Source organism: Thalassophryne amazonica, chromosome 5 (assembly GCF_902500255.1).
Source record: "Thalassophryne amazonica chromosome 5, fThaAma1.1, whole genome shotgun sequence".
In the NCBI taxonomy this organism is placed as follows: Eukaryota; Metazoa; Chordata; class Actinopteri; order Batrachoidiformes; family Batrachoididae; genus Thalassophryne; species Thalassophryne amazonica.
Window position 1 is genome coordinate 15678142 of NC_047107.1, and position 72089 is coordinate 15750230.

Genomic DNA, 72089 nt, shown 5'->3' on the forward strand with positions numbered 1-72089 from the left:
AGCGTGTTAACACTCAACCGGACATGAAAAGGCATGAACATACATGAAGCACAAGTTCTGTCGACAAACATTTTGGATATGTTGCAGGCAGAAATCACATCTGACTTTGTGCTTGGTGACTGAAAGGTTTTTATGGTGAATTTGTATGGCAAAGATTAAGCTTGGCCTCTACAGGGTACAGGTGGGTTTGAATGCATGATAAAAGCAGACCAGAATAAGAGGCAAGACTTAACTCGGACATTCCAGCTTTAGTGGCTTAAAATAATGTGAAGCATGAAACTTCTTTTTTTTAATGCAAGTCTCCAGACTGCTTTTAATGTTTTGTGATTACAGGTCCCAGGAAGAGGAAGCCATACGGTACATCCAGAAAGTATTCATAGCACTTCACAGTTTTCACATTTGTTGTTACAGCCTTACTCCAAAATGGAGTAAATTTTTTTTTTAACCCTCGGAATTCTACTCAACACCCCATAATAATGAGAAAAGTTTGTTTTTTAATTTTTTTGCAAATTAATAAATCACATGTACATAGTAAGTATTCTCACCCTTTGCTCAGTACTTTGTTGATGCACGTTTGGCAGCAATTACAACCTCAAGTCTTCTTGAATATGATGGCACATGGTTGACGCACAGATTTGGGCAGTTTTGCACATTCCTCTTTGCAGCACCTTTAAAACTCCATCAGGTTGGAAGGGGAGCGTCGGTGCACAGCCATTTTCAGATCTCTCTGTTAAGTTGGATTCAGGTCTGGGCTCTGGCTGGGCCACTCAACATTCACAGAGTTGTCCTGAAGCCAATCCTTTGATATCTTGTTTGTGTGCTTGGGGTCATTGTCCTGCTGAAAGATGAACCGTCACCCCAGTCTGAGGTCAAGAGCACTCTGGAGCAGGTTTTCATCCAGGATGTCTCTGTACATTGCTGCATTCATCTTTCCCTCAATCCTGACTAGTCTCCCAGTTCCTCCCACTGAAAATCATCCCCACAGCATGATGCTGCCACCACCATGCTTCACTGTAGGGATGGTGCCTGGTTTCCTCCAAACATGACACCTGGCATTCACACCAGAGTTAAATCTTTGTCTCATCAGACCAGAGAATTTTGTTTCTCATGGTCTGAGAGTCCTTCAGGTGCCTTTTGGCAAACTCCACGCAGGCTGCCATGTGCCTTTTACTAAGGAGTGGCTTCTGTCTGGCCACTCTACCATACAGGCTCAACTGGTGGATTGCTGCAGAGATGGTTTTCCTGCAGGAAGGTTCTCCTTTTTCCACAGAATGCTGGAGGTCTGATAGAGTGACCATAGGGTTCTCATTTCCCTGACCAAGGCCCCTTTCCCACGATCGCACAGTTTAGACGGGCAGGAAGCTCTAGGAAGTCTTGGTGGATCTGAACTTCCACCAGAATCTGAACTTCTTCCAATGATGACGAGGCAGCTGTGCTCATTGCGATCTTCAAAGCAGCAGAAATGTTTCTGTACCCTTCCCCATTTGTGCCTCGAGACAATCCTGTCTTGGAGGTCTACAGACAATTCCTTTGATTTGATGCTTGGTTTGTCCTCTGACATACACTGTCAACTGTGGGACCTTATGTGTAGACAGCTGTGTGTCTTTCCAAATCATGTCCAATCTACTGAATTTACCTCAGGTGGACTCAAATTAAGGTGTAGAAACATCTCACGGATGACGTAAACAGGATGTACCTGAGCTCAGGTTTGAGCTTCATGGCAAAGTGGTCTCTGAACTAGACTAAAAAGCTTATACTATTTATTATTAATCTGTTGCACTCCACGTAATATGTAACAATGCATGCCTTATAACACCATTTCTCCTTAATTAACGCACACTTTTTGTGGTACCTGGCTGTTATAACTGAAATTTCCCTTTGCGGATTAATAAAGTTCTGTTTTTCTATTATGTACATGTGATTTCTTAGTTTTATTACTTTTAAGAAATTTGCAGAAATGTAAAAAGAAAAACTTTTTCATATTGTCATTGTGGGGTATTGTGCATAGAATTGTGAGGAAAAAATGAATTTCATCCATTTTGGAATGAAGCTATAATATCAAAAAATGTGGAAAAAGTGCAGCGCTGTGAGTATTTTCTGGATGTACTGTACGTGTTGTTCTTTCAGCTGCTCCCCTTTTTGTTTGGGGTCATCACAGTGGATACAGCTAGATACATCCACATTGGTATTTGGCACCTGCTGGATGCTCTAACTGACGCAACTGCAGTTTTACCTGGAGAAATACCAACCCAGTCTCACGGCAAGCGTGATTCAGCAGCACAAAATATACATTAATCTATTGGTTTGTGATATTGCGACGAACAGCGCCTTACTTTCGTCACGGCAGCACAAATTCATTCTAATTCATTCCGTGATGGCTGCACAAAAGTGAAGCGGGGGGTCAGGGTGGGGGGAAGGAGTAGGATTAGGTTATGGTTAAAGGTTAGGGTTGGGGGTAGGAGTAGGGTTTAGGGAGTTTTAAAAAAAACCCCCGTCACAAAACTTTGACTTATTTCATGACGGGAGGACGAAAATAAAAACAAAAAAACACGAGACTGGGCAGGAAATAGACACAGCTCCGGGTGTTCCAAAGAGCTCTGTTATCCAAGTGCTAACCAGGCTCCACAAGCGTCTGCGATCTGATGGGATCAGTCTCACACAGATGGGACAGTTATCTGATTAAATGTTGGAACAACAGTACACCCGAACATTGTCATTATGATTAGGGCCATAAGTAGAAGAAGAATAGTTACTTATTTAACGTGGGTAACCACGAAAGTCTACGACAACGAAAGGCCCACGGCATGTGTCACTCCTCCCCACCAGCACTGATGTTAAGAGTGCCAGTCGGGAGCGTGGTTGCAATCGGGAAGCGAACCCGAGTCGCTGGCATCCCAGTCCAACGTGCAAGCTGTTATGCCACCACCTCCCTAAGTAATGGAACAATTACTTTTGTTTTTTACCTATCTGCATACCATCAACATCTATATTATAATAGCCAAGTGGCCTCATCACAGACAAACCGGGAAGAGATGACATTTGCTTTTTGGCATGCCTATGTGTAGCCGAGTGGGGATTAAAATATGATCTGAAACTAAAATTATAATAAAAATGTTGCCGACAACGCCACCTAGCGAGGGGCTAGGACCCAATTTAAAACACAGGTTCCATAAAACGGGTGAGCAGTGAATTAAAACCAAGAGAATAAAAAGTTTAGATATTTAATTACAGTGGATAAATAAAATACAAGAGTCGGTGTCTGCAGTCCATCAATTTGAATACTTTTAAAGCGGAGGTTAGGGTTAAAACTAAATAAATATCTAAAAATACACCAGCGCGAAATCCCGCGTCCATCTGGCTCCGTGGGCAGCATGGCTCCGTAACTTCCTTGTGCTGCACCTCTACCACTTGCGTGGGCCTGTCAAGGAAATAGAGCTGCCAGTGTACGCCCGGAGGTCCCCTCTGCTTGCTCTCCTCCCTTGCTTCTTGCTCTGCTCATTGTCTTTTACACTCTTGCCACTAATTTCCTAATTAGCAACGGGTGTACTCAGTTGTTCCTCAGCAGTCTGTGGGAAAAGTGGGCGTGGCCTAAACACAACTCAAACATTCCCAGAACACAGCAAAAATAAAATACACAGAAAAGCACAGCAAACTAAACAAACCATAAACATGCAATATTAATGATAAATTAATAACAGGCCATACTCCCACATATGTATTTTGGGTCAAGGATGAATGCTGCAAAAACAAAGCAGATAGGATAAATACTTTTGGAGAAATTCATTTTAGCTAACAATGGGTATTGTGCTGCAATGCACCATGGGAGTTCGGGGTTTTAAATGTTATTGTGGTTCATGTTTGTTTGTGTTATTGTGTTTTTTGTAGTTCAGTTGGTTTCGTCAGTTTAGTCAAGTGTCATGTTGCCACTACCATGAGTGAGAAGGACAGTGGGTTTGATGTCTTCTGCCACCGTCTGTTTGTGCACGTCTACACATAGAAGCACCTACTTTATATACACTCAACAAAAATATAAACGCAACACTTTTGGTTTTGCTCCCATTTTGTATGAGATGAACTCAAAGATCTAAAACTTTTTCCACATACACAATATCACCATTTCCCTCAAATATTGTTCACAAACCAGTCTAAATCTGTGATAGTGAGCACTTCTCCTTTGCTGAGATAATCCATCCCACCTCACAGGTGTGCCATATCAAGATGCTGATTAGACACCATGATTAGTGCACAGGTGTGCCTTAGACTGCCCACAATAAAAAGCCACTCTGAAAGGTGCAGTTTTGTTTTATTGGGGGGGGGATACCAGTCAGTATCTGGTGTGACCACCATTTGCCTCATGCAGTGCAACACATCTCCTTCGCATAGAGTTGATCAGGTTGTCAATTGTGGCCTGTGGAATGTTGGTCCACTCCTCTTCAATGGCTGTGCGAAGTTGCTGGATATTGGCAGGAACTGGTACACACTGTCGTATACGCCGGTCCAGAGCATCCCAAACATGCTCAATGGGTGACATGTCCGGTGAGTATGCCGGCCATGCAAGAACTGGAACATTTTCAGCTTCCAAGAATTGTGTACAGATCCTTGCAACACGGGGCCGTGCATTATCCTGCTGCAACATGAGGTGATGTTCTTGGATGTATGGCACAACAATGGGCCTCAGGATCTCGTCACGGTATCTCTGTGCATTCAAAATGCCATCAATAAAATGCACCTGTGTTCTTAGTCCATAACAGGCGCCTGCCCATACCATAACCCCACCGCCACCATGGGCCACTCGATCCACAACATTGACATCAGAAAACCGCTCACCCACACGATGCCACACACGCTGTCTGCCATCTGCCCTGAACAGTGTGAACTGGGATTCATCCGTGAAGAGAACACCTCTCCAACGTGCCAAACGCCAGCGAATGTGAGCATTTGCCCACTCAAGTCGGTTACAACGACGAACTGGAGTCAGGTCGAGACCCCGATGAGGACGAGCATGCAGATGAGCTTCCCTGAGACGGTTTCTGACAGTTTGTGCAGAAATTCTTTGGTTATGCAAACCAATTGTTTCAGCAGCTGTCCGAGTGGCTGGTCTCAGACGATCTTGGAGGTGAACATGCTGGATGTGGAGGACCTGGGCTGGTGTGGTTACACATGGTCTGTGGTTGTATGTACTGCCAAATTCTTTGAAACGCCTTTGGAGACGGCTTATGGTAGAGAAATGAACATTCAATACACGAGCAACAGCTCTGGTTGACATTCCTGCTGTCAGCATGCCAATTGCACGCTCCTTCAAATCTTGCGACATCTGTGGCATTGTGCTGTGTGATAAAACTGCACCTTTCAGAGTGGCCTTTTATTGTGGGCAGTCTAAGGCACACCTGTGCACTAATCATGGTGTCTAATCAGCATCTTGATATGGCACATCTGTGAGGTGGGATGGATTATCTCAGCAAAGGAGAAGTGCTCACTATCACAGATTTAAACTGGTTTGTGAACAATATTTGAGGGAAATGGTGATATTGTGTATGTGGAAAAAGTTTTAGATCTTTGAGTTCATCTCATACAAAATGGGAGCAAAACCAAAAGTGTTGCGTTTATATTTTTGTTGTGTGTGTGTATATATATTTATATATATATATACACACACACACAGTGACGAAAATAAGTATTTGAACACCCTGCGATTTTGCAAGTTCCCCCCCTGGCTGTGTGTTTGGGGTCATTGTCATGCTGGAAGACCCAGCCATGACCCATCTTCAATGCTCTTACTGAGGGAAGGAGGTTGTTTGCCAAAATCTCGCAATACATGACCCTTCAATATGGTGCAGTCGTCCTGTCCTCTTTGCAGAAGAGTACCCCCAGAGTATGATGTTTCCACTCCCATGCTTCACAGTTGGGACATGGTAAGCGAAGGTGATTCCAAAAAGCTCTATTCTTGTCTCATCTGATGACATGACCTTCTCCCATGCCTCTTCTGGATCATCCAGATGGTCACTGATGAACTTCAAACGGGCCTGGACATGTGCTGGCTTGAGCAGGGGGACCTTGCTGCCCTGCAGGATTTTAAATCATGACAGCATCATGTGTTACTAATGTAATCTTTGTGACTGTGGTCCCAGCTCTCTTCAGGTCATACCAGGTCCTCCTGCATAGTTCTGAGCTTTCTCAGAATCATCCTTACCCCACAAAGTGAGATCTTGCATGGGAGAACTTACAAAATCGCAGGGTGTTCAAATACTTATTTTCCTCACTGTAGGTTGAAGAGGATTTGCAAATCATTGTATTGTTTTTATTTACATTTTACACAACGTCCCAGCTTCAATGGAATTGGGGTTGTACATACAGCTGTGTTCAAAAAAAGTGAGTAAAGCTCAAAATCCTTATATACTAGCTTTTATTGCCATACACATAAATGAACTGCGATCCACATACTATTCAAAATCAAAGCATGAAGAAAAAATGTAATCACTTTCTGTAAAGTAACAAAAAATGTTAATTTTTTTCTTAAGATCCTTTCTATATAAAGGATCTGGTCACGGGTGAAACTGAATCACAGACCTTCCTACTGTGAGGCAAGAGTGCTAATTACTGATAGTAGTTAGCAGTAGTCTGACGTACACAAGATCACACACAAAATAAAGACAAAGGGACTGTGCCTATGCTGTCCTCTGCCTACCCTGCTTATAGGTAAAATAGGTGCAGAATACCATAATTGTAAAATAAATGTCAACAGTGCAACAGAATTAGTATGTCATGAAAAGGGTAGCTTGCTTCTACCGTAAAGAATATTCCAGTGCCAGTCATGAAGATGATCAAAACCTCTACTTGCCACCTACTGTCATAAACAAAAAGGTAACACAAACATACAATAAGCATTCTGCAGCTGTCTCATTACAGTTGGACATCGTGCACGAAACAACTGGGGAAGGTGCAGCTTTACTGGAGGCTGAAGGAGAGCTGGATATGTGGTGTCTGTCTTTGAACTGTTCAGCTCGCCCTACAGAGGTTGATCCTGGGCAGGAGTCCAGTCCACCACAGGGTTAAACCATCACATCTTCTGCTGGAGGAAAGGACCAGATGAAAACCCAGTTCTGGTTCAACGCCACAACGTTCTCGGTGTTGGAAGGTGATGCTCTGAACTGAGGTGATTAATACATCAGACAAATCGTGCCATTTAAAAGGTTCCCCCCAATTTTTTTTTTTTTAAACAAGATCTTAATCCCAATAAAATTCTGAACATAAAAACTTAAAAAAAAATGTGAAACAATTTGTTTCAAGCCACATCCATCCTGCTTTGTAATGAACGTGAAAGAATTAAAGCCATCCACAAGTACAGTAAGTCTCATCGAAAGAAGCAGTTATCATATATGTGGTGGACACCAATCAAAAGAAACCATTTACCAAACAAGCTCAAAGATTGGTTCAATGACAAAAATATTATTAAGAAGTGTTAACAAGGACAAAGAGCTGATTAATAACATCAATGCAGCTTTTAAAACATGACGATGCGGCATTACATCTTAGTGTTCCTCTGTACAATACTAACATGTGACTTTTTAAAAGTACAAAAATCTGCATACTAGGTGTTGTATCTGCAAACAGACTTATTCAATTCCTTTGACTTTTAACTCATCTCGAACACGGCTCAGATAATCAGGATCAGGGTATCCAAACCTACAAAAAATAAAAACAAGAATACAAGAAGAAACAAGAATGATTCATAATGTCATTTTTTCACATCCATGTTGGAAATTCATAAAATGACAGGAGTGAAATGAGCCACATAATGTGCTCAGATCAGGATGTCTGTATTCATGGTTACATTCACAGTGCAAGAAGTCTCACCTTCCACAAAAGAAACAAAGAACTAACTCAAAGAATGGATGTACTCAATGTACACTGAAGAAAAAAGTTTTTAGCCAGAATAGCGAAATTACAGCGTTTCCAAATATGACTACAGGGTTTCACCCTCCTGTTATTAACATTTTGGGTTTTTCATCTAATATTGCCCTGAGATATCTTGCCTGAACAGATCCTTGCCATTTGATTGGTGGTTTGTATGTCACATGACATGGATTAGCCATACCATTTGCCATTGTGTTCCATTTACCATGCAATTTTTGTACTATACGATTTGTGGTATTGCATGCCGTGACCACCAGAGGCTCTCACAGTAGCGGTAACGGTGCTTAGCTGAAAAACAAACTATCACTGCATGTCTCCACATCACTTCCAACCAAGGGCGTAGGTTTGGTCTCAGCTTTGGTAGGGACAATACCACCCCCACCCCCCCCGGCCCCCCTGCCCACCACCACCCCCTAACCCACTCATACCATTAGACGCACAAGTACAGCATAATACATAACATATGACGACATAATGCTGAATAATTTAACACTTTATTTACAATATTAAGTGTGTAGGCAAACAAATAGCTTAAATAACAAAATTGCACCCAAAATCACGAATCTATTCTATAGGCCTACACCTGAGAGAACAAGACAACAAAAAATATACTTGTGGAGCTAAAAAAAAAAAAAGTTTTTGCAACCAAGATGTATAATCTATTCTCTTCATCAATAATGCAGTTGTAGGTATCTGGCAACCTAATTTGCCAAAAAAAAAAAAAAAAAAAAAAGGGATTTCCAATAACATATATGGTGTATTACGGTAAACGTAAGCCTGTGATGTCATAACGCAGAGGAAAAACACGGAAGTTTCACACTAGTGCGCCGCTGATTCTCATTACCGTAAGTTCTCATGTAAGCCCTCACTCTGAAAAATTTCAACACTGACAGCAAGCCAAGAACCTGTGCTTTCCAACAGTATGCTATGCTATATGTTGCATATATTATGGTAAAGTGCGTTCGGTGACTTTTGAAACGAGGGAAAAGTATGAAAAAGAGCGCAAAACTGACAGAAAAGTACAGAGACAGACAGCAAACATAAATGTAGTAATTTTTGAGGAAAAGGCAGGGTGTTAGTGTCATTTGTGAAGATGTGTTTGTGTGGGTGTGCAGTTTATTTTAAGTGTGGCGCACAGCATTGTTCACAAGCCCCGCCCTTCTTGTTTTTCTGCACCGGAGCGGTGTTGCCAGATATGAAATATGAAACTATCGTACCAAAACCTCAAAATTATCGTATTTTGGGAGAAATTATCGTACACAAACAAACGCATACAACGTAGCTATTTTTGCATTTTGTTTTTTTTAAATTTACAAAGAATTTTGTCACATTTTTAAACAGTAATTATAGTAATGGGGAAACTATGGCACAGAAAGAACACAAATGCACAAGCAAATGCACTACCAGACTAGAAAGATTTTTTTTTTCTGTGAAGGGACACAAACGTGTCAATTACCAGACTAGAAAGAGTCAAATTCAACCTTGAGGTCGCTGTCGTCATCCGATGCCATGGCCACTTGTGCAGATTTTGTTGAACACAGAAAAAATGTTGACACCTCCATAAGGAACTTGAACCTTTTTTTTTTATTTTTCTTGTATATCTCTTCGCTCTTGTGTTTTGTTCGTTTGTTATTGCATTTGTTGAAATAAAGTTTCGAAAAAAAAAAAAAGATGTTGGCTGGGGAATCTTCCTGTCACGGCAGAGATAGGATGGGAACTTGTATAGAGAGGGGGCGGGCTTTCAAATGACTTTGTCCCGGTCGCCCAAAGCCAGCATCAGCCCTGTGTGTGGTGTGTCTTTGATGCCGCCTGAGTGCAACGCCTGCAAAATGATTCTTGGGTGTCAGAGAGAGATGCGTGTTTGGGCAACCAACTGAAATTATCGTACATATTGGATTTTTTCCCTTTATTGATCGTACAGAGGGCAAAACTATCGTACAAATACGATAATTATCGTACATCTGGCAACACTGCACCGGAGCCACCCATCCTCTGTGCTCCGGGACCTCCCACTTTACAAATGAAGCACTGCCTGCCAAGAGATGCGCTTTGTTTACATCCATGTGAGAAGAACGTGAGCCAATGAAATTGCAACATGGTAACCCTGTCACTCGAAAACACAAAACGTGACGACTAAAATTATAGTATCGAGTTCGCAAAAAATAGTGAATGATTTTGATATATAAAAAAAAATGCTAAATATTGGTAGGGACTATTTTGCCATCCCAAAATATTGGTTGTGACTTGTCCCTATGGTCCATATGCAAACCTACGCCCCTGCTTCCAACCATCTGTGACTCACACTCGGTATAATTTCGTTGGTGAATCCCAGCTCCAAGGTCTATTTACATGGATTTGCATATTTCAATAGGGGCGTGGAAAGGAGGAGTTTGGTGCATGTGCGCTCAATTCCATGTTGATCAGGATGTACAAAATTTTAAAATTTTTGTGCTTGTGCCAGTTTCCAGGTTTTGAGGTACAACATGTTTTAGTAGGAAATCCATGCAAGTCTTTGTACATGAGGCCCCAGGTCTCTCATGTTAGCCGCCAGATGTGTATGTGCTGACATACAATGCCGGTAATTTGACTCCTGAGGGAGCGACGCCTTCTCGTAGTGATGTTCGAAAAAGGAAGTACAATTCCTACACCGTTGAGAGAAAGCTGCATGCTATTGCGTTTGCTGAAAAAACGAAAAAAAAAAAAATAGCAAGGTAGGTACAGTTTAAAGTTAATCATTTTCTTTAAATGAAACAAAGGAAGCACAAAGTTGTCTATTTCTTCAGCTTTGAAAAAATTTGCTATAAAACATTCCTCATTAGGCCTTTTTTTATCATGTTGTGGCAACTTTTAGTACCATAATTTCATTGTATCCTACAACCCTATTTCAAAATGAGCAAATATTTGCACAAAAACAAAGTTTATCAGTTTGAACAATAAATATCTTGTCTTTGTGGTGTATTCAATTGAAGATAGGTTGAAGAGGATTTGCAAATCATGGTATTCTGTTTGTATTTACATTTTACACAACGTCCCAACTTCATTGGAATTGGGGTTGTACACTAATTTAATCGATGATACATGGTTCATAACATAACATTTTTTTTTTCATTGTACAAAACAGGATGTTTCGTTCATGTCTGGATATTATCTGTAGCGTATACACTATAACCACATACAGTAGTGTTCAGAATAATAGTAGTGCTATGTGACTAAAAAGATTAATCCAGGTTTTGAGTATATTTCTTATTGTTACATGGGAAACAAGGTACCAGTAGATTCAGTAGATTCTCACAAATCCAACAAGACCAAGCATTCATGATATGCACACTCTTAAGAGTATGAAATTGGGCTATTAGTAAAAAAAGTAGAAAAGGGGGTGTTCACAATAATAGCAGTGTGGCATTCAGTCAGTGAGTTTGTCAATTTTGTGGAACAAACAGGTGTGAATCAGGTGTCCCCTATTTAAGGATGAAGCCAGCGCACCTGTTGAACGTGCTTTTCTCTTTGAAAGCCTGAGGAAAATGGGACGTTCAAGACACTGTTCAGAAGAACAGCGTAGTTTGAATAAAAAGTTGATTGGAGAGGGGAAAACTTATACGCAGGTGCAAAAAATTATAGGCTGTTCATCTACAATGATCTCCAATGCTTTAAAATGGACAAAAAAAAAACAGACGCGTGGAAGAAAACAGAAAACAACCATCAAAATGGATAGAAAAAATAACCAGAATGGCAAAGGCTCACCCATTGATCAGCTCCAGGATGATCAAAGACAGTCTGGAGTTACCTGTAAGTGCTGTGACAGTTAGAAGACGCCTGTGTGAAGCTAATTTATTTGCAAGAATCCCCCGCAAAGTCCCTCTGTTAAATAAAAGACAGGTGCAGAAGAGGGTACAATTTGCCAAAGAACACATCAACTGGCCTAAAGAGAAATGGAGGAATTTTTGTGGACTGATGAGAGTAAAACTGTTCTTTTTGGGTCCAAGGGCCGCAGACAGTTTGTGAGACGACCCCCAAACTCTGAATTCAAGCCACAGTTCACAGTGAAGACAGTGGAGCATGGTGGTGCAAGCATCATGATATGGGCATGTTTCTCCTACTATGGTGTTGGGCCTATATATCGCATACCAGGTATCATGGATCAGTTTGGATATGTCAAAATCCTTGAAGAGGTCATGTTGCCTTATGCTGAAGAGGACATGCCCTTGAAATGAGTGTTTCAACAAGACAATGACCCCAAGCACACAACAGGCAAAATCTTGGTTCCAAACCAACAAAATTAATGCCTCGCAGATGTGAAGAAATCATGAAAATCTGTGGTTATACAACTAAATACTAGTTTAGTGATTAAAAAAAAATTAAAAAAGCAGTTTGAACATAATAGTTTTGAGTTTGTAGCGTCAACAGCAGATGCTACTATTATTGTGAACACCCCCTTTTCTACTTATTTTTTTTTTTACTAATAGCCCAATTTCATAACCTTAAGAGTGTGCATATCATGAATGCTTGGTGTTGTTGCATTTGTGAGAATGTACTGAATCTATTGGTGCCTTGTTTCCCATGTAACAATAAAAAATATACTCAAAACCTGGATCAATCTTTTTAGTCACATAGCACTACTATTATTCTGAACACTACTGTACGTAAAATGGGTTCCCCTCTCAAAATGAAATGGCCTGATATAAAACTTAAAAGTACAGGTATCTGTTATATTATTATGATGCATTTTGACAGGAAGCAGCAGCACTTCACTTCAAGGTGGACCCCAAAAGCATTCAGGAGTGGTGTAAGCAAAAGAACCATTTACAGGCTACAAAAGATGGTAACTGTCTCAAGCATCAGCGTCTGTACGGGCCGGTCACAAGCCACTCAGTGAGGACCTAAAGGAACTGCTAGTCCAGTGGTTGGAGGATGAGAGTCATATATCACGCAATATGCTCGAGGACAAAGCTCTTACACTTTGTACAACTTTGGAAACTTCTGTGAAGTCTCATTTGTAGCCAGCCTCTACTGGCTACAGAACTTCCTGGCGTGTAATGATATTTCCCTTCTCAAGAAAAAAAAAAAAAGAACCAGGCCCAGAAACCCCCTCACATGGTGGTTGACATGCTTGAGAAATTCATTCATTATGTGCATCACCTTCACATCCGTCACCAATACCAGGACAGTTCCACCATTGCAATGGATGAGATGACTGTCTGGTTGGCCATGGTGCCTGGCATGACCTTGGACAATACTGGTGCAACTTCCATGGCCATTTGAACAGCTGGGCATGACAAGACCAGGCTTACCCTCATGCTTTCTGCCAAAGCCAACAGCACCAAGTTGCCCCCATTCCTGGTTTAAGGGCAAGTGTTGTGACAAAGAAGTAGACGCCATGTCTGGTGTTGTGGCAGCCTCCTCCCACATGTATGATTACATTTAGTTGAGTCACTCTGTTTTCTAAATCCACTGCAGAGTGGCACCTTAAAATCCTAAAATGGATGGGCACGCTAGGGTGTCAGTTGCAGAGGAATGACGGCAGCTGTCGCATTGGTAGGGTTTTGATTTAGCACCACATTGATTTCTTACCAACCCCTTATAAGAATTTGAGAATATCCAGCTAGATGCTACATGACAGATCTAAAGTGGTCGTCTTTGGTTCGCCACACTCAGGGATATGTGTGAAACTTACAGTGGAGGCAGCAAGCAGCATTTTGTTAATAATTGTCAGCCTTGAATAAAGAACTACCTTGTTTAGGTGCCGGTCTGTGCACAGTTTGAAAAAAATAAACACCGAGCTTTTAATCAAGGCAATATAGTATCTGGATATTGGGCGAATGCAACTTTTTCCCTTAGATGACATTAGCAGCCATTTTACAAAATGGCCATCTGCGATCACTCATATTGCATCTGCCCTATATAAAATACAGTTGTCATGAGTCCTTGAAGTGAGGTATTTAGCTGTGAATACTGTAGGTATATGCAAATTGGGGGTGCCAGAAAAAATTGATCCAAAATGTCCAAGAATCAATTTTTAAAAAGCAATTTTTTAAACATTTTCTTGCTTACTCGCTGTGTGTACTGTTTGCAAGAAGGGTCCGGCGTGCTTCAAACATTTGTGAGCTGCAGCTTAGCATGGCGGAAGAAGAGCTAATTCAGCCATCACCATCTTTGCTGAAGGCAAATGTTTGGGCGCATTTTGGATTTTATTCTTTGCTGTGTAAGAAGGAGCTTGACATGACTTATGCAGTGTGCAAAATCTGCAAAATGAAAGTTAAGTACTTCAGAAACAGTTCAAATCCGCAAGCCCACATGCGACGCCATCACCCAGAGCTAAAAGAAGCGGAGCAGCGGTCTCTGCCAACTACTAACCAGCGCACACTCCATCACTTCACTAAACTGCCAGCCAACTCTGAACGAGCAAAGCAGATAAGCAAATTTACATCTTTAGAATCAATTGATTAACCCTGTAAAGCTGCATTTTCTTAAACATAAACATTTTTTAAGTAAGACAACTATTTCTCAGAGCTCTTTCAATCGAAAATCAATTCTGAATCGAATCGTCACCCCAAGAATCGGAATTGAATTGAATCGTGAGTTGTTGTAAGATTCACATCCCTAATGCAAATATTCTACAAAAGGTTCATCTCCAATTCCATGACTACAGCACTGCTCATGAAGATGAAATCATCTCTTCATAAGCACTTCAAGGCAGAGCCAAGCTTCAGATGACCCAGCCAGGATGTGAGCTCTCCTGTATGCTGTGTATCCACTGGTCCACTTGCATGCTGGATTTTGTATCATCAGTTATCCAGCTTCACAATGAAGTGTTACACTAGTGCCAGTATACAGACAGGGAGTGAAAGTCACCAAACCAGTTCAAAAGCAGGTGACAGTGTGGCCAGAAGAAGCTGCCTCTGCTCTTCAAGACTGCTTTGATGCAAGAGACTGGGAAATGTTTAAGCAGGCAGCCACTTCCAACAACCAGACAGACATAGAGGAATACACAGACACTGTGACCTCTTATATCACCAAGGGCATTGATGATGTGACCCACACAAGAAACATCATCACTCGGGCTAACTGAAAGCCATGGCTGACAAGTGACGTCCTCAGGCTGCTGAGGGCCAGAGACAAAGCCTTCAGAGCCGGGGATGAGTCTGGCAAGAAAGCAAAACAGGACTACACTCACAAGATAACCGCCCACTTCAAAGACAGCAAGGACGCACAGAGCCTATAGCAGGACATTCAGGCCATCACGGACTACAAGCCCATGCCACAGAGCTGCAAGAGCAACATCCTTCTGCTCAACAACTTAATCACTTCTTTGCACGCTTTGAAGCACAAAACAACACACGCCCACAGAAAACCCCTCCCCACGACCAGACCCTGTGCCTCTCTGCCACCAACGTGAAGAGGACACTCGCTGCTATCAAAACCTGCAAGGCAACAGGTCCAGACACTCTTTAACACCTCCCTGAAGCAAGCCGTTGTTCCATCATGTTTCAAAGCTGCCGCCATCATACCTGTGTCTAAACCAAACTGTCTAAACCAAATTGTGAAATGGTCAAGCAAGCTGATTGGAGAGTCTCAGCTTCAGCCAGAATCCCTGTATATCAAACAGGTACAGAGGATAGCTGGTTCCATTTTGAGAGACAACTCCCACCCTCTTCATAGTGAGTTTCAGCTGCTCCCCTCAGGTCGGAGGTTCAGGGTACCAGCTTGTAAAACTAAACGCTACAAAAACAGTTTTGTACCAGCAGCCATCAGTGCTGTAAACAAGTAACAGAAACTTTATATAACTTTTGTATTTATTTTTTGTATAGTCTTTTTACCTTGTTTTTATGAACAGCACATTTTTATTTTTATTTATTTATTTAGTTTTATCCTTTTGGCTCAGTATGATACGTTTTTAGACTTTTTATCTACTGATGTTTTAACTCATCTTGCTTTTATTCTACTTTGGGGCCGTCCTTGTGTTTTTTTTTTTTAGCTTTTTAGCACTGTTGTTGCTTTGTCTTGTTCTGTGTTTACCAAACGAGATGACTCACTCACTGTAAACTAATTTTACCCAAGGGTATAATAATAAATTTAATCTGAATCTGTCCCGAAGAAATCCATCCTGTTTCAGTGACTTCTGCCCTGTGGCACTGACACCCATCAACATTCCAGTTTGCATACCGAGCCAAACGATCTACAGAGGACGTAATTTGCTCTGCCCTCACCCAGCCCTCACCCACCTGGACAAAAAAAAAAAAAAAAACTCATGTGAGAATGCTGTTCATAGATTTCAGTTCTGCATTCAACACTGTAATGCCGCAAAAACTCATCTGCAAACTCAACACACTAGGACTCAGCACCTCCATTTGCATCTGGCTTCTGGACTTCCTTAGTCAGAGGCCTCAAGTAGTACGTGTTGGCAACAACATCTCAAGCAGCATCACACTGAGCACAGGGGCCCCCCAAGGCTGCGTGCTCAGCCCCCTGCTGACACACGACTGCACGACAACCTACAGCAACAATCACACTGTGAAGTTTGCTGATGACACAACCTTGGTGGGTCTCATCACCAAGGGTGTCGAGACTCAATATACGAAGGAGGTCAACCTTCTGACCACGTGGTGCACAAACAACCTCCTGCTGAACGTCAGCAAGACTAAGGAGATTGTTGTTGACTTTCGGAGAGGTCACACCCAACACCTGCCACTGACCATCGATGGGGCTGCGGTCCAAATTACAGGTGGGGTGCACACAAGTGAAGACCTGTCCTGGACCACCAACACTGCATCACTGGAGAAGAAAGCCCAGCGGTGCCTCTACTTCCTACGAGAACTCAAGCAAGCAAGTGCTCCACCACCCATCATGAGCACATTCTACCGCGGCACCATTGAGAGCATCCTCACCAGCTGTGTCACTGTGTGGGGCGGGAGCTGCACTGACTACAACACAAAAGCCCTGCAGCGCATAGTGAAAACAGCTGGAAGGATCATTGGTGCCCCTCCCCCTCCCTGAAAGACATATACACCACCTGCCTCACCCGCAGGGCAACCACAATTGTCAGTGATGCAAGCCACCCCGCTCACAATTTGTTCAACCTCCTGCCCTCTGGGAAGAGGCACTGTACCCTGCACTCCCACACCACCAGACTCACCAACAGCTTTATCCAGCAGGCTGTTAGGATGCTAAACTCACTCCCCTCTACCCCCAGCTACATAACATCCTGGACGTTTAAACCCTCTGACCCACACAATGACTGTCTTGCACTATTATGCCACTTTGATAAAAAACAGGAAACACTTCTGCTGCTATTACCTGGCACTACTATGCCACTTGCACAGTGAGATCAAACAGAAATACCTCAGCTGTCACTATTTGCCTCAACTGTCTCTGCACCATTTTAATTTCCCCTGCCACGTATCACAGTGAACAGTGTGCTTTTAGTTTTTCATTGCAAAAAAAAAAACAAAAAAACACAATTTTTGTGTCTTCATCACCTCTTATTTATTGTTTCACCTCTTATTTATTGTTTACCTGAATGCTAGTTATGTCTGTCTTACTGACTACCTTACTGTCAGGAACATTTCACCGTTGGATGGTGGGAAACATAATTTCGATTGCTTTGTATATCTGGTACATGTGAAGAATTGACAGTAAAGCTGACTTTGAAGTGGAGCACTGATTATCACCTCGTTTCTCCTTAAACCTGCACTTCAGTCATCATCTATCTCAGTGGCAAATATCTGAAGCTTTTACACAACAGTCATTTCCAAATAAATGAATTAAAATTCACAGCAGTTACACTGAAAAACTAACAGAAGTATTAAACAGGTAAAAAAGCAGCAGCTATAAAATACACTAAACAGTTAATTAACTAACAGGAGTGTAAGAAAATTAAATGAAAAAATGACGGGGGTCCGAAATAGCTAACGCAAGCTAACTGCTAGCAAAAATGCTAGCCGCTCCTAAAATTTTACACAGGAGTAAAATAATTACTTAAAATTCACAGCAGTTCGACTGAAAAACAAACAGAAGTATTAAACGGGTAAAAAAGAAACAGCTATAAAAAGTAACGACGCAGAGGGGAGGAGTCGACCTAGCTAGCGAAGCTAACCGCTAGCGAATACTAACCACTAGCAATTCACAGTAGGACTGTTGAATAACGTTCAGAGTAGATACAATTAATAACCAGACGAGTGCTAAACAGAAATAAAAGAAGCATATACAACCGTGTGAAGTTCAGAGTGGCGTCACAGCAACAAACAATCCATCAGAAGCAAGTTGCATATTGCCGGGCAACTAGAAAATCAGTTGCTTCTGTGTTTGAAGGGGTCGTGGACATTAGCTTTGAACACGTTAAAACTGTGGTACATGAGGAATTGGAAAAGAGAAAACCAACTAGAAAGTCAACATCTGTGAGCAAGGAAATATGAGAAAACATTGTGGGTGCTTGAAAAATTTTGAAGGATGAAATTTTGTCACTAACTTTAGACAAATTGGATCCATTGCAGTTTACCCATCAAGCAGGTGAGGATGTGGAGGATGCTGAGCTCTTCATTCTAGATAGAGTGCATAAGCATCTCAAACAGCCCAAATCCCTTTCAAGACTTATTTGCTGATTTTTAGCTCTGCTTTCAATAAGATGCAGCTCCATATTTGAATTGATAGGCTAGTTTGCTATTCTATGATATCTGATCAGATTTTGTTTTTTAATAAACACACTGCAGTAGGTTCAAATATAGGTTGTACTCAGGGCTGTGTCCTTCCTCCCTGCTTTTTATCCTTTATACAGACAGCTGTAGATCTTGTTCTCAGATGACACAATCTTACTGACTCTCCTTCAGGGCCACCAATCCAATCACGCCTGTTTCCTCCCTGAATTTGTCAGATGTGCAATGATAGCTTCCTCAAATGAAATGTGTTAAGAACTAAGGAAATTATGATAGATTTCAGAAAATCCATTGTTGGCCCAAAATTCAGCAAACACTAAATTGTTGATTTTTTAAAAAAAATTTCCTTACCTCTTTTATCATATTTATTCTGTAATTACGGACAGGCTGATTGTATAAATGTATTGCCCTTCTGGGACAAATAAAGTAATCTAAATATAAAGCTGTCTCCTCTTTAGAACTTACAGTGAGGAAAATAAGTATTTGAACACCCTGCGATTTTGCAAGTTCTCCCACTTAGAAATCATGGAGGGGTCTAAAATTTTCATCTTAGGTGCATGTCCACTGTGAGAGACATAATGTACAAAAAAAAAAAAAATCCAGAAATCACAATGTATGATTTTTAAATAATGTATTTGTATGTTACTGCTGCAAATAAGTATTTGATCACCTACCAACCAGCAAGAATTCTGGCTCTCACAGACCTGTTAATTTTTCTTTAAGAAGCCCTCTTGTTCTGCACTCTTTACCTGTATTAACTGCACCTGTTTGAACTTGTTACTTGTATAAAAGACACCTGTTCACACACTCAATCAATCACACTCCAACCTGTCCACCCTAGCCAAGACCAAAGAGCTGTCTAAGGACACCAGGGACAAAACTGTAGACCTGCACAAGGCTGGGATGGACTACAGGACAGGTGCTGCTGTGGTCCAAAATGACGCATGTGCAGATGCAAAAGGCGGACCAGTTTTTTTCTAGGGACGGACCGTTCGGTCTGCGACACCGGTAACCACAGCAGTAAACAACTCAACCAGTAGGTGGAGCCACTGCTAATGTTCTTGCAGCAAGTCACTTTTAGGAGGAAAAAAAACATTTTGTTGTTGTTTTACTGCAGGTAATTGCATTACACATGCAAGAAGTCATTACGATCAAATGTCAGGAAAAAGAGAGAAAATAAAGTTTGCAACCAGTGAATTAAATGTATTTTTATTCTAAATAAAAGTTGTAAAAGTACTTGAATGGTGAGAAAATATAGACTATTTGCTTTCCTTTGTCAATATGACACAAAAAGTACTATAATGGCAATATTTGTTTTAAAATGCAGGACAGTTCTCTCCCTTTATAAACAGCTTTTGAAATTAAAATTATTTTGTAATGTTTGAATTTTTTCACAAACACAAATGGCCTTCTATGTCCAAATATTTGAAAAGAGGACCACTGAGACTAGAAACTCATCTTGAATTGTTTATTAAGAACTCCCACAATATAAAGCTAAATAATATATATATATATAATATCAATTTAATTGTTATACAGTAATCTGGGTGAACTATTTCTACCCATCCCAAAAAAAGTCTTAAAAGTTCTTAAATACATACAGTGAGGAAAATAAGCATTTGAACACCCTGCAATTTTGCAAGTTCTCCCACTTAGAAATCATGGAGGGGTCTGAAATTTTCATCTTAGGTGCACGCCCACTGTGAGAGACATAATCTAAAAAAAAAAAAAAAAAAAAAATCCGGAAATCACAATGTATGATTTTTTTAATAATTTATTTGTATGTTACTGCTGCAAATAAGTATATGAACACCTGTGAAAAATCAATGTTAATATTTGGTACAGTAGCCTTTGTTTGCAATTACAGAGGTCAAACGTTTCCTGTAGTTTTTCACCAGGTTTGCACACACTGCAGCAGGGATTTTGGTCCACTCCTCCATACAGATCTTCTCCAAATCTTTCAGGTTTGGAGTTTCAGCTCCCTCCAAAGATTTTCTATTGAGTTCAAGTCTGGAGACTGGCCAGGCCACTCCAGGACCTTGAAATGCTTCTTACGGAGCCCCTCCTTAGTTGCCCTGGCTGTGTGTTTGGGGTCATTGTCATGCTGGAAGACCCAGCCATGACCCATCTTCAATGCTCTTACTGAGGGAAGGAGGTTGTTTGCCAAAATCTCGCAATACACGACCCCATCCGTCCTCCCTTCAATATGGTGCAGTCGTCCTGTCCCCTTTGCAGAAGAGCAGCCCCAGAGTATGATGTTTCCATCCCCATGCTTCACGGTTGGGATGGTTTTCTTGGGCTTGTTCTCATCCTCTAAACATGGTAAGTGGAGTTGATTCCAAAAAGCTCTATTCTGGTCGTATCTGACCACATGACCTTCTCCCATGCCTCTTCTGGATCATCCAGATGGTCACTAGTGAACTTCAAACGGGCCTGGACATATGCTGGCTTGAGCAGGGGGACCTTGCTGCCCTGCAGGATTTTAAACCATGACAGCATCATGTGTTACTAATGTAATCTTTGTGACTGTGTTCCCAGCTCTCTTCAGGTCACTGACCAGGTCCTCCTGTGTAGTTGTGAGCTTTCTCAGAATCATCCTCACCGCACAAAGTGAGATCTTGCACGGAAATCCAGACCGAGGGAGATTGACAGTCATCTTGTTTCTTCCACTTTATAATAAATAATCATAACAGTTGTTGTCTCCTACCAAGCTGCTAGCCTGTTGTCCTGTAGTCCATCCCAGCCTTGTGCAAGTCTAAAGTTTTGTCCCTGGTGTCCTTAGACAGCTCTATGGTCTTGGCTATGGTGGACAGGTTGGAGTGTGATTGATTGAGTGTGTGAACAGGTGCAATTAATACAGGTAAAGAGTGCAGAATAAGAGGGCTTCTTAAAGAAAAATTAACAAGTCTGTGTGAGCCCGAATTCTTGCTGGTTGGTAGGGGATCAAATACTTATTTGCAGCAGTAACATACAAATAAATTATATATAAAAAAAAATATCATACATTGTGATTTCCAGAGTTTTTTTTTTAGAGTATGTCTCTCACAGTGGACGTGCACCTAAGATGAAAATTTCAGATCCCTCCCATGATTTCTAAGTGGGAGAACTTGCAAAATCGCAGGGTGTTCAAATACTTATTTTTCTCACTGTATGTCACGTGACACAGATTATTAGTCCCATTTGTGTTGCGTTGCATTTGGAGTGCAATTTGGTTCCATACATTAAGCTAAACATGCGGAGTTTGTTTTGCTGACGGACGATTTGAAGGAGCTAACTGACGGTACTGTAATTCTTTGAACACACACACACACACACACACACACACACACTGCGCTGTAAGCCATCTGGAAGCATAAAGAGCCGTTACGAGGAAGCAAGAATGAAAAGCAGTGACGCACCAAAATGTTTCTGTTGTTTGTAAATTAATATAATATTAAATGACAAGGATCTATTTTCGCCGTTATATAAAACAAGTAATTAATATTTTTACATGCTTTCAATGGAACAAACATTTAATTCGGTGAAATATTTGTACCATTGAACTCATAAACAGTCATTATTTGTATAATACACACACACACACACACACACACACACACACACACACACACACACACACACACACACACACACACACACACACACACACACACACACCTGTTAGGCTTTTCAAGAGAGGTTGACCATTTAAATAAGCTATTTCATCACAAATGATTTACTACTACTGATAAAGAGTTGTATGCAAAGGTTTGGGCACTCCTGACAATTTTCATGATTTTCCTTTATAAATCATTGGTTGTCTGGATCAGAAACGTCTGTTAAATAATACAATAATAGTGAAATAATTCTTTAAACAAAATTAGGCAGGTACATAAATTTGGGCACCCCAACAGGAAAAAATACATCAATAAATGTTAACAATAAAATTTATCAGATTGAACATTAAATAGCTTGTCTTTGTGGTGTATTCAATTGAATATAGGTTGAAGAGGTTTTGCAAGTCATTGTATTCTGTTTTTATTTACATTTTACACAACATTCCAACTTCATTAGAACTGGAGTTGTATCTATCATCTATCATCTATCTAAAATCTATCAATCAATCTAAACAGTTCCTATAGCTTCCATTGAGAGACTGGATTCTGGTTGAAGGTATTTTGGACCCTTCTTCTTCACAAAATATCTCCAGTTCAGTCAGGTTTGTTGGTTTCTGAGCATGGATAGCCCGCTAAAAAACACACCAGATTTTCAATAATATTCAGGTCTGAGGACTGAGATGGCTGTTCAGAATGTTGTACTTGTTCCTCTGCATGAATGCCTTAGTAGATTTTGAGCAGTGTTTAGGGTCGTTGTTGAAAGATCCAGCCCCGGCACAACTTCAACTTTGTCACTGATTGATGAACATTGTTCTCAAGAATCTACTGATACTGTCTGGAATCCATGTGACCCTCAACTTTAACAAGATTCCCAGTACCTGCACTGGCCACACAGCATGATGGAACCACCTCCAAATTTTACTGTAGGTAGCAAGTGTTTTTCTTGGAATGCTGTGCTCTTTTTCTGTCATGCATACCGCCCCTTGTTATGTCCAAATTACTAATTTAGTTTCATCAGTCCATCAAGCGACTGTTTGTGGCGTGTACGCAGAAAAGGTTTCCTCTGCATTACAGCATCATACAGCCATCTCTTTGTGCAAAGTGCGCTGTATAGTTGAACGATGCACAGAGACGCTATCTGCAGCTAGATCATGTTGTAGGTCTTTGGAGCAGGTCTGTGGGTTGACTATGACTGTTCTCACCATCCTTCACTTCAGCTTATCTGAGATTTTTCTTGGCCTGCCACTTCGGGCCTTAACTAGTACTGTAGTACTGTAACTAGTACCATTTCCTCACTATGTTCCTCACAGTGGAACCTGACAACTGAAATCTCTGAGATAGCTTTTTGCGTCCTTCCCCTAAACGATGATGTTGAACAATCTTTGTTTTCAGGTCATTTGAGAGTTGTTTAGAGGCTCCCATATTGCCACTCATTAGAAGAGATGCAAAGAGGGGAAACATTTGCAAATGGCCACCTTACATACCCTTTCTCATGATTGGATTCACCAGTGTAAGGAGGTCAAGGGTCAATGAGCTTACCAAACCAATTTTGTGTTCCAATAATTAGTGCTAAATGCATTCAAATCAATAAAATTACAAGGGTGCCCAAATGTATGCACCTACCTGATTTTGTTTAAATAATTATTGCACACTTTCTGTAAATACTAGAAAATTCATTTCACTTCTTAAATATCAGTGTGTTTGTCTGCTATATGATATATTTAACTTAAATTTCTGATCCAGGCAATCAATGATTTATAAAGGAAAATCATGAAAATTATCAGGGGTGCCAAAACTTTTGCATACAACTGTATATAAATACAGTCCAGTTACAGTATGACATCATCATTGATGCTGAAAAACTTGTCCATGCCTTTGTCTCCTCCAGGCTTGACTACTGTAACTCCCTGCTCTGTGGGATCTAAAAAAACAAACAAAAAAAAAAAAAACCCTTCAAAATCTCCAATACATTCAAAACAGTGCAGCTAGAATTCTGATGAGACTACGTAAACATTAACACATTACACTTATTGTCCATAACCTTAACTGGCTCCCCATCACCTACAGAATCCATTTTAATATTGCTCTCATCACCCACCAATGCATCCATGGCAATGCCCCCACATACCTCAAAGACCTCCTCACTCTACACACATCCTCCCATTCCCTCTATTCATACAACATTAATCTTCTCCGTCCCCCTCACACCAAACTTCACACCATGGGAGACAGGGCCTTCTGTTCAGCTGCACCTCATATTTGGAACTCCCTCCCTGATCATTTGAGGGCTCCACAAACTGTCGATGCTTTTATAAAAAGCCTCAAGACATACCCATTTAGACAGGCTTATCACAGGTCTCAATATTTTGAATCTGTTGCATCTTAGTCTTTTTATTCTATTTTATTTTAGTTTTATTCTATTTTGCTGATTGATTATCTTAAGATTTTGTTTTTATTCTCTTGTTTATCCTTGGTTTTATTTTATTTTTTTCTGTAGCACTTTGACATTTTTATTAATGAAAGGTGTATTATAAATTAAATTTATTATTATTATCATGACATTGTATAACGTGATGTCATTGAACATCATGAATTTGTCCTGCCTCTGTAACATGTTGTTAATACTGAAATTTTACAGTGTAATTTAGCTTTTTTTTTTTCTTGGTGGTGGTGGTGGGACAAAGCAGTCTGAGAAATTCACCCAGAGCAGACAGACACTGAGGGACTTCTTAAAAACCCCTTAAGTAAGTTCCATCATAAGGAATTAACACCAGACATCATCATCTTCCAAAACAAGGGTGTCATGTTTTCATCTGTGATGATGAATCCAGGCAACAGGTCAGATTAAAAGACTTTATTTAATCCGTGAGCCGGCTTCTAAAGTTTTAGCTTTCGTTGTTAGCTCCACATCTTCTTCATTTTTTGTAGAAGCGTTACAGCGCTACATACAGGCCTGGCATATGTACTAAAACATTTTCACGCAGTTTCGCTGGATCTGTGAGAACGGCGACATTTCTTGAATTGAACACTTTCTGAAAATGACAAAGAAAAAAATTGTATAGGAGAAGTTCAGTTTCAGTGTGGACAAGGCCTTAAAAACATGGGATGAAATTAAATTAATATAATAAGAGGAATTATTTTCTTAGGGGTGCTATGACAAATCCAGGGGAAGCTCTAGCACCCCCTATCGCCCCCCTGGAACCACTGATGACAATCTCATTGAACTGCTTGGCCACCACCCCTATGTATAATATTCACTATCACTGATATATGATACATTATGCAAGCGACTAGTACAGCAGAGTGAGGCATGTCATTTGTAAGCTTGAGCACAGAGCTCTACTCTGTACCGACTTAGTTAATTCAACTGTTTCACCATCACCTGAATCTAATGACTCAAAACATACCTGTCAGAAAAGGACATATTGTTTGCCTAAATGGTATTCCTTAGCTTCGTCTTTCCATGTGTTGTAACTGGATGGACTATACAGACGCGGTACTAAGAGCTTTTCTTTTGCATTCTCCCTGTGAGGAATGTAATCATTCATGCAAAAGTCTTAAATTTAGAAATTAATTCATGTGGCACAAACCGATCTGATCTAGTATATCTCAGTTATTTCATGAGTAAAGGTGATTTAACAAAAAAACAAAGAAAAAAAATGTTGCTTACTGAGTTGGTCCTCCATGCATTGAGGTTTTATGGTGGATGTCGTTCCATGTGACCAAGTTCTTTCGGCCAGATGTGGAGGATTGGCCAACAGTGAAGATGAGTCGCTGGTTGAAGGCTCGGGTAAGTAGATTCAGAACCCTTCTGCCTTCACGGCAGTCTGGAAGGTAGGCGGTACGTGATGTACCTTCGTACGGCTGACCTGGGTTTGGATGCTCATCCTTCACAAGAGACAATGAACAGGGTTCTCATTATGTATGTAAAATCAACAGCTGGTATGGTTGATCTTGAATGGACAAAATTGGTTCATCGTCATTGCCATCAATCACCAATCTCTGCTCCACTCAAACCTCCCAGACCTGAGTTAGTTCTCTGGCAGTTTTTCAGATGAGATCAAAAGTTACATCTCAACACCAAATCTGACATATTAGACTCCAAGAGTTGTGTTTTGGGGGAAGATATATTCTCATACAAAAGAGGAATTTCATCAGATCCTTGGAAAGAAATATGACCTTGACACTGGGTACCATGGATTAACTTGTCCAAATTCTTCAAAGAAAGACTCCACACAAATGAAGCAATCATCAAAGATGAGTAGAGGACAGAGAAGTGTGGCTGCTAATGTTTTAAGATGACTAGAGTCATAAAAAACCCAGAATATATCTTGTAATAGAGATGTAACTTTGTGAAGATGCTAGTTTGAGAAGCTAACCTGGAAAGTGTGATTCCCGCTGTCCCTGTGGTGATGAGATTTATACGCAAAATAATTTCCGACAGGCACAGCATCAAAACAATGAAGTTATAAAATATTATCTGAAGACTAGAGCCCACATAACACATTTACAATAGAATACTAAAATCTAAACTGGATGTTCGTCAAAGTGCATCTGATCAAAATAAACCATGATCAGGCCATTGCATATGAGGGTAATTGTAATTTCAGCAGATACAGTTGATTACTGGTACTCAATAATGACCACTACTCAAGTACACATATTCAGAATCAGCATCTGTCCGTACAAAAACATTGTATTTATACAAGTGCATGTCAAAACATTACAATATCATGAAGAAGTTCAATGTTTTCAGTTATTTCAAAAAGTGAAGACTTTAGGGCCCTGTCCCACTGGCGTTTAGGACGATTTGCGCATGAAATGAGACAAAAGCTGAGCGTCCGCAACAAAGGTGGGCGGAAATGACAAATGTCACGGGGTGGATCAGCGAATACATGAGGAAGAAAAGCGGATATAACAGGGAACAGAAGCGAAGGCGACCGCGGAGGCACCCCCATGAGGGACACAGCGGCCGTAATGCACTCGCTCCATCCGTGCCCACTCTGTCTGCATGCGCAACATACCATTTGTGACCGTGATGTGGCCGTGCTGGGCACGCGTCATATCTGTTTTGCACTCTGTCCCGGTCCGCCGCCAAGCCGCGCCAACCCGTCGGTTGCGGATATCAGCAGATGACAGGGGATATGCAGCGCGTTGGTTGTGTATGTCCTGCATATGTCTTCAGTATGTGTTCAGGCAGTGATGCGGATCTCATCCGCAGCAGGATTTTTGAGCCCAAACAAACCAAAGCACAGTGTTCACTGTGGGTCTATGTGTGGCACTGCGCTGCAGATCTGGACAGGCTGTTATATCCATAATAGTCCTTATAGTACAGATAATATTCCTCCCCAGGGGCGACATAATAATGTGAAATATTGTGCCCATCAGATCTATGACACCAAGGAGGCTGGCAGGCAGCTGCGCACGCTGTCACACCTCACGTCAGAGGCTCAGCGCTGAACGGATCTCACCGCTGTAATAAACAAATTATTTCTTGATCCCATTTAATTCTGTCAGACATATGACGTGGAACTGTGTCGCCATGACAACATGAAACGTGAATCTCACCTCCAGGAGCAGTTAGCGGCGCAGTGCGCCAGGAGCCAGGACCAAACAGCCTGTGGTGGAATGCTGAAACAACAATGCCAAACATAAATCCCATGGGATAATCCAACCACAAATCACCATGAAGAGTTGCAGTGGGGGGGAGTTTGCGGCACACCCAGCGAAGTTTAGCTGGCAGTAAAACTGTCCACACATGCATCACGTGCACGTAGCGGCTTATTACGAAAACACACAAACACAATGAATGGTCATTTCCTCGTGACAGCACTTTTACGTGCACACACGACCGCACACACGAGCGAAGGAGTGATTGAATGGGAGTGGGTGACCGCACCGATGGACACACATGACCTGACTCCAGTCCACATGTTGGTTGTTCTTTGATGTCCAGCCCAGGTCCTGTGCAAAGGGAGGAACACAGCGTTTCATTCTGTTTGCCATCCAGAAATCTGGGCAGTCTGCAGCACCTTTTATGGCCATCTGACAGCAATCTGTGTCATCTACATATGTTTTGGATGCGATCTGACAAGTGTAGACGAGGCAGCCTGTCTGCCTTCTGACACGGCTGACCACACCCCTTTTTCTCCCGACTGTGCCAGGTTATGGCACTATATGCCGTGTCGGGCATGGCTCCGTCAAACTCTTTCTATGTGTGATGGGGGCTTAAGTTAATGGAATCTAATACAGCAGATTTGGTGATAAAAATGTTGTGGGAAACTATTGCATGGTGGGTATGTTGGAGTGCAAAAGTTCTGTATGTGCAGTAGTTGCAGTTTTACCTTTTGGATGCCACTTGGAATGTAGTAGTCAATGATTATCGTTTCGTATTTCTCATATCCAGGCAAAGAACTCTTAACCTTAGTGACGTTCATTCTCCCACCTTCAGGTTGTGTCCCGATCAACGTCCCGTACAACTCTCCGCATGTAGGGCAAACAGGTTTGTAGCCAAAAGCTTCTTTCAGACAGTCTCTGCAAAATGAGTGCTTGCATCGCAAAGTCTCTTTTTTGTTCAGGACAATGACATCCATACAGATTGGACAGGTTTCAACTTTGGAGTTTTTGCTCCTTGAAGATGAAGCTCTTGAGGCTTTGTTCCTTGACACGTCTTTGTGATTTAGGGTGGTGCTCTCGGCTTTCAGGAACTCTTCCAATGTAGCAATTTGCAGAAAATGTCCGATCACTGTTACTTCATTATTGTGTTTTGACTGAAAAAAGAGATGTGGGAATCGTTCCTGTAAAACTTTCTCGTCATGTTGTCTAACAGAGAATGAAGTAACCTGCAGATCTGAGACTGTTCTCTGGTAAAATGTGATGAAGCGCTTTCGGATAAGGGCAGCATGAACTGGGCTTATTGCACTATGTTTTGGTTTGATGGTCACATTTACGCTGCCATTGCTGTGCTGTGTTTCCAGACTAAAACTCTTCCCTAAAATTTGTTGAAGCTCATCTTTATGGTACTGCTGTATGTACTTCATATGATCAACAGGTACAACCACTGGTTTGGCTGGAACAGAAGAGGCTTCTTGCTGGTGATTCACCTTCAGAGACAATTTGTAAATTTCTTCAAAGGAACCCTTTATGTGGTAAGCGGAGTCAGGTTTGGTCCAACGGTAACCATTCAGAATTGCCTTCAATCTTTTAGTGTCTTTATACTTCGTTTCATCAAGACGAACAGTGAGATCAGTCAGAATCTGCAATAAGAAAGGAGCATTTCATTTAAGTTATTAGTAAATATAATTCATGTATGCTAAAGACTTAATTTTACATATATCTTGGCTTAAATGGTCAAATAAATTTTTGCTGACTGCACATGTTCCATTTTTATCAAACAATGTGTGTTGGTAGTCCAATTAGATTGTTGACTTTATTTCAACATACAGTAAAAAATAAAATAAAATAAAATAATAATATATATATATATATATATATATATATATATATATATATAAATTGAAAGAAAAAAAAAAAAACAGGAGCAATCATAGATTTCTGACACCTGCCAATCCGGCTCACCTCCAAAATTCAGTGGAGTCTTCCATGCCCTAATATCTATGTGTGGTGAAAATTTGGTGAGAATCTGTGAAGTAGTTTTGATGTAATCCTGTTAAGAGTAATCCTTCAAAACCTATATAAAGTGAAACTTGATCCAGCATCCGGATCACCTCCAAAATTCAGTGGAGTCTTCCATGCCCTAATATCTATCTGTGGTGCAAATTTGGTGAGAATCCGTGAAGTAGTTTTGACGTAATCCTTCAAAGCCGTAAAGTGAAACTTGATCCAGAAACTGTATCCAGATCTGGTGTCGCAGACCGAACAGTCCGCCCCTAAAAATTATTCCACCCTGCCTCCACTGCGCATGCATCAATTCAATTCACCCAAAGTGAAGATCAACTGGAGGATCCTCGGTTCAAATCCCAGCCTGACCCTCACTAAGGGCCCTTGGGCAAGGTCCTTAATCCCCTAGTTGCTCCCGGTGTGTAGTGAGCACCTTGTACGGCAGCATCCTAATATTGGGGTGAATGTGAGGCATTAGTTTGTAAAGCGCTTTCAGCGTCTGATGATGTAGATGGAAAAACGCTATATAAATACAGTCTATTTACCATTAACCATCAGATGACAAAGTAAAACTTCTTAAATCATTCTAAAGTCAGTTTTAAGTAGAACCTAGGCTGTTTTAAGCAGAAATGAGGTGAAACTCTGTGACACTTTGAAATGACCAATGCGCAGTGAAATCATCAGCTAGCAGTTCGTGTCACTGTGGCGCTCTGATCGCTTCCTCCATCTTTTCTGATGAAAAAATGCTGAATTTATCTGAAAATGATTGTTGTACAAAAGCTTCAGATATCTTTCGCTGAGACAGATGATGACTGGAGTGCAGTTTTAAGCAGAAACAAGGTGATAATCCGTGAACCGGGGACACCGGGAACACGTGCGCAGTGAAGGCAGGGCTGAACGATTTTTAGGAGGGACCGCTTGGTCGGTGACACTGGATCTGGATCACCTCCAAAATTTAATGGAGTCTTCCTTGGTCTAATCTAACTGGTCTAATATCTAACTGTTGTAAATCCGTGCAGTAGTTTTGACGCAGGCACACAGACAAATAAATAAATAAATGCCAATGATTTTATTACGTCCTTGGCGGATGTAAAAATTGTTACAAGAGAGATTTAAATTTCAGTTTTCACTATATCAGTGGGTAAACAGTTTACACACACCAAGACGAAGACCTCTTCAAACAGCATTGAAAACTGACTAATAAGGCAGCAGGGATGCTTAGTGGTTAGTACTGTTGCCTCACAGCGAGAAGGTCATGGGACTGCTTTCCACCTGGTCCTTTCTGTGTGGCGTATGTATGCAGTGGGTAAAATAAATATTTAACACATCACCATTTTTCTCAGTAAACATATTTTTAAAAGGTGATATTGACATGAAAATTTTACCAGATGTCAGTCACATTCCAGGTAATCCACACATATAAAGAAATCAAACCATAGATGCCCATAAATTAAGTTATGTGTAATAATGTGAAATGACAGGAAAAACATATTGAACACATGAAGAAAGGCATGGAAAGCCAAGACAATAGCTGAAATCTATCAGAAATTAGAAAGCAATCCTGCCCCTTGTCAGTGCAAATTAATATCAGCTGGTTCAGTCCCAACTGAAAGGCACCTCATTACCAAGGTGTCACACAAGAAATATCTCATGATGTGTAAAAGCAAAGAGCTCTTTCAAGATTTTCGCAACCTTATTGTTGCAAAACATTCTGACTGTACTAGTTACAGAAGGACTTCAAAAGTTTTGAATGTTCCAGTGAGCACTGTTGGGGCCATAATTCAGAAGTAGAAAGAACACTATTTCACTATAAACCAGCCACCACCAGGTGCTCCTCACAAGAGAAGAGTGAAACGAATGATCAGAAAAGCTGTCTAAGAGCCATGCACCACTTGTGGAGAGCGTCTGAACAATTGTTTCAAAGAAAAAATAAGTAATGCACTCCACCACCATGGTCTGTATGCACGTTCACCACACAAGACTCTAATGCTGAAGAAAAAGTGTGTTGAACACTGCATTTTGAGAGGCACTTTGTGTTGCTAACGGGGACGTTAAATAAGGTGCGACATGTCCCTTAACCCTCTGGGGTCGACGCCGTCGTATACGACAGCCAAGACCAAGCTTTACTAAATTATAAATAACTTTTTAATGATATGAGATAGAAACTTACTTTTTTTTGCTGAAAAGTCAACTCCGCGGACTTTCGAGCCAGCCATCGGCCATCTTTGTACTCCTCGTAGAAGCTGTGTGATGATGTGCGCAATCTGAGTGTCCAATCGGAATTGGTTCACTGTCACATGGTTTTCCAAAATCCAATCGTAGGGCAGATTTACCTCACGTGAAAACCCAAAGATCGTTTTCAGGAGTGAAGTGTTACTAGTTGGCCCGTTTGAACAGCCCCCTGGGTGCTCCAATGAGTACATACTATTAGTACATACTCAGTGTGCCCTGCGCCATTACGCACAGCAATCAATCAAAGCAGGAGCAGACGGAGAGCCTCTGATGACAATCTCACATGCTCAAACAAAGAGTGTGTAAGTATCAGGATTGCTCCACTAGTTTGCATGTGAATGTTACTGGATAACTCTGTTGCTTTCTCTGCATAAAGCACTGTTAACCACATCAATGGACAACAAAACGCATAGACCACTTTGTATATATTGTTCAAAATGTGCATTTGTGTTTATTGTTTGAACCTTTTTGTTGTGCAGTCTTTCACACAAGACCTCAAATTCACTTTATAAAATCTCAAAACAGTTGTTTATTATAGTTTGCTGTGTGTTTTGAATAAATGTGTGTGGAAAATGTGTGCAGAAAAGCAGAAAATTTGACTTAACTTTTATTTTGGAAATAAAATTACATATACTCACATAAAATCTATCATTGAGGATAAACATAGTAAAGCAGCAGCATGATGAGGAGAATCTCACAACCCAGGGACAATTTTATGGAAGGAAGCTGGCAACCCAAGAAGTGCACTATGAGAAGAAGCTAACTGCCCAGCAACAGCAACATGAAGCAAAACTGGCAGACCAGCTAATCTGGTTTGAAATGAAAGCAAAAGAGGAGGGCCTTTAGTGAGAATGAGACAAATAGAAGAAGAAGCACAGCCATCATAGTCTGATCATTGGATATCGCCTTTTTACTGGACTGATGGCAGCTGCCAATTTTTTTAAGCAGTAACTGAATAACTGACCTGCAGAAAACTGGTGTCGCCGACCGAACGGTCCCCCCTAAAAATCGGTTCACTGCGCATGCGTCATTAGGTGCGGTTCACAGATTAACACGTCATTTCTGCTTCAAACTGCACTCCTGTCTTCATCTATCTCAGCGACAGATATCTGAAGCTTTTGTACAACAATCATTTACACATAAATTCAGCATTATTTCATCATAAAAGATGGATGAAGCGATCAGAGCACTGCGGCTACAGGAACTGCTAGCTGATGCATTCACTGCACATCTGTAATTTCAAAGCGTCTCTGAGTTTCGCCAAGTTTCTGCTTAAAACTGACTTTAGAATTATTTAAGAGGTTTTACCTTGTCATCTGATGGTTAACAATCCCATTAATCCATTTGATCACTTTGGATGAAGAGAGTCTGTCTCAGACGAGCTGCTGAGGTCTGAAATGATGCATGCGCAGTGAAGGCAGGCGGACCAATTTTGGGGGGTACCATTCGGTCTGCGACACCGGCATATCCTGGAGAGAGGCTAAAACCATCACCAAGGATAAGAAATGGAAGGCAACTGTGGTGTGAGATGCAGTGGTGTAAGGCAAGATAATTACATAGTGCATTAGATTAAATTTTGTTTTTTTATTCATGAATGGAATTGTTTTCAGTGTGTCGAACAAAGTTGCCTCAAGGCGCTTCACACAAGTATAAGGTCTAATCTTACCAACCCCGAGTTTAACAATTGTAAGGAAAAACTCCCTCTGATGAAGAAACCTCAAGCAGACCAGACTCAAAGGGGTGACCCTTTGCTTGGGCCATGCTACAGACACAAATTACAGAACAATTCACAAAATGAACATACAGGAAATGTTGTCGGTGCACAGCACAGTTTCTGGAACAGATACCACATCCATCTCTGGATGGGGCCGCACCTCAAACAGAAAAAAAAGAAAAAAAAAAAGGCAGAATCAAGCATCAGAAAAGCATAAATACAGTGTAATTTTTCAGCATTAAGCAACAAGAAAAACAGAAGAAATAATAAGGTAAAAGTCAAACAATTTCGACGTCCATTGGATTCTATGACATGTGAGATATGTTAGCAAGGTGGCTTAGTGGTTAGCACTGTTGCCTCATAGCAAGATGGTCATGGGTTTGATTCCCACCTGTGGCTTTTCTGTGTGGAGTTTGCATGTTCTCCCTGTGTTTGTGAGGGTTTCCTCCCACATTTAAAAACATGCAGGTTAGGTGAATTGGAAACTTTATAATTGTCCAGGTGTCCCTTTGCAATTGACCTTTCTCACCTTTCTTGCTGTTTCCCCCATAACTCCATAACATTTAGTCACAGATAGTCCAAACTATACATTTTTGGAATCTTTGTGATCAGACAAATAATGAGGTATAGCTTTCAATATGATTGGAGCATTTTTATTTTTTGACCCCTGTGTATTTCTCTAATTGACTCCTACCTGGCCACCTATTAAAATATCAAGTCACCAATCAGTTTTTTTTTTCAAAAGAGTAACACCTGAAGAGTATGTGTGCCAATATTGGTTCTTGTTTCCACAAATGAATGATTGTTACAGTTATTTGCTTCACTATAAGGTTTTCCAACCAGGTATTTTTATAGGAACAATACTTGTGTATTTTTCTGTGAAAACTAGTGTAGCTTTTTAAAGCACCAGTCACCAAACTAGTATTATGAAGAGAACGTTACTTTGTGTAAAGTTTGTTCACTGTAATGTGAAAAACAAATATGTACTTACGTCCTTTACGTCCATGTTGTTGTCCGAAGCGTTTGAAGCGCTCAGTGACTGTATCGAAGCTCTGTGAGTCTTGGTTTCATTTTCAGCTGGTGATGCCTTCAATGTCATTACGGAAAATACACCACTATCGTCAGGTTCCTCACAAAATGATCATTTCGCGTGGTCAGGCTGAACCTGGTTTCCTGTTCATATTTTCAGTCCTTTTTAATCTGTTCTTTCGAAAATGAGGGTTGCTGGCAATTTTGTTAACCTGAAAGAATTTTTTAAACATTCTGTTCATTGAATTTTATCATGAAGGGTGGGAAGCGATGCCACGGCCTTCTTGCTGTGAGACAGCAGTGCTAACCAATAAGTCAGCTCCCAATCAGCACTATCGTTTAAAAAATTCTATACCAGATTATGAATCTTTACTTCCAACTCTTTAACTGTGCGACTCCTGATTTAGGTGATCAAAAATAAAATTTGCCATACAGCGTATGAAAAATGCACAGATTCAGAGGTATTTTTAGCCATAAAAGTGACGTAACCTCAGGTGCTGACTATTAGCTGCCTGACGGTCAGTCCACCTGTGTCCACTTCATGACTTACACCAGTACACACAATCAATCTGGGTTGTTTTTTGTGTCCAAATGTAATATGGCTTTAATTTGCTTTTGAAATCAAATACTTGTATTTCGCAATCAACATAAATCTGTCTCACCTCTTTGTAACACGCAGTGCATTCAGAAAAAATAAACAACATCACATACGTGTCAATAAGACTGTATAATTATAAATATGTATGTGAAAGTGGTGTCTCTGATTTCACTCCTGTTGTGCCTTGTAGAATTACTGTTGCGCTGTGTGGCACTGTCTAGAGGTGGGCGATACCGGGAATTTTGGTATTGATCCGATACCAAGTAAATACAGGCCCAGTATCACCGATATCGATACGATACTTTTTCATATTTAAGCTTCATAGATCCAAATGATCCAAAAAACCCAGGATAGAATTTCGCCAAACATTGTACGTCACAACAAAATACTTTATTATCACAATCAACATTTTTGTTTAAAAATATCACTCAACACAAAACAAATCTCCTGATGTAGAGGGCTGACTCAAGGAGAGCGTTGAGTGGGCGGACCAGGCTGAGCCTACCTGCATGGCTGTTGGCTGGCACCGCTGAGCCACGTGACGGCACAACAACAAAAGACCAGAGGGGGGAGGGTGCGCTGCTCCGTGTTGTGTGACACAGCGCAGCACTGCTCTTTGATGAATCTGCATTAAGTCAGTGCGTGCAGTAGAGAAAAAAAAGCTTGAGTATCGATCTTTTTACATAAGGATTGTTCAATATCAATACCAGCGTTGGTATCAATAATATTGATATTAGGATCTAGCCGCCCACCTCTAGCGCTGTCTTTTGCCCACAGAAAAAGCAGTGTTGCTCCATCAGAAGCCAGCTGCCTGTAGCTTAGCTTAGCTATCAGTTTAGCTTGCTTGGCCAAAAACACAACCCCTGAAGCTGGTCCACATCCCAGCTGTCCTGTTAACAGCAGTCACTCGTCATCACGTTCTGTCTGACTCTGTGATCACAGGAGCAGCTTCCTCAGTGAGACCAGCCACTGTCCTGCATGTAGCAGCTTAGCTTAGCATGGTACGATGCGATGCAGTAGCGCAAACCACAAACACAGCCGGTTCCACGCTTTCTGGAGAGGAACACTTTGTTAAGAATTTTCTCCTGGTCACATGAAAGGAAAGGATAAAATCTGTGGTTAGATACATGTGTTGAAGACCATTCTCACGCTGTGCTGGGCTTCACTTGAGCTGTTTGTACGAGATGTAAACAAAATAACCCCTCTCACTTGCCTCCTCAAAATAGTGTCTTTGGAAAATTTGTCCACCTAGTGAGCATTTTTACATTGAAAAGATGTTTGAAAAATGATTTTCACTGTCTATTTGTAGATGTTTAATCAACATTCGAGTTGAGACAGTTTTTAACCGTGATTTTGATAGTGGTATTTTTCAACCTGTACAATGAATAAATTATAGCAAATCATCATTTTGAAGCCTAGCTAACAAGGCACATACATATTTATAATTGAAAAGCTGGCAATGAAAACCACATTGAAAACTGTGGTGAAAGTTTATTCAAAGTCTATTGATAGACATTGAATAAATGCTCACTTTTAAACCAGATTTCAATATATTTTCACAATAACCATTTTTAAAATGGTATTCAATGTTAAAATCATCCCTTTTTGAAATCTTAATCAATGACATTTGTTAAAGCTAGTAACATACAAATTACACTTTGAAACACCGTTCTAGCTGTTGAGAGAATCACGCCATCAAATATTGCATATATAATCATAATAGTTTACAAAATGACCAAAAAAAAAAAAAAAAAAACATACAGGATATAATCAATTTATTTACACAACAGTTTATATACAACATGAATAATGTCTTTGAATTTCCCCAATTGGGGAGAGTTTTCTTGAATCTTAAAATCTTTTCATACAATTACCAAGAAATAAAATCAACAAAGGTTACAATGCATAAAACAAAAGCAGTGTTACTTATTCTTGGCAAAGCCACACTGAAGACAGTTTTCCTCAAAACCTCTAATTAATTGACATCAATGCAACATGTCCACATACATTTGAATTTCATTCCACACACAGTTGAATTTCAAATGTATGTAGACACATACACAAATTGTGACAATGTAATTTGTAAATAAAGGTTTCCTTGATTATACCACGATCAGTGTAATTTACAGTGCATCCCAAAAATTTCAAAGCACTTCACTTTTTCCACTTTTTATGTTACAGTCTTATTACAAAATGGAGTGAATTCTTTTCCCCCTTAGATTTGTACGCACAACACCCCATACTGACAACATGAATTCTTTTTACAAAATTTTGTAAATTTATTAAAAATAAAAAAACTAAGAAATGTACGCATGTATTTACACCCTTTGCTCAATACTTTGTTGTTATTCCTTTTGCAGCTATTACAGACTGAAGTCTTCTTGAATATCATGCCAGAAGCTTGGCGCACCTATCTTTGGGCAGGATTGCTCATTTCTCTTTGCAGCACCACTCAAGCTCCATCAGGTTGGATGGGGAGCATCGATGCACAACCATTTTCAGATCTCTCCACAGATGTTCAGTCGAATTCAGGTCTGGGCTGTGGCTGGGCCACTCAAGTAGTGACGTGCAGTCAGGGGAAGAAGGGGAGGCTGTGCCTCACCTGTCATCATGGAAAGAAAAATGTAAAATGATCATAAAAAGGCTGCAAAAAGGCACTAGGTGAGGCATACAGTTCTCTTGCCTCATGTTAGGGGTGCTAGTGATCCCAGGGATTCTTCTTGCAGGAACTCCTCAGCTGCAGAATAAGTGATAGCAAGCTACAAATTACAGTTCGCAAGTCAAGAGCCATGGTCTATTTATTTTATTTTCAGAATGGAAGACAACATATCCAAACTAAAACAATTTTCTAAAATGGACTTTCAATCGAAGCAGGAGGTAATAAATAAAGAACGACCAATGCTGGTGTTGCAGACTGAACAGTTCCCCTAATAATCGGTCCCCCTGATGAGGCGGTTCACGGATTAACACCTCGTTTCTGCTTCAAATTGCACTCCAGTCATCATTATCACAGCGACAGATATCTGAAGCTTTTGTACAACAAACATTTCCATATAAATTCAGCATTATTTCATCATAAAAGATGGCGGAAGCGATTAGAGAGCCGCAGCTAAACGAGCTGTCAGCTGATACGTTTACTGTGCGTCGGTCATTTCAAAGCATCATGGAGTTTCGTCGAGTTTCTGCTTAAAACTGACTTTAGAATGATTTAAGAGGTTTTACCTTGTCATCTGATCGTTAACAATCCCATTAATCCATTTGATTGCTTTGGGTAAAGAGACTCCATCTCAGACGTGCTGCTGTGGTCCAAAATGATGCATGTGTAGATGCAAAAGGCGGACCGATTTTTAGGGATGGACCATTCAGTCTGCAGCACCAGAGCTGAAAGGTTTGCTTCACACTACGTGACAGAAGACCCACTCTTTTCAAACAGAGTGGGACACACATAAAGTCTAGCTGTGTGGATGTCCAGCAAGAAACCTTTTCCTGCCTTCTTTTCTCAACTTGTGACAATGTTTAGACTCAGATGGGATATTGTGACCTGAAGAATTTTCTCATCAAACACGAGCGGTCGACCACTCATATTCAAAGCCAGAAAAGGCTCCAAACATACAGTCGGAATAGGACTGATGAAGGACGACTTTCTTCCCTGGCAGATCTCCACTGAGACAGAGAGACTTTTAAAACTGAAGGAAAATCAGGAACACTTCTAGAAACAAGTCATCGATGTTTTTGTTCAGAAGGAGCGGCACATGGACTTCATTTATAAGTAAAGGTAAGACCATAATACACTCAACAAAAATATAAATGCAACACTTTTGGTTTTGCTCCCATTTTGTATGAGATGAACGCAAAGATATAAAACTTTTTCCACATACACAATATCACCATTTCCCTCAAATATTGTTCACAAACCAGTCTAAATCTGTGATAGTGAGCACTTCTCCTTTGCTGAGATAATCCATCCCACCTCACAGGTCTGCCATATCAAGATGCTGATTAGACACCATGATTAGTGCACAGGTGTGCCTTAGACTGCCCACAATAAAAGGCCATTCTGAAAGGTGCAGTTTTATCACACAGCACAATGCCACAGATGTCGCAAGATTTGAGGGAACGTGCAATTGGCATGCTGACAACAGGAATGTCAACCAGAGCTGTTGCTCGTGTATTGAATGTTCATTGCGCTACCATAAGCCGTCTCCAAAGGCGTTTCAGAGAATTTGGCAGTACATCCAACCAGCCTCACAACCGCAGACCACGTGTAACCACACCAGCCCAGGACCTCCACATCCAGCAAGTTCACCTCCATGATTGTCTGAGACCAGCCACTCGGACAGCTGCTGAAACAATCGGTTTGCATAACCAAAGAATTTCTGCACAAACTGTCAGAAACCATCTCAGTGAAGCTCATCTACATGCTCTTCGTCCTCATCGGGGTCTCGACCTGACTCCAGTTCGTCGTCGTAACCGACTTGAGTGGGCAAATGCTCACATTCGCTGGTGTTTGGCACGTTGGAGAGGTGTTCTCTTCACGGATGAATCCCGGTTCACACTGTTCAGGGAAGATGGCAGACAGCGTGTGTGGCGGCGTGTGGGTGAGCGGTTTTCTGATGTCAATGTTGTGGATCGAGTGGCCCATGGTGGCGGTGGGGTTATGGTATGGGCAGGCGTCTGTTATGGACGAAGAACACAGGTGCATTTTATTGATGGCATTTTGAATGCACAGAGATACCGTGACAAGATCCTGAGGCCCATTGTTGTGCCAATCCAAGAACATCACCTCATGTTGCAGCAGGATAATGCACGGCCCCATGTTGCAAGGATCTGTACACAATTCTTGGAAGCTGAAAATGTCTCAGTTCTTGCATGGCCGGCATACTCACCGGACCTGTCACCCATTGAGCATGTTTGGGATGCTCTGGACCGGCGTATACGACACCGTGTACCAGTTCCTGCCAATATCCAGCAACTTCGCACAGCCATTGAAGAGGAGTGGACCAACATTCCACAGGCCACAATTGACAACCTGATCAATTCTATGCGAAGGAGATGTGTTGCACTGCATGAGGCAAATGGTGGTCACATCACATACTGACTGGTATCCCCCCCCCAATAAAACAAAACTGCACCTTTCAGAGTGGCCTTTTATTGTGGACAGTCTTAGGCACACCTGTGCACTAATCATGGTGTCTAATCAGCATCTTGATATGGCACAACTGTGAGGTGGGATGGATTATCTCAGCAAAGGAGAAGTGCTCACTATCACAGATTTAGACTGGTTTGTGAACAATATTTAAGGGAAATGGTGATATTGTGTATGTGGAAAAAGTTTTAGATCTTTGAGTTCATCTCATACAAAATGGGAGCAAAACCAAAAGTGTTGCGTTTATATTTTTGTTGAGTGTAACTTCCATCCATCCATCCATTTTCTTCTGCTTTATCCGGAGTCGGGTCGCGGGGGCAGCAGCTCAAGCAAAGCCGCCCAGACCTCCCGATCCACACACACCTCCCCCAGCTCCTCCGGGGGAACCCCAAGGTGTTCCCAAGCCAGCCGAGAGATGTAGTCCCTCCAGCGTGTCCTGGGTCTTCCCCGGGGCCTCCTCCCAGTGGGATGTTCCTGGAACACCTCTCCAGCGAGGCGTCCAGGGGCATCTGGAAAAGATGCCCGAGCCACCTCAACTGACTCCTTTAGACGTGGAGGAGCAGTAGCTCGACTCCGAGCTCCTCCCGAGTGACCGAGCTCCTCACCCTATCTCTAAGGGAGCGCCCAGCCACCCTGCGGAGGAAACTCATCTCGGCCGCTTGTACTCGCAACCTCCTTCTTTCGGTCATGAGCCGAATCTCATAACCATAGGTGAGGATCGGAACGTAGATTGATTGGTAAATCGAGAGCTTTGCCCCCCTACTCAACTCTCTCTTCACCACGACGGTCCGATACAGCGACCGCATCACTGCAGATGCTGCCCCGATCCGTCTATCGATCTCACGCTCCATCCGTCCCTCACTTGTGAACAAGACCCCGAGATACTTAAACTCCTCCACTTGAGGCAAGGACACTCCACGGACCTGAAGAGGGCAAAGCACCTTTTTCCGGTCGAGAACCATGGCCTCGGATTTGGAGGTGCTGATTTTCATCCCAGACGCTTAACACTCAGCTGCAAACCGCCCCAGTGCACGCTGAAGGTCCTGATTTGACGAAGCCAACAGAACCACATCGTCTGCAAACAGCAGAGACGAGATTCTGTGGTTCCCAAACCAGACCCCCTCTACACCCTGGCTGCGCCTAGAAATTCTGTCCATAAAAATAATGAACAGAACCGGTGACAAAGGGCAGCCCTGGCAGAGGCCAACGTGCACTGGAAACAGGTTTGACTTACTACCGGCAATGCAAACCAAGCTCCTGCTGCGGTCGTACAGGGACCGGATAGGCCTTAGCAAAGGACCCTGTACTCCCAGAGCACTCCCCACAGGGTGCCCCGAGGGACACGGTCGAACGCCTTCTCCAGATCCACAAAACACATGTGGACTGGTTGGGCGAACTCCCATGAACCCTTGAGCACCCAATAGAGCGTGTAGAGCTGGTCCAGCGTGCCGCGACCAGGACGAAAACCACACTGTTCCTCCTGAATCCGAGGTTCGACCATCGGTCGAATTCTCCTCTCCAGTACTCTGGAATAGACCTTACCGGGGAGGCTGAGGAGTGTGATCCCCCTATAGTTGGAACACACCCTCCGGTCCCCCTTCTTAAACAGAGGGACTACCACCCCGGTCTGCCAATCCAGAGGCACTGTCCCCAATCGCCATGCAATGCTGCAGAGGCGTGTCAGCCAAGACAGCCCCACAACATCCAGAGACATAAGGTACTCAGGACGGATTTCATCCACCCCAGGAGCCTTGCCACCGAGGAGCTTTCTAACCACCTCGGTGACTTCGGCCTGGGTAATGGATGAGTCTGCCTCTGAGTCCCCAGTCTCTGCTTCCTCTTCAGAAGACGTGACGACGGGATTGAGGAGATCCTCGAAGTACTCCTGCCACCGCCCAACAACATCCCCAGTCAGGGTCAACAGCTCCCCATCCGCACCGTAAACAGTGCTGGTGGAGAGCTGCTTCCACCTCCTGAGGCATCGGATGGTTTGCCAGAATTTCTTCGAGGCCGACCGATAGTCCTCCTCCATAGCCTCCCCGCACTCCTCCCAGACCCGAGTTTTTGCATCTGCGACCGCACAGGCTGCGGCACGCTTGGTCTGCCGGTACCTGTCAGCTGCCTCTGGGGTCCCACCTACCAACAAAGATAAGTAGGACTCCTTCTTCAGCTTGACGGCATCCCTTACTTCCGGTGTCCACCACCAGGTTCGGGGATTGCCGCTGCGACAGGCACCAGAGACCTTGCGACCACAGCTACGAGCAGCCGCATCGACAGTGGAGGTGGAGAACATGGTCCACTCGGACTCCATGTCTCCAACCTCCCCCGGGATCTGGGAGAAGCTCTCCTGGAGGTGGGAGTTGAAGACCTCACTGACAGAGGGTTCCGCCAGTCATTCCCAGCAGACCCTCACGATACGTTTGGGCCTGCCAGGTCTGACCGGCTTCCTACCCTCCCAGCGTATCCCACTCACCTCCAGGTAGTGATCAGTCAACAGCTCTGCCCCTCTCTTCACTCGAGTGTCCGAGACACGTGGCCGAAGGTCAGATGATACGACTACAAAGTCGATCATCGACCTCCGGCTCAGGGTGTCCTGGTGCCACGTGCACTTATGGACACCCTTGTGCTCGAACATGGTGTTCGTGATGGACAAACTGTGACTGGCACAGAAGTCCAACAACTGAACACCACTCGAGTTCAGATCGGGGAGGCCGTGCTTCCCAATCACCCCCCTCCAGTTCTCACTGTTGCCGCCCACGTGGGTGTTGAAATCCCCCAGGAGAACAATGGAGTCCCCAGTCGGAGCGCTATCTAGTACCCCTCCCAGGGACTCCAGGAAGGTCAGGTACTCTGCAGTGCTGCTCGGCCCGTAGGCCGAGACAACGGTGAGAGACCTGTCCCCGACCCGAAGGCATAGGGACGCGACCCTCTCGTTCACCGGAGTGAACTCCAACACTTGGCGACTGAGCTGGGGAGCAATAAGCAATGCGACCCCAGCTCTCCGCCTCTCCCCGTGGGCGACGCCAGAAAAATGAAGCATTCAGCCCCTCTCCAGGAGTTGGGTACCAGAGCCCAAGCTGTGCGTGGAGGTGAGCCCGACTATCTCTAGTCGGTATCTCTCAACCTCCCGCACAAGCTCAGGCTCCTTCCCCCCTAGCAAGGTGACATTCCACGTCCCAACAGCCAGGGGCTGTGATCATGGACCGGGCCGCCGGGCCGCCTGCCCTCGACCGCCACCCAATCCTCTCTCCACCTGACCCCCATGGCCCCCTCTGCAGGTAGTGAACCCACAGGAGGGCGGGCCCACGTCACTCTTTCGGGCTGAGCCCGGCCAGGCCCCATGGGCTAAGGCCCGACCACCAGGCGCTCGCGCGCGAGCCCCAACCCCAGGTCTGGCTCCAGGGTGGGTCCCCGGCTCCGCCATAACGGGCGACATCTCGGTCCTTGATCTTTTACTGGTTATGGAGGTTCTGAACTGCCCTTAGTCTGACCTGTCACCTAGGACCTGTTTGCCTTGGGAGACCCTACAGGGAACACAAAGCGCCTGACAACATAGCTCCTAGGATCATCCGGGTACGCAAACTCCCCCACCACGATAAGGTGGCAGCTAGAGGGGAAGACCATAATAACTTTTTTTTATTAAATGTGCTTTTTTGTGTGCTACAGTTTGTATGTGCAAAGAATGCTGATATGAGATTTTAATCATAACCCTTGAACTGCTGCCAATCAAACAGTGAATAAGCTACTCTGTGGGGTTTATATGTTTATCAGCGTGATTGTGATGAAGTCAATGCCTCACAAGCCATCAACCTCAACGCACGTCACTACACTCAAGGACATTCACAGAGTTGTCCCGAAGCCACTCCTTTGATATCTTGACTGTGTGCTTTGGGTCATTGTCCTGCTGAAAGATGACTAGTGAAAAGTGTTGCCCCAGTCTGAGGTCAAGAGTGCTCTGGAGCAGGTTTTCATCCAGGATGTCTCTGTACATTGCTGCATTCATCTTTCATCAATTCTGACTAGTCTCCCCATTCCTGCTGCTGAAAAACATCCCCACAGCATGATACTGCCACCGCCATGCTTCACTGTAAGGATGGTGCCTGGTTTCCTCCACATGAGGCCTGGCATTCACACCAAAGAGTTCAATCTTTGTCTCATTAGACCAGAGAATTTTGTTTCTCATGGTGTGAGAGTCCTTCAGGTGCGTTTTGGCAAACTCCAGGTGGGCTGCCATGTGCCTTTTACTAAGGAGTGGCTTCTGTCTGGCCACTCTACCATACAGGCCTGACTGGTGGATTGCTGCAGAGATGGTTGTACATCTGCAAGGTTCTCCTCACTCCACAGAAGAATGCTGGAGCTCTGACAGTGACCATCGAGTTTGTGGTTACCTCCCTGACTAAGGCCCTTCTCCCCCGACTGCTTAGTTTAGACGGGTGGCCAGGTCTAGGAAGAGTCCTGGTGGATCCAAACTTCTTCCATTTAGTGATGATGGAGGCCACTGTGCTCACTGGGCCCTTCAATGCAGCAGAAATGTTTCTGTACCCTTCTCCAGATTTGTGCCTCAAGACAACTTGTCTCTGAGTTCTACAGACAATTCCTTTGACTTCATGCTTGGTTTGTGCTCTGACATGCTCTGTCAACTGTAGGACCTTATATGTAGACAGGTGTATGTTTTTCCAAATCATGTCCAATCAGCTGAGCAAAATCTTTCAAAACTTTGGAGAGGTTGCCAATCTGTGAGATGTCACTAACATTGAGAATTGAATCAAGTCGATCTGATCAGGCTGCACTCTTGAGTCACTCTTTGAATATTGTGCCTAAAACTCTCGTGAATATATTCTCTGGGTTTTTAGACATTGTTATTGTGTTTGTTTTATGTAAAGAAGCTCAGGTTATTTCTCCGTTATTTTCAGTGGGAATTGCTTCCTGTTCATGTCATTCTGGGGGAAAGTGAAGTTTGCTCCCTTTTTTTGTGAAGTTTGCTCCTCTTTTTATTGTTTTTTACAGCACTGTTTGTCCTGTTTGTTCTAGAGTAATATATATATATATATATATATATATATATATATATATATATATATATATACTCAACAACACTTTTGGTTTTGCTCCCATTTTGTATGAGATGAACTCAAAGATCTAAAACTTTTTCCACATATACAATATCACCATTTCTCTCAAATACTGTGCACAAACCAGTCTAAATCTGTGATAGTGAGCACTTCTCCTTTGCTGAGATAATCCATCCCACCTCACAGGTGTGCCATATCAAGATGCTGATTAGACACCATGATTAGTGCACAGGTGTGCCTTAGACTGCCCACAATAAAAGGCCACTCTGAAAGGTGCAGTTTTATCACACAGCACAATGCCACAGATGTCGCAAGATTTGAGGGAGCGTGCAATTGGCATGCTGACAGCAGGAATGTCAACCAGAACTGTTGCTCGTGTATTGAATGTTCATTTCTCTACCATAAGCCGTCTCCAAAGGCGTTTCAGAGAATTTGGCAGTACATCCAACCAGCCTCACAACCACAGACCACGTGTAACCACACCAGCCCAGGACCTCCACATCCAGCATGTTCACCTCCAAGATCGTCTGAGACCAGCCACTCGGACAGCTGCTGGAACAATCGGTTTGCATAACCAAAGACTTTCTGCACAAACTGTCAGAAACTGTCTCAGGGAAGCTCATCTGCATGCTCGTCGTCCTCATCGGGGTCTCGACCTGACTCCAGTTCGTCGTCGTAACCGATTTGAGTGGGCAAATGCTCACATTCGCTGCTGTTTGGCACTTTGGAGAGGTGTTCTCTTCACGGATGATGCGAAGGAGATGTGTTGCACTGCATGAGGCAAATGGTGGTCACACCAGATACTGACTGGTATCCCCCCCCAATAAAACAAAACTGCACCTTTCAGAGTGGCCTTTTATTGTGGGCAGTCTAAGGCACACCTGTGCACTAATCCTGGTGTCTAATCAGCATCTTGATATGGCACACCTGTGAGGTGGGATGGATTATCTCAGCAAAGGAGAAGTGCTCACTATCACAGATTTAGACTGGTTTGTGCACAGTATTTGAGGGAAATGGTGATATTGTGTATGTGGAAAAAGTTTTAGATCGTTGAGTTAATCTCATACAAAATGGGAGCAAAACCAAAAGTGTTGCGTTTATATTTTTGTTGAGTATATATATATATATATATATATATAAGATGTCTGAAATATGTTTTGCGTTTATGAAGTTCCATGCAGGTTAAACCTAGCAGACACAGATTATTTGGAATATTTGTTTTAGCAAGTTTTCAGGGTCTCATGCATGCGGTCTCTTATTAACGGGATGAAAAGCATAAAAAAATACATTTTAGTTGTATAATGTTCATTTGCAATTGTTGTCATGTGGATTCTCCATGTTGTTTAGACTACCAACAACTCTCTGGCGCACAAGGGATTATGGGATATCTCAATAGGACAAATAGGGCGAATGACACAAAAAATGACACTTATGTACATTTTGCAAATAATCTGAGCTCAAGATAAATATGTGGTAGCAACAAATATGTAGTCGGACTTTTACTCACTGTAAACGGGATTAACCACCTCCTGTTTGGTTGGATTATTTGCACGGAAATGTGGACAGAAATTAATCTAACTTGAAGTCATATATGACCTACAATCATGGCATCCTCAGTGAAACAATAATATTACAAATGACATTTTGTTTTAACACAGTGTCTACTTTTGTCTGTAAATGCTTTCATTCTTTATATATTAGTGATGTTGCCAGCATTGTAGTTTTTGCAAAGACGTCTGTAACGATTAATGCTGTCACTGAGTCACACTCAGAGACTCATCTCATGTTTTCCATTTTGTTCATTCACAGCGAGCAGTCGTAATAAATTGTTCATGTGTTCCCTGAAAAGACTCCAACAAAGGTCGAACATGTTACTGCTTGTATCCATCCTGCTTTGCAAGATATCAAATGAACACACACTTTATGGAACTCACAAGTTTCAAAATTAGATTGTCCGAGTTTACAGACACCTTGAACACAGCATTACAGCAGGACGTCATGGCTCCTCCCACATCTGCAAGTGTCACAGCGATCGACCAATCACGATCTCAAACACTCCTTTGAATTTGCTTGATTTAAGTGTGTAGTTTGGTCGGAATAACATCATATTCCTCTTTGCCAGTTTGGATAGAGAGCAAAATTGTGTCAGTTGGATGCGTTCTGATCATGTGAATACAAATAACTTTTTTCAGTGTACTGGGTCAGAAAACAAGTTAAAACTGTTGTGAAAGTGTAGGAACACGGACCCACAACAGGGGGCGCAATGAACGGACAATGGAGAAGGTAAATAACAAGATTTACTTCTGTGAAACAAGCACAATTAATATAACAAACACAATTTGGGGTCGAATCCGCTGGTGTCGTGTGGGCAGGCTCGAAGGTAGGAGACGTCCGTCTCAGTCGAACCGGAACCACCCAGATCTCCTCTGCCACCGAACCCTGGAAATACCGGAACCGCCAAGTCCCGAATTCCCAGGTGGCCACTGCCTCCGCTCGTCGGATCCGGTACTGCTGGCAGGAGAGAGCAACAACACACAGGCGTGGATGACCGCACACAGTAACGGAGAGGGGAGAAGCCGCCTCCACCTCTTGTCAAAAAACAGCAGGAAGGTGAGTACTTATCCAAACAATGAAGCTATCTGTAGTCACCAGTCCTGAAAAGGTTTAACGGGTTTAGCTGGTTATGCGATATATAAATGCAGAGAATACTACCTTAGTCTTAGGCGATATCTCGGCACTGAGGTGGAGACGCCGTCCTCCTGATATACCTCTGTGCTGAGTGGAACAGCTGTGTCTGGTGATGGGTGACAGCTGTCACCCAGGCTACTCCCATGATGCGGCAGCGCCCTCTGGTGCCTGGAGCCCGCACTCCAGGCAGGGCGCCCTCTGGTGGTGGTGGGCCAGCAGTACCTCCTCTTCAGCGGCCCACACAACAAAAACTGTATGTTAAGAGAAAATGAACTGACAATACAAAAAAAAAATTATCGTTCATCTAGGAATATTCATACATGACAATCCTAAATGTAAGCTTTTTGTGGACTATTTACTTGCAATGTTAGGAATAAAAAAAAAAAAAATAAATTTACAAGGAGTACCTGAAGGCAGCGTGCTTCTTCGACAGCCGTGTTTAGACAGCAGGGGGCAGTAACGTTCCACAAGATACTTTCTCTGGCTGCTGCTTTTGGACAACACGTGACTCTGATAACTGGCCATCATCAGTCGGTAAACATCTGTTGACATTTGTTTTGTCAGATTTTCTGATGAACTGTTTATTTTTGTTTGTTTGTACATGATGTGTTGAAAGACTGAGACGTCCCTCTGAAATCTATCTATCTATCTATCTATCTATCTATCTATCTATCTATCTATCTATCTATCTATCTATCTATCTATCTATCTATCTATCTATCTATCTATCTATCTATCTATCTATCTATCTGTCTGTCTGTCTGTCTGTCTGTCTGTCTGTCTGTCTGTCTGTCTGTCTGTCTGTCTGTCTGTATTTATCTGCTCATTATTTTTTCACTTCACATGTGCCAATTAGTTCTCAATAACTATTTCAAAAAGTGTTTACAAAGTATAATTTTAACCCCCCCCCCCAAAAGAAATTAAACTTTTATTTGTGCTGTCAAAATTGCATTTTAAATATTAAAGTGTTTAGAGTGATTATTCATTCATAACAATTCATATTTCTTCATATATCATTACAGTTTTTCTCAGTTGCTTTGGTGCATTTCTCACCACACAATTTTACATTTGCACCACTGCTAAGGCGTTTCTCAAAACAATTAGTGCAAGCTGCACAACATAGTAGATAACCTACAAAAGTGAGTCGCTTGTTCAAAATAGTTTGTCCACACCACAAAAGTAAGTCACTTGATCAAAATGGGCAGTTCATTCTTCAAAAGTAAGTATTTATTTCAATGAATGGGTCAATGACATCAAAATGTCAAGTCCCGACACAATCATCTTTGAACAATCAAGTCAAACGGCTTGAACATGTTTTCATTTTGACAGTTTACTCTGAAAGTGTTTCCTAATGCAAAATAAAAAAGTCACATTTTGGTGTTATTACTTGAAAATGCTCAAGGCTGCATTATATACCATTTATGGCATTTTTAAAACTAAAGTAAAATTATACAAGACACTGAATATGCATTTTTCACATTTTTACTTTACAGTATATGCCCTTTGCAATTCTACTGTAATGTGTTCACAGCATTGTGCAAAAGAAAAAAAAACAAACAACAAAAAAAACATTTACAACAAACATGAATGCGTTTCCTTCCACGCCTTCTGCCTTTAGCCAGATGGAATCCTGCCTCATCAAGATATATGAATGTGTGGAGGGGTTCCCTGGCCTCCAACTCCAGGACACGCTTTATCACAGAAAAGAGAGGGAGGGAAAAAACACATTCAGTATAACAGTGAATTTTGGACAAAATATTGTACAGTATACACTGTAACAATAGTAAACATGCCATGCGAGTGCAGTGCATGGCAATATGTAAAGTATGTAAAAGATTTTCAGCACTGAACATAGAGTAAAGAACACATATGTGTTTTACTGTACCTGTACATACTGGTGATGGAGCTCCTTCACTCTGTCACTGTTCCGTTCAAATGGCACATTGTACAGTTGTTTCATGTATGTTTAATTCCTTCTGAGGACTCAGTCTATGGTTGCAATTGATATGGATTGAAATGTATTGTAATTTTCTACCACAGCACTTTGTTTTCTCTCGGTCTTATGGCATTGTTTACAACCACCATTGCACAAATGCCTTCTTCTTGCTGCAGAGTCAAAAGGGGACCTCTTCTACCTCTATGAGGTTGTCTTGTAGTCCTATGTGGTGCAGAATAAAAGTATAGTAAATATGCCAAATCTTTACAGTACTATAGTACAACAATACTATTCTGTACTATGACACTACTACACACTATACCACACCAAAGCTATGCTACAATAAAGTTGTAAGTCTACATGTAAAATGTTACATGGTTATGTCCCAATGCAAGCCTCATGTATGAAATTGGTTAGTGCTGAATTACTCTCAATTACAATTTTCTCACCTGTTTTCCCGACAAAATGCTTGACTGAATTGACAGTGGTTCTCTCAACATATGCCTGCACCCTTCGACCAGCCTCAGCCATTGTGAGGCCGTGATTGACAAAATGATTCACAAGTGCTGCCCTGATTTCATCAGGAATCTGCCTGTGGTTGACCTCTTCTTCCTCGGTTCTGTCCCCTTCCTCCAGGCATCCTCACCCCTCTTCCACGAGGCTGACCTTCCATGTGTTGCCATATTATAGATAGAGTATGCACCTTGTGCCTATCATGCCTCTTGGTTTATACATGCTTGTAAAGTGGGGGTTCATGGGATTCAACTGGGAGTGAATAATTAGTAAAAGCTAAGGTTCACCTGAGAGAAGTTAATCAATTGAGACATTTTCAGAACAAAATAAAAAGATTATATATATATATATATATATATATATATATATACAGTAGTGTTCAGAATAATAGTAGTGCTATGTGACTAAAAAGATTAATCCAGGTTTTGAGTATATTTCTTATTGTTACATGGAAAACAAGGTACCAGTAGATTCAGTAGATTCTCACAAATCCAACAAGATCAAGCATTCATGATATGCACACTCTTAAGGCTATGAAATTGGGCTATTAGTAAAAAAAAGTAGAAAAGGGGGTGTTCACAATAATAGTAGCATCTGCTGTTGACGCTACAAACTCAAAACTATTATGTTCAAACTGCTTTTTTAGCAATCCTGTGAATCACTAAACTAGTATTTAGTTGTATAACCACAGTTTTTCATGATTTCTTCACATCTGCGAGGCATTAATTTTGTTGGTTTGGAACCAAGATTTTGCTGGCTTACTAGTGTTCTTGGGGTCATTGTCTTGTTGAAACACCCATTTCAAGGGCATGTCCTCTTCAGCATAAGGCAACATGACCTCTTCAAGTATTTTGACATATCCAAACTAATCCATGATACCTGGTATGCGATATACGAGGTTTATTAGAAAACTAACCGGCAGTTTTATAAAAAAAAAAAAAACTATATGGATTTGAATCACGTGCGATTACACCAGACATGCTTGAACCCTCGTGCACATGCGTGAGTTTTTTCACGCGTGTTGGTGATGTCAGCCGCCTGTGGGCAGGCTTTGAGTGAGCACTGCTCCAGCCCTCTCGGCTGAAATCCTTTGTCTGAGACGCTGCTGGAGACGGCGCGCGTTGCTTTATCAAAATTTTTTCAGGACCTGTGAAGGATATCCGAGTAGACACTATTCGAGAAATTCAGCTGGTTCTCGATGAAAAGTTTAACGGCTGATGAGAGATTGTGGAGTTTCTTTCGCTTTAAGGACAGCTCACAAAGCGGATTGGCACGGCGCGGTCGGAGGTGGCGTCCGTCTGGCTGTTTTGAGCTGAAAACATCCTAATTTAAGGCTCTGTTCACCCAGGACATCGTCAGAGAACAGAGAAGTTTCAGAAGAAGTCGGCATGAGGAGTTTACCCGGACATTCCACTGTTAAAGGAGATTTTGTAATGAAAGAACGTGCAGGCAAATTTGCCGAGTCGGTTCCGTGACGACGCCGCAAATCCGTCTGCGCCGCGACAGGAAAAACACCTCCGTGTTGAAAACCATTTGTAAAATTCAGGCGGCTTTTGATGGCTTTCAACAAGTGAGTATCTGAGAAATTGTTTAACAGCTGGGCATGTTCCAACTTGTCCGTTAAGGTTTCCAATGGAGGTGTTTTTCCTGTCGCGACCCCCCGCGGTCGGGTCTGGCCCGACATGCGAATCTGCCCGCACGTTCTTTCATTACAAAATCTCCTTTAACAGTGGAATGTCCGCATAAACTCCTCATGCCGACTTCTTCTGAAACTTCTCTGTTCTCTGACGACGACCTGGGTGAACAGAGCCTGAAATGTGGAAGTTTTCAGCTTGAAACAGCGAGACGACGCTGCCTCGGAGTGCAGATCACTGTCAGGCGCCGTGGGCCGTCCTTAAAGCGACACTTACAGACCAAAATCTCTCATCAGCCATTAAAAGTTTTACCGAAAACCAGCTGAATTTATCAAATGGTGTCCACTCAGTTGTGCCTTACAGTTTTGAAAAAATTTTGATCAAACAAAGCAGCAGTCTCTGAGCCATTCCTAAACAATGAAAAAAACGACGAGAGGGTGGGCCACTCCTCACTCAAAGACTGCCCACAGGCGAATGATGTAACCGACATGCGTGAAAAAACTCTCGCATGCCCACGAGGGTTCAAGCATGTCTGATGTAATCACACGTGATTCAAATCCATATGGTTTTTGAAAAAAATAATAAGGTCGGATACTTTTCTAATAGACCTCGTATAGGCTTCTACTTTTTTTTTTTTTTACTAATAGCCCAATTTCATAGCCTTAAGAGTGTGCACATCATGAATGCTTGGTCTTGTTGGATTTGTGAGAATCTACTGAATCTACTGGTACCTTGTTTCCCATGTAACAATAACAAATATACTCAAAACCTGGATTAATCTTTTTAGTCACATAGCACTACTATTATTCTGAACACTACTGTGTATTGTGCTTGACACATTTTGACAACATGTTCAACATTTTTGAATGGAATGACTCAAGCAATGAAACAAGGACTATTAGTTGTAAAGAGAATGACTGTTTACAAGAATAGTTTATTTTGACGGACATGACAAAAACAAGTTAAAAGTGATCAAACAGGAGAGAGTTGTATGTACTCAATTGCTACATGTCCAAAACCATGTGCACTTTGATGAAATGAATATGAAACTGCCACTAGGTTGTGCTCAAACAATTAAATGTTGTAGAGGTTGCACTAACTAAAATTTAATACTGTTGTGAGAAATGCACCAAAGCGATTGACAAAAACTGTAAATATTAGTTGGGTTTTTTTTTCAGTTTCTCCCTTTTTGTTCAGAGTCTTTATGGGTCTGCATGTTGATTTGACATAAGTTTTATGCCAAATCAACATTCCTGATACAACTCCACTTTCCATGGAGAAAGGGCAGTTGGGTGGTCTTGAACTGTGAACCTTCTGCTTTGGAAGCAACAGAAATGCTGCAGTCATCTTCCGTATGTGTTTTTGCTGTTATATTTATTTATATATTTATTATTACACATCAAATTTTCATGGTTTAAAAAAGAATAAAAACATTTAATGGTTTATTTTGATTTTAAAATAAAACATATCATAATGACCTACTACAATAATTAATACTTTTTAGTTTCCTTTTGTGAATTTTTTCGGTCGGACCATTTGTTTTTTAGTCAGTTGTGCTTGTTCTTTGTGATGCTGAACATAAAGAAAAGTCCAAAAATGGAGTCTATTCATGCTTTCACATCTCTTCCTATTTTGGTGCTTTGCAGTATATTGCAAAATATTGCAATAAAACAGCATTCACATTTATAACTTTCATCCACACTGTACATTTTTCAGTAAAATGTCATCACTTTTCTTATTTTTATTTATAATATAAGCATGAAACAAAAAACAAAACAACAACAACAAATAACAAAGCTTGATTTTGATTGGCTGAGAGGGGTTGTTAAAAGTGCATGTGCACACCAGACACACTTCATGGTTTCACTTCCTACAACCATTCAGGGTTTAAAGGATGTTTTCCAGGTTACAAAATAATGTTCTAATGTGTTTTTGATTCAGGGATTGAAAATTTGGAGCCCCCGTGACTCCATGTGGTAAAAAACTTGGCACCCCCTTTGCCAATTGATGGAGTCTCAGTGAAGTTTGATGTTCAAATGTGACGACGAATACAACTCATTTACCTTTCATGCATGCATGCAGAGTTTAATATTCTTTTTTTCCTCCTCTTGTCTGCATATATAGTAATGGTAAATGCCAAACTGGCAGAACCATTTATATACATTAATACACATATATGCAATTTGTTCCTGCAAGACAGAAGGTATGTAGTGCGAGTGAGCGTGGTGTGTGTGTGTGTGTGTGTGTGTGTGTGTGACCCCCATCTGCCCTTCCCGATCAGCCTACAACATCCTACTCAAAGCCAACCGACAACTTCTATCAGGAAGGGCCGACCACCAAAACAACATGAAGACAGACAAGAACGAAAGACAAGTGGCGACAGCAACAACCGTGAAGTGATGAAAAAAGTGAGACACCAAGGAGACGGGACCCCAACCATACACCACACCAGGACAAACAACTACACATGAACAAGCAGTGACCTCTTCTGCACAGCTTTTATTTTGTTAGTGAGCATCCATAACCTAATCTAGGACATTCATTCATTCATTCATCTTCTACCGCTTAGTCCAATTAAGGGTTGCAGGGGGCTGGAGCCTATCCCAGCAGTCATAAAGCGCGAGGCGGGGTACACCCAGGACAGGACACTAGTCTGTCGCAGGGCCACAAACAGACAAACAAGCACAGACACACCCACACACACACACCTACGGACAATTTTAAAGACTTCAATCCACCTAACCCGCATGTCTTTGGATGTGGGAGGAAACCGGAGCACCCAGAGGAAACCCACGCACACACGGGGAGAACATGCAAACTCCACACAGAAAGGACACGGGAATTGAACCCACAACCTTCTTGCTGTGAGGCAACAGTGCTAACCACTAAGCCACCGTGCTGCCCTAATCTAGGACATCTTGGGATAATTCTGGGGTCTCCCGTGACCTTGCTCTCCCCTGTCTCTCTTATCCCACATGTCCGTTGATTTGAAGAAAGGTTTTGACCAGTTATTTAAATTTGAACACAATTACTCTGAGGGCTAGACCACCACTCAGAGATTTATTAAACAGAATTTAAATGTCACAGAATTTGACAGAATGCTAGTTTTACAGAATGAGTGAGATAAGCAAAAGCATACCCAGAAGTTCTGAGGGTCCCAGGAGCTGCAAGCTTCCAACCAGCAATCTGGTATTCCAGCAAGCTGACAGCAAGGAGGAACCCCCAACAGTGGCTTTGTATTTATACCTTATGCTACTACAACGTTTTTCTGCTAATCTTGGGCCTTGTCCTTCATCTGGGTGGTCTTGATCCCTCTATTTCGTGGCATGGTCCTGCCCACACGCGCTGTGAAGTCTTCTGGTCTCAAACTGGTAAGAAATTTTGAGCAACAACTGCTAACTGAAAAAAATGTCAGCAAGTCACAGCATGCGGTTATACCACAAGAATGTTTGCACATTTCAAAATTGCACAACCTTCTAACAAACAGTTTAGTCTCCTTCTCTGACAGTTTATCACATTTACAAGACTTTTGAAAATGATTATATAAGTAACATATCTTCATGACAGCTTGCTAATAAACTAAACTAATATTTGAGCAAAAGCAAATCTTAGAACAAAAGCAAATGTAATCATAAACATAACATACCTTTAATTTGGTAGACACAATACACAATTCAATAGTACTCGAACATATAACTCAGAAGTACTTGAATATATAGATATCATGTAATTAACCTTAGCTATTGATTACGTGTTTAATAAGCATTGATAAATATTGATCACTATGAGCATATGAGTAATATATTTTTCAATAGCAACAACTCTATTAATATATAAATGATGACTTCTAAGCATTAAAACACACTCATATATGTAACAATATTATCAAATCAATTTTATTTATATAGCGCCAAATCACAACAAACAGTTGCCCCAAGGCGCTTTATATTGTAAGGCAAAGCCATACAATAATTACGGAAAAACCCCAACGGTCAAAACGACCCCCTGTGAGCAAGCACTTGGCAACAGTGGGAAGGAAAAACTCCCTTTTAACAAGAAGAAACCTCCAGCAGAACCTGGCTCAGGGAGGGGCAGTCTTCTGCTGGGACTGGTTGGGGCTGAGGGAGAGAACCAGGAAAAAGACATGCTGTGGAGGGGAGCAGAGATCGATCACTAATGATTAAATGCAGAGTGGTGCATACAGAGCAAAAAGAGAAAGAAACACTCAGTGCATCATGGGAACCCCCCCAGCAGTCTAAGTCTATAGCAGCATAACTAAGGGATGGTTCAGGGTCACCTGATCCAGCCCTAACTATAAGCTTTAGCAAAAAGGAAAGTTTTAAGCCTAATCTTAAAAGTAGAGAGGGTGTCTGTCTCCCTGATCTGAATTGGGAGCTGGTTCCACAGGAGAGGAGCCTGAAAGCTGAAGGCTCTGCCTCCCATTCTACTCTTACAAACCCTAGGAACTACAAGTAAGCCTGCAGTCTGAGAGCGAAGCGCTCTATTGGGGTGATATGGTACTATGAGGTCCTACATATTTGTTTAATATGCACATTGAATGACATATCCTGATCAAAAATGACTCCAAGATTTCTCACAGTATTACTAGAGGTCAGGGTAATGCCATCCAGAGTAAGGATCTGGTTAGACACCATGTTTCTAAGATTTGTGGGGCCAAGTACAATAACTTCAGTTTTATCTGAGTTTAAAAGCAGGAAATTAGAGGTCATCCATGTCTTTATGTCTGTAAGACAATCCTGCAGTTTAGCTAATTGGTGTGTGTCCTCTGGCTTCATGGATAGATAAAGCTGGGTATCATCTGCGTAACAATGAAAATTTAAGCAATGCCGTCTAATAATACTGCCTAAGGGAAGCATGTATAAAGTGAATAAAATTGGTCCTAGCACAGAACCTTGTGGAACTCCATAATTAACCTTAGTCTGTGAAGAAAATTCCCCATTTACATGAACAAGTTGTAATCTATTAGATAAATATGATTTAAACCACCGCAGCGCAGTGCCTTTAATACCTATGACATGCTCTAATCTCTGTAATAAAATTTTATGGTCAACAGTATCAAAAGCAGCACTGAGGTCTAACAGAACAAGCACAGAGATGAGTCCACTGTCTGAGGCCATAAGAAGATCATTTGTAACCTTCACTAATGCTGTTTCTGTACTACGATGGATTCTAAACCCTGACTGAAACTCTTCAAATAGACCATTCCTCTGCAGATGATCAGTTAGCTGTTTTACAACTACCCTTTCAAGAATTTTTGAGAGAAAAGGAAGGTTGGAGATTGGCCTATAATTAGCTAAGATAGCTGGGTCAAGTGATGGCTTTTTAAGTAATGGTTTAATTACTGCCACCTTAAAAGCCTGTGGTACATAGCCAACTAATAAAGATAGATTGATCATATTTAAGATCGAAGCATTAATTAATGGTAGGGCTTCCTTGAGCAGCCTGGTAGGAATGGGGTCTAATAGACATGTATCATGATGATACTGAATGGGGAAAAAGCACAAAATGTTAATGCATATTTAAGCACATTTAGGATAGATTCCTTCAGACACCAGAGTCTTGATCCACTTGAGAGCACCCAAAACCGAATTGTGGTGACGGCCGCAAACACATAACCATCCACACACAGAGACCCAGATCACAGCTAAATATCTGATCACTACTGTGGCTGGTGTGTTGGACCAAGACAAAAGTACAGAACCTTACCGTATGACGTGGACCACTCCCGCATGTCAGGAGCCATACGGCCGACTGCACGGAACAGATGGAAATGGGTCCAGGATGCAGGGCCCCAGGAGAAGCAAGGAGAAAAGGGACAGTGGAAGGACATAGGGGCCCGGAAGGGCAGCCACCAGAGCCACCAGGGGAGCAGCCAAGCGGCACCAGAACGCACCCAAACACCCCCCATGGTGACACAGGAAGCAACCCCACACACCAGGGGGGCACACAGGGTGCCGGCGCAGAGTTTATTATTCTTTTTTTTAACTTTATATATATATATATATATATATATATATATATATATATATATATATATGTAATAACCTGATTTTTAGTAAATCAGTTTTTTTTTTTTTTCTTCAAGGTTTATTTTATTAAAAAAAAAGAGTACTAGGTGGTTAATGTTTTCTCTTTGTAAAATAACTTACATTATTTCATGGTTTAATAATAAAATATTCACTTTGGTTCATGTTGAAAAACATTGATAAATATTAAGGAATTCATAAAAAAAAAAAAAAAAATCATAGTTCAGTTGTAAGGAAATAAAGGTTGAATTCCAGATCCATTTAATTTTTTTATTAATCTTTTTGGTTGTGATGCTTTAGGTGCCTTACGTTAGACCGGAAGGGGAGAGAGGAAAAGCGCGGGACTTGCGATGCGGAGGAGGACGGAAGGTGTCGTGCAGGTGCAAGCGGGAGACATGCGTTTTGAAGAGACTGATAGTAATTAAAAGCAGAACTACCTTGAGCTTGGGTACCAGTTCCTCACATCCGTGGACTGCAGAGGAGATTTCTGAACGACCCGCACCAAAAAGGAATGAGTTTGAGCTGCAGTTCAGGACAGAGCTGAGCAGGCTAGGCTAAGCTAACACTGAAGCTAACGCTGCTGCTTTGAAGTTTTACCTCGTTAAGAGTCGGGAGAAGAGACGGTGCTGTTGCCAGTGAAACCACCCTCACCTGCGTGGAGGATCAGGGAAAGGAGTTTCTGCATGCACATAGTCACTCTCTGGGTCTTGAAGACGAGGATTTGCTCCAGACTGGTAGGATTATTGTTTTCCAAAGGGTTCTTCAGTGGATATGAGCTCCAACACGCGCCAACAGTCCTAATTCGCAAGCTTGCATAAAACAGAGTGCACTCTTAAGACTAAGACTTCATTTAATAGCGTCAAACCATTATTTCATATTTCAATTTAAATGTGTGTTTACCCTATTCTTTCCTTTAATTAATACAAAAAAAGACAATCCTAAAACTGCATTTATTGTATGTGTTTATTATTCCTTTGGTTTCAGCAGTACATTCTAGAGATACTATTCCTGAGTTACCTGGTAAGTTACTGTATTCAAGTACTTATTCACTGATTTATTATTTCTGGGAGAACCCCTTATTATTAGTTGTGAAAGTGAGAGTCATAATTAACCCTAGACAAAAGTTATTTATACATCGGAATGTCTCTTTTACCATAGAAGTCAAGGAAAAGGGGTGTACAATAAGAAATTACTCCCTTACCATAACAAGCCGGGTGGTAAAAGGGTTACACACACACACATATATATATATATATATATATACACAGTAAATACACTCTTTTAATTAGTGCTATTCCTAAAATAACAAAGATTTCTTTTTCAGTTTCAGGAATATCAATTTCTGAAAATGAAAAAAATTCGGAGAATCCCTCTTGAGATGTGTCGCAATGTCATCACAAACGTCAATGTGCGTGTTGCAGCTGTAATCCAAAGAAGAGGAGCGTGGATTGAACATGTCATCAATTACTGAACTGTGTGGAAAACAAGAGACAAAATGGGAAACCTTTGGTATCAAATGTTAATTTGATGCTTCTGTTACAAGTCTGTAAATAAAATTTTCGAATAAGTTCTCATTTCAAAACTTGTGTACGATCAAAACGTGGTAGCATTTTATTGGCCCACCGTGTGTGTGTGTGTGTGTGTGTGTATATATATATATATATATATATATATATATATATATATATATATATATATATATATATCTGCAGTATCTTGGTATTTTGTGACATGGTAACAGCTTTTCCAAAATATTGCAATGTAAGTTGTGACAGTTTTTGGTGGGATTTATTTTGGCAATGAAAGTGAAATTTGCAAAAATAATTGCAAAAACAAATGCAGAAATAATTGCAGTCATTATTATTATTATTATTTTTTAAATGCATTAAAAATGAAAGGGAAGTTGGTCCAGTGAGACAATGTATTTAAAACAATTTTCTTAGTCTCTATATTTATTCATCCATTTTCTATATCTGTGTATTCCAATCAAGCGGTAAGCTTCAATGGTTTCAAATGAAGCCCTACCAGAAAAAGAAAAATTTACAGTTCCTTTCCTGGCCAGTTGAGGTGGGCTCCAAAAGGGCACACATTGCGATTGAAGCCCATATTAAAATGTTTAACATTAGAGCAGTATTAAACATGTTTACAGCCTGATACAAAAAATGGATTTGGTCTCTGAACATAATTTCCTCCTTCAATGACAACTGTACCCAGGGGTGAATTTTTTCTGACTTCTTAATTTAAGACAGTTTATGGCTTAAAGTTCTGTAAATTTGGGCACATGGTCGCTTCGAGTGACAGCGGCTGAGCTCAGCGTCTCTGCCTCTCATAGTTTGTTTAGTTCAGAGTCCGCTCAATGCGACTGGTAGTGGAGGGCTGTGCCTGTTTGTTTGGAGTATCTTATTACAGACACCTGGAATAATCTGGCTTGTTGTCTGATGAAAGGTCCTAACAGATTCTCTCAGATGTCTCATTTATTATTGCATGCTAATGCCTTTAGGTTAGCAACTTCAGCCATTAGATCTACTTAATGCATGATTACTGAGAAAATAAGCGGCTCATAATTTTTAATGTTCACACCAAAGTAAGCACTTATGAGGACCACCCAGCAGCCCTCAAAAATATGATTTAATAAACACCCAAACCGAGGTTAAATGAATGATTTATTATTAGACACACATGCATAACAGAAATTCGCTCATATACAAATGACCAAACTCATAACAGAAAAGTCAAAGACGAAAAGATATATAAGAAAATAAGCCAAATACATGGTGCCTAATGGCGTAGGCAGAAGCAACGCTTATCCACGCCTACCTTCCTGTATAAAATCAATCAAACAGGCATATACGAGGTCTGTTAGAAAAGTATCCGACCTTTTAATTTTTTTCAAAAACCTGATGGATTTGAATCACGTGTGCTTGCATGAGCCAACCTTGAACCTTCGTGCGCATGGGTGAGTTTTTTTCACACCTGTCGATTGCGTCCTTTGCTTGTAAGCAGCCTTTGTGTGAGGACAGGTGTAATCTCCCGTCGTTTTTTCTTTGCAAGGAAAATGGCAGAATGACTGGAGCAGTGCGACTGCGTCAAACTTTGCCAGAAACTGGGCGACAGCCAGGTGGAAACCATTCGGATTATTCAGACGGCTTTCGGTGATGATCCTGTGGGCATCACACAGATTAAGGAGCAGTACAACCGGTTTAAAGACGTCCGCACAACGGTGGAGAGCAAGCCACGCTCCGGCCGGCCATCGACATGCTGAAATGACCAGATCATTTCCAAAGTGAACGCTGTGGTGATGTGGAACTGTCGTGTGACTATCCGAGAAATTGCGGAAGAAGTGGACATCAGCACTTTTTCGGCACATTCCACTGTGACAGAAGATTTGGCCATGAAAAGGAGTGGCTGTGAAATTCATGCCGATGGCTTCGGCACAAAGCTGATGGCGGAGCAAAAGCGCCTCCGTGTTGAAGCCTCACAGGACATGTTGTGACATGCCCAGCTCTTCCACAATTTCTCGGATAGTCACACGACTGAAAAGCCACCGAAAGCCGTCTGAATCTTTCGAATGGTGGAACAGGTGGGCATCATTTTTCGGAGTCTAGCATGTCCTGTGAGAATTCAACATTGTGGCGCTTTTGCTCCATCAGCAGCTGCACGAATTTCGTCGCCACTCCTTTTTTTGTTTTATTTATTTTATTATTTTATTATTTATTTGTTTTATTACAGCTGTAATAAAACAAAGACTGAATACAGTTGGGTCCATACGTATTTGGACATGTTTAGCCTCTCTACACCACCACAATGGAGCTGACACGGACCAGTCAAGATGGTTGAGTAGGTAGTTAGCTTGAATTCAAGAGGTTTAAAAAAAAATCACACGAACCATTTTGAAATTAGAACCATGTTTTAAACACAGTGAGGTCCAATGATAGGTCAATGCATAGGAAGCAGACAGTACTCCATCTGAAAAACTAAACATGTCAGACAGATAGCAGAAAATTGAGTCCAAATCAACAATTCAGTAAATCCTAAAAAAAAAAAAGCAATGCACTGGTGAGCGTATGACCCAATAACAATGGTGGATTAAACCAACCACTCTGCCACACAAAATCTCGCAGGTCTGCGCATCAAAGTCAAAAAATGGGGTTTGTTCAAATGTTGCTGGCTGAAAAACACTCCAGCAACTCTAACAAGTTGTCAGAGGACTGTGTCACAGCTGTGGAACACCGATCGCCGACTGTCGGCAGTGAACGTGCCGACCTTCCAAGGTCATCTGACAGGAGAAAGAAACAAGTGTCACATCAACAGCAAAAATTCAAGGGCTGTGATAACGTCAGTATCTCAGCTGCAAAATGTGATGTCACAACAAACATATATGTCTGCATGTCATTATGAGAAAAAAAAAAAGCAGGATTGCTGTAAACACTTCTATTCCTTTTTGTTGTCAGTGTTTAGTACCCAGTTTTTTTATATAATAAATGTTTTTTCTTGAACAGTGTCTGTCTGTCAGTCTGTTTTTGGTTTTTAGTATGTACATTTGAGCAGTTTCAAAAATATAATGACTCCAAAGTAATGGTGGTGGTGGTGGTGGTGGGGGGGGGGTAGAGAAACTGTTGGAGAAAAACTAAAGATTCTACTGCATAGTTTTGGTAATTACAGTGGTGGGCCAGCAGGGTGTTCTCTGCTCGCCCTGGAAAATGAAAAAAGAGAAAGTATAAAATGTCACAATAAACTATTTAGTTTGTTATTTATTTGTGTAATCTACAATTGAGTTGCTTATATTGGTATTGTTAACTGTAATTTCCTACTTTAAAAAGTGCCTTGAACACCCCTGTGGTGCTGTTCCTCCTCAGGACCTGCTGCACTGATTCAGCTGCCCTGATTCAGCTGTGCTCAATGTCACGATGGAGCAGCTGTGATGGTGTCGGGGCTAAATGGAGTGTGGGCACGCGTAAAAGATGCGCTTCCCCAAGTGCTCTTCGTGCATCGCACACTTTAAATCTGGTCATGTCCCAGGGAGCATTAAAAATCAAAGAATGCAAAATAGTTTTGCAAATTTTGGTGGATTGTGAGCGTTCTTTACACGCTCTCCAAAACGCACTAAACTACTGGATGAGTTTTGCCAAAGACAGTTGCCGCGCGTGGCACAGGTGAGGTGGAACTTCAGCAGCAGGCCGGTGTGTCCACGACGAGCTTGATGCTTTTCAGCACATCCTCGATCACGCTGGGGATTTTGATCAGGACACACTTAACTGTATGTCACGACACTTGGCACAGCTAAAAAGCTGTGTTTTTTTTCTTTTTGCCTTCATTGGGATTTTGACATCGCAGACGTGTTTTTTGGCATTTTACAAAACAAAACTTTGGATGTGCAGTTCATTATGGCCAAAATTGATGAATTTTGCTAAAGTGTTGAGAGAGCGAGAAAGCAAAATTCAGCGACATTTTTGAGGAAACCACACGAGCTGCAGGTGCGCTGAGCGCGCCACGTGGGAAGCCTGAAGCGCCTGAAGCGCTTCACTTGCCGTGATTAACATTCTCACACAAATCAGGAACAGATTTGAAGATCACAATAAAATGAGGTTTGCTGGACTTTTGGATGCAGAGCGGTTTAACGCATTAGCAGACATTTTCCAAGGCAGAGCTCCAAAGTTTGACAGACAGTTATGGCCCTCATTTTGATCTGAATAGACTGAAAGCTAAGCTCAAAGTCATGTACAACATGTCAAAGTTTCATGGCAGAAGTATCAGCGACCTTCTGGCTTTTCTGAAGAGGACGGGCCTTTCGGACAGTGTGACAGAACTGTATGCACTTGCATGTCTGATCCTGACTGTTCCAGTGTCTACTTCCGTGAGCCTTCCATGAGGAATCTGTGACCTTGACCATGCCAGATTCTACACGTCATCATTCCTCCTGCTTCCATGTGCTCTGAGGTCTGGGCTTTGGTTTTCTGCAGCTCATTCCAAGGTAACCTGGCTGACTTTAATTTTCGTATTAGAGCTTATTGATTTCTCGGGTGTTTCCAGTACTAAGAACTGTTTCCAAGAACTAATTCCAAGAACTGTAGGAGCTCTGATGCAGAACAGCTTAGAACTTTCCAAGTCGTTTCTAAAGTCAAGTCCTGATTAATTGGAACTGTGTCACAAGATGCACCTTACCTCTTACCTCTGAAGATAACTCATGAACTGTGAATGATTCCAGCAAACTTATTTCTTAGACTGTGAACATTATTTCCAGAACTGTGAACATTACTGTTTTGAGCCTTCTGTGAACTGTCTGTTGTTAAAGGCTTCAGTGTTACGAGTGCAGTTACCTCTCCTCTCCTCCGTTCTCCTAGTTCCTGTTCTTGGCTCTGTGTGTCCCACCTGGCCCAGGTTCCAGAACCTTACACTCCAGGACTCCTGCTTGTTCCCAGACTCCCAAGTCTGTCCGTGTGTGCACTGCAGCTCCCAGATGTTCCACCGCTACAAGCGGGCCCTGTCTTGGCTCAGCAGGCCGTCTAACCAGTGCAGAATTGTTCACTTGTTTATTATAGATAAATCTCTTTTCATTCACAACCAGTTCTGTTCCTTGCTCCCAGTGTTTAAGTCCATCACCTGTAACAGTCCAGTCCCGCCTGGACCCCGAACCATAGCAGAAGAATCCAGCCAGAAATATGGACTTAGCCGGGGGTGGGGGTGGTGGGTGTCTTGAACCAGGAACCTTCATTTCTGAAAACGTGCATGAACTACTAGGCTCGGTTAAGCAAATACAAATAAATACAGTAAAATACTGTTACCGAGTTGAGACTACAAATAGAAATACACTTAACCTAGGCATTTTCCATCTTGCCCCCCAGCATGCAACTGTAATAATGATGTGTTATGTGTTCCTTGTAAAAGCAACAACAAAGTGTGAATATGTTACTGCAGGCACCTATATATTTTTCTGATTTTATCAAGTAATCACATGCTTTTTAGAACATGGAAATTCACAACTTGGGTTTTCTGAGTTTGCCGTCATATTGAAGGCAGGAAGAGTCACTACGTCCACATGTTAAAACAGAAGACACAATTGGTCAACGCAACAAAAGCTGATCATTCAGCTGCAAGTGAGACCTACAGGATCAAATTTGGTGGAAGTAAGATGGAGTTCAATTCAAAGTCTGCTCTTCTGGTTAGCATGGTAATAAAACCAACATGGAGCAAATTTAAACAGATGATATACCATTTATACTGCCTGTTTCCACTTCAGATGTCCCTGCATCATTTCTGAGCAGCCAACAGAGTGATCACTGTGTTCACAGGTATATTTTCCCCTGAGAGCATGCACATCCTTATGTTTTATTTTAATACATTATTTTTTGATCAGGTCAGACTACCCTATAGTGAGGGCAGGGTATAGCACCCCATGAAAAAAGGAAGATGTGGAACACTTAACTTACTGAAGACAAAAATGAAGTCAAGTCAGGTAGCCCCAATTTATTAAGCTGCATGCCATGTAAACGTCATTTTCTGATTAGCGTATTTTCCAAAGTATAAATCAAACCTGTCAAAAACTGTCTCCTGAACAAGAAAAAACATATGTAAGTCATACCAGATTATAAGTTACATTTATTTTTAAAATATGGTGCCAACAATTCATTCAACATGAATAAAAATGTATTTAATTTGTGCATTATTTATTTATAACACAATCACTGTGTTAATGAGCACAAGCCAAAGGGATAATGAATATTCCACCAAGCACAAAACACGAGTAAACTGCTTCTTTCAGCCACTTAACAGACAATGATATGTGAGGTAAACATGCAATTAAACATTTAAAATCTCTGTGCATGACTTATTTATGTACAGCACAAACAATGCGTTAGCCAGCAGAAGCTAATGAGCTAATTAATGTTATTGTAGCAAGTATAAAACTGATAAACTACCTCTTTTTGCCACTGAAGAGACAGTTACTCATTATCTATATCCAACCCAATCTCACTGCATTTTGTGATGACATTACAAAAAGTAAATGAATCTAATTAATCTGTGATGGTATCACAAATTCATTTTGTGATGGGGGCACAAAATGCGGGGTGAGATGGAGGGTAGGGGTCTGGGGGGGGGGTTTATGGTTAGGGGAAGGGTTAGAAACAGTAAAATAAAAAAAAATCCCACATCACAAAAATGTGACTCATTTTATGACAGGAGCACAAAAAAAAGCATGAGACTGGGCTGTATATATTAGCCACTTGGCTTAGTGGTTAGCACTGGTGCCTCACAGCAAGACGTCCTTTCTGTGTGGAGCTTGGATGTTCTTCCCATGTCTGCGTGGGTTTCCTCCGGGCACTCTGGTTTCCTCCCACAATCAAAAACATGTTTATTTAGGGTCTGCTCCTGACAAGGCAGCATCTACATCTGGAGTTGGTCCCTGGGTGCCAGACTGTGGCTGCCTACTGCTCCTAGTGGTTAGACTGTCAAACTGTAATTAGGATGGTAAAATGCAGAGGACAAATTTCATTGTATGTATGTACAATGGCAATAAAGACTCTATTCTATCATTGCAAGAACGAAGGTGAAATGCAGGCTACACTCTGGACAGGACATCAGAAGTAAATGCGCCATGTAATTAAACATTTGAAAACTCCACACTAATTATGATTCTATAATGCCAAAACTGCTTCACTGCTTCTTTTCACCAATGAACTGGTGATCTTATGTCAGGTAAGAGTTTGAAAACTGTTTAGCAAAATATATGTATTGGATCATAGACTTGCCGACATCGCAGACCGAACGGTCCACCCCTAAAAACTGGTCCATCCTGCCTCCACTGTGCATGCGTCATTTTGGAGCTCAGTCGCTCATCTAAGACAGTCTCTTCACCCAAAGCGATCAAATATATTAATGGGATTATTAACCATCAGATGACAAGATAAAACCTCTTAAATTATTCTAAAGTCAGTTTTAAGCAGAAATGAGGCGATACTTGGTGACGCTTTGAAAAGACTGATGTGCAGTGATTGCATCAGCTAGCAGCTCGTGCAGCCGCGGCCATGGAAATATAGACCCGGAATGGACGTCACGTGACTAGCGGCGTGCCGCACAGCAGCCATTACTAAGGGTGGACAGAGCGCCTTGAGCCAGTTAAGGCACCTGTTAAACAGAAGCAAAATGAGGGGAAAAAGGCAGGCAGTGCTTCACCATCAACTGCACCAACTAGAAAAACAGATTCTCGAATACTAAAATGAACTGTATGAGCCTTTATGTAATTATGTAAAATAAATGTCTATTTTAAAGTCATGTCGCAATTTAATATCGATATACTGAGACTATAACAACACCATAAGTTCTTTTCATTAAGCTGCGTTCACATGCATACAAATATGGAAACAAAAATGTTTAAATATGTATATATATACTTGCAGTTGCTGTTTAATATGATATGTACATGGTGGTCACAGCCGGCATTTAAATTTTAAGTGTGGTTGGAGGGAATGGAGGAGGTACTTTTTACCCTGAGTCAAAAGTCATATATTCTGAATGGCTTTATATCGACTTGTAATAAAATGTTAGTAAAAATCATATATACAGTGAGGAAAATAAGTATTTGAACACCCTGCGATTTTGCAAGTTCTCGCACTTAGAAATCATGGAGGGGTCTGAAATTTTCATCTTAGGTGCATGTCCACTATGAGAGACATAATCTAAAAAAAAAAAAAAAAAAAAATCCGGAAATCACAATGTATGATTTTTTTTTTTTTTTTTTTTTTTTTATAATTTATTGTTACTGCTGCAAATAAGTATTTGAACACCTACCAACCAGGAAGAATTCTGTCTCACACAGGCCTGTTAATTTTTCTTTAAGAAGCCCTCTTATTCTGCACTCTTTACCTGTATTAATTGCACCTGTTTGAATTTGTTACCTGTATAAAAGACACCTGTTCACACACTCAATCAATCACACTCCAACCTGTCCATCATAGCCAAGACCAAAGAGCTGTCTAAGGACACCAGGGACAAAACTGTAGACCTGCACAAGGCTGGGATGGACTACACGGGCGGTTATGGAGGCGGGCCGACAGGGCAGCCGCCCGGGGCGGCATCGCGGGGCTGTGTGTGTGTGTGTGGGGTGGGGGGGGGGGCACAACTGTGCGGGGAAAAAAAAAAAAAGGTGAAAAAAAAAAACCGGGGTGGGTCGTGGTTACAACGCGCTCAACTTTTGTTCAGAATCAGCTTCTTATCACTGGTAACGATGCAGCTTTCCCCTCACTCATTCCCGCAGCTTCACACTGCTTTAAACAGTGTGGACGCTGAGCGACCACAGAGTTCAATAGCAACACAAAGACTGCAGCGAAACGAGACGAGTCATTGGATAAATGCTGGGCTTTGTCCCGCCCATCGGACACTCAGCGTGTCTGGGGGTCTATGGGGCAGTGGGCTGGCCTCGGCTGGCCCGGACGCTCAGCTTCTGCATGATGATTGGATGATCTGTCTGAGGCTGAATCCCTATTGATTGACAGCGAAATGAACGAATCAGCGATCTTTTGGTATAAACATCCGTGGGAGCATTTTTTAATTTTCATTCTGTTCTGAGTTGAACTGGAGACTTTCCTAATCCTCTTAGCGGCATTTTCTTTGTTAAAAACAACTAGCGACAAATTGAGCTTCTATTTCTGGTGTTTTTTTTTTGTAGCTGCTTGTGTTTGGAGACTGACTTCTATCACTCTTTCTGACTTCTATTGCAGTTTCTGTCCCTACCGAGCAGCGGGTGCTGCTGAGCTCCTCCACCGTCACAAAGCACTCACAGGCGGACAAACTTCACACGAGCTTTGCACCAGTTCCAGCTAGCGAGCTAGCTAGGTAGCAAGCTGCACATGATGGCAGACAATTTGAATGTTGTGGACCGGATTTTGGCGAAGCCATTTGATAGTCTTCCTTACGAAGAAGCCATGGCTGCTGTCATGGCTTCAGCTCTCAATGGTTTGCAGGCCAAAGTTAAAGCAATAGCCCCCAGTGCAATGTTTGTGCATTGCTAAGCACACAGACTGAATCTGGTTGCGTCTCAGGGGGCTAAATGCTTATCTGAGTGCAGAATATTTTTTGCATCACTCTCTGGGTTTGCCACATTTTTCTCAAAATCCACAAAGAGGATGTCTTTTCTTGAGTCCGCAGGCTGCTCAGGGTTGCCCAGAAATGCTCCTACTCGATGGAATTTCACATCACGGATAGTGAGCACTGTGGCAAACAGTTATGATGCCCTCCTGCAAACTTTTGAGATGATCATTGCAGATAAGTCCATGGATGATGACACATTAGACTGTGCCAATTTCTTTGTGTTTGTTATTGCAGTAGTCATTAAAACTGGAAATTTGTTCTTGAAAATAGCTGTTGTGAGTTAATTTGTGGGATTGTGGGTGTTCTGGATGAAGTTAGTGTTTTCATGGGTGGTGGGGCAGAGGTGGTGGCCATGTTAGTGTGTGTGGTTGGGGGGGGGGGGGGGCACGCAGGGGGTTTCGCCCGGGGAGTAAATCACTCTAGGACCGCCACTGGGACTACAGGACAACAGGCAAGCAGCTTGGTAGAAGACAACAACTGTTATGATTATTTATTAGAAAGTGGAAGAAACACAAGATGACTGTCAATCTCCCTCGGTCTGAGATTCCATGCAAGATCTCAGTTTGTGGGGTAAAGATGATTCTGAGAAAGCTCAGAACTACAGAGGAGGACCTGGTCAATGACCTGAAGAGAGCTGGGACCACAGTCACAAAGATTACATTAGTAACACATGATGCTGTCATGGTTTAAAATCCTGCAGGACAGCAAGGTCCCCCTGCTCAAGCAAGCACATGTCCAGGCCCATTTGAAGTTCACCAGTGACCATCTGGATGATCCAGAGGAGGCATGGGAGAAGGTCATGTGGTCAGATGAGACCAGAATGAGCTTTATGGAATCAACTCCACTTACCATGTTTAGAGGATGAGAACAACCCCAAGAAAACCATCCCAACAGTGAAGCATGGGGGTGGAAACATCATACTCTGGGGGTGCTCTTCTGCAAAGGGGACAGGACAACTACAAATAAATTATTAAAAAAAAATCATACATTGTGATTTCCAGATTTTTTTTTTTTTTTTTAGATTATGTCTCTCACAGTGGACATGCACCTAAGATGAAAATTTCAGACCCCTCCATGATTTCTAAGTGGGAGAACTTGCAAAATCGCAGGGTGTTCAAATACTTATTTTCCTCACTGTATGTTGTTGTCATTAAAAGACTAGCAATAATATTAGAGTGGAAAAAGCAGCAAGGTAAATGACCACAATGGCAAGACTTCAGATTAATTTTTTAATACATAAGGATTGTTTATCCAGGCATGTATGTGTTCATTAGAGCTTTTAATCAGCTTGAATACAACTTACAAGGCCTCATTTATGAAAATACATCGAGAATTATGATGACAGGAAAAAAAAAAACAACCCATCACAGTAAATGAACAGAATGGCATATTTTCCCCAAATTTCCACACTTTACATAAAACATTTTTTTTCTACCCAGGCATGTATGGGTTCATTAGAAAGAGCAATTAAAGGGCTTTAAAACAAGCCTGCTTTTATTAAAATCTGTTAATAAATAGCGACAACAGAGCGAGAAAAGCAGCAGTTTGTCATAATTTCCCCAAATTTCTGAATTTTACATAAAGTTTTTTTTCACCCACACATGCATAGGTTCATTGGAAAGAGCTCTCAAAGGGCTTTAAAACAAGCCTACATTCATTAAAATGTTAAGAAATAGCGACGCTAGTGCAAAAAAGCTGTCAGTTTATTATTGATGATCTGCACATTTCCACCCTTAGTCATGGCGCCTTCCTGTCCTGAGCGACGCTAATAGATTGAGGCGCGCACGTCCATTCCAGGTCTATATTTCCATGGCCGTGGTGGTCTGATCACTTCCTCTGTCTTTTATGATGAAATAACGCTGAATTTATGTGGAAATGATTGTTGGACAAAAATGACATCAAAACTACTGTCCAAATATTGATAAAATTTTCACCACAGGTACATATTATGGCATGAAAGACTCCACTGAATTTTCTAGGTGATCCAGATCCGGATTCTGGCTCATGATTTCACTTTGTAGTCTTTTAAGTATTTTGTCAAAACTACTTCATGGATTCACACCAGATTTGCACCACAGATATTAGGCCATGGAAGACTCATGACTTACCATTTTGTGAATTACATATCAGATTGCAATATCTTGACCAGTCGGACCATTCTGGATCTGTATGCAATTAATGCATTGTGTTGTGGATACGTGAATCACATATCTTTTATTTTGAGTCCTCGTTAACCCTTGGCAGATGTCAGGAATCTCGGATTGCTCTTGTTGCATATGTTATTCAGACAGAACAGGCTTTTTATGGCTTTATATGGTGAGTAATTATTACCAGAAATTTGCAGTAGTTTGAACACAAGTGTCTGTGTAAAAGGAGATTCCACATGCAGGCTTGCAAAAGATGCATTTGAAAAACACACTGGATGCCTTTGGTTCACCTTTGCATGCACAAAATAGTCCACTGCTCTGAATGCACATAAAACTAGAGCACCATGCTCTACCACCAACACTAATTTCCAATGCCACAAATTTTTACCTTGTAAAAAATTTTCAAGGTCAAACTCCAATTGGAAGTGGCTTTTCATAAACTAAAATATAATACAAAATATAGATCAAAAGG

General features: G+C 41.7%; 1 protein-coding gene across 2 annotated transcripts; it reads right to left on the reverse strand.

The window, feature by feature from the left end:
* Positions 1-2107: 2107 nt before the first annotated feature.
* Positions 2108-34781, reverse strand: si:dkey-3h3.3 (uncharacterized protein LOC100144568 homolog). 2 transcript variants are annotated; one of them, XM_034169742.1, is made up of 5 exons: positions 34714-34781; positions 28501-29412; positions 25827-26044; positions 7590-7683; positions 2108-2120 (listed from the first exon to the last, which is right to left on the reverse strand). In XM_034169742.1, exons 1-4 carry the CDS (start codon positions 34726-34728, stop codon positions 7614-7616), a joined length of 1215 nt encoding a protein of 404 aa, XP_034025633.1. In that variant the 5' UTR covers positions 34729-34781; the 3' UTR covers positions 2108-2120; positions 7590-7613. The 2 variants fall into 2 exon arrangements, with proteins under 2 accessions (XP_034025633.1, XP_034025632.1); XM_034169741.1 differs by lacking the exon at positions 2108-2120 and having other exon boundaries at positions 7145-7683.
* Positions 34782-72089: the final 37308 nt, after the last annotated feature.

Bases quoted from the DNA above. Each gene is read 5' to 3' on its own strand.
- si:dkey-3h3.3 (XM_034169742.1), bottom strand. The intron at 26,045-28,500 runs GTAAAACTGCAA...TCTCTTGTGAAG, and splicing joins TTCCAAGTGGCATCCAAAAG to GATGAGCATCCAAACCCAGG. The intron at 7,684-25,826 runs GTAAGCAACATT...TATTTTTTGTAG, and splicing joins ATGCATGGAGGACCAACTCA to GTTTGGATACCCTGATCCTG.